Raw genomic sequence first — 71,767 nt, 5'->3', positions numbered from 1 at the left:
AATTACTTTGGATATTATACTTATTTTCACAATATTTATTCTTCCAATCCACGAACATGGTATATTTCTCCATCTATTAGTGTCCTCTTTGGTTACTTTCACTAGTGTTTTATAGTTTTATATGTACAAGTCTTTTGTATCTTTAGGTAGATATATACCTAAGTATTTAATTCTTTTCGTTGCAACAGTGAGTGGAATAGTTTCCGTAATTTCTCTTTCTATTTTCTCATTATTAGAGTATAGGAATGCAATGGATTTCTGTGTGTTGATTTTATATCCTGCAACGTTACTGTATTCATTGATTAGCTCTAGTAGTTTTCTGGTAGAGTCTTTAGGGTTTTCTGTGTAGAGGATCATGTCATCAACGAACAGTGAAAGTTTTACTTCTTCTTTTCCAATTTGTATTCTTTTATGTCTTTTTCTGCTCTGATTGCTGTAGCCAAAACTTCCAGAACTATGTTGAATAGTAGTGGTGAGAGTGGGCACCCTTGTCTTGTTCCTGACTTTAGGGGAAATGTTTTCAGTTTTTCACCGTTGAAGATAATGTTTGCTGTGCGTTTGTCATACATAGCTTTTATTATGCTGAGATATGTCCATTCTATTCCCACTTTCTGGAGTGTTTTTATCATAAATGGATGTTGTATTGTGTCAAAGGCTTTCTCTGCATCTATTGAGATAATCATATGATTTTTATTTTTCAGTTTGCTAATGTGGTGTATTACGTTGATTGATTTGCGGATATTGAAGAATCCTTGCATTCCTGGGATAAAGCCCACTTGGTCATGGTGTATGATCTTCTTAATGTGTTGTTGGATTCTGATTGTTAGAATTTTGTTAAGGATTTTTGCATCTATGTTCATCAGTGATATTGGCCTGTAGTTTTCTTTTTTTGTGGGATATTTAGCAGGTTTTGGGATTAGGGTGATGGTGGCCTCATAGAATGAGTTTGGAAGTTTCCCTTCCTCAGAAATTTTCTGGAAGAGTTTGAGTAGAATAGATGTTAGCTCTTCTCTAAATTTTTGGTAGAATTCATCTGTGAAGCCGTCTGGACCTGGGCTTTTGTTTGCTGGAAGATTTCCGATTACTTCCTCTAGATCCGTGCTTGTGATGGGTCTGTTCAGATTTGCTATTTCTTCCTGGTTCAGTTTTGGCAAGGTGTACTTTTGTAGGAATTTGTCCGTTACTTACAGGTTATTCATTTTATTGCCATATAATTGCTAATAGTATTCTCTAACAATCCTTTGTATTTCTGTGTTGTCGGTTGTGATCTCTTCATTTTCATTTCTAATTTTATTGATTTGGTTCTTCCTCCTTTGTTTCTTGATGAGTCTGGCTAGTGGTTTGTCAATTTTATTTACCTTCTCAAAGAACCAGCTTTTGGCTTTGTTGATTTTTGCTATGGTCTCTTTTGTTTCTTTTGCATTTATCTCTGCCCTAATTTGTACGATTTCTTTTCTTGTACTAACCCTGGGGTTCTTCATTTCTTCCTTTTCTAGTTGCTTTAGATGTAGAGTTAGGTTATTTAGTTGACTTTTTTCTTGTTTCTTGACGTGTGCCTCTATTACTGTGAACTTCCCCCTTAGCACTGCTTTTGCAGTGTCCCAGAGGTTTGGAGTTGCTGTGTTTCCATTTTCATTCATTTCTATGCATATTTTGATTTCTCTTTTGATTTCTACTATTATTTGTTCATTATTCAGCAGCGTGTTGTTCAGCATCCATATGTTGGCATTTTTAATAGTTTTTCTCCCGTAATTGAGATCTAATGTTACTGCCTTGTGGTCAGAAAAGATGCTTGGAATGATTTCAAGTTTTTTGAATTTACCAAGGCTAGATTTATGGTCCAGGATGTGATCTATCCTGGAAAAGGTTCCGTGTGTACTTGAGAGAAAGATGAAATTCATTGTTTTGGGGTGAAATGTCCTATAGAGACCTATTAGGTCTAACTGGTCTATTGTATCATTTAAAGTTTGTGTTTCCTTGTTAATTTTCTGTTTAGTTGATCTATCCATAGTTGTAAGTGGGGTATTAAAGTCTCCCACTATTATTGTGTTATTGTTAATTTCCCCTTTCATACTTGTTAGTAATTGTCTTACATACTGTGGTGCTCCTATGTTGGGTGCATAAATATTTATAATTGTTATATCTTCTTCTTGGATTGATCCTTTGATCATTATGTAGTTTCCTTCTTTGTCTCTTTTCACAGTCTTTGTTTTAAAATCTATTTTATCTGATGTGAGTATTGCAACTCCTGCTTTCTTTTGGTCTCTATTTGTGTGGAATATCTTCCTCCAGCCCTTCACTTTCAGTCTGTATGTGTCCCTTGTTTTGAGGTGGGTCTCTTGTAGACAACATATATGGGGGTCTTGTTTTTGTATCCATTCAGCCAACCTTTGTCTTTTGGTTGGGGCATTCAACCCCTTTATGTTTAAGGTGATTATTGATAAGTATGATCCCGTTGCCATTTCCTTTATTGTTTTGGATTCTAGTTCGTATACCCTTTCTTCGTTTCCTGTCTAGAGAAGATCCTTTAGTATTTGTTGGAGAGCTGGTTTGGTGATGCTGAATTCTCTCAGCTTTTGCTTGTCTGTAAAGCTTTTGATTTCTCCTTCATATTTGAATGAGTTCCTTGCTGGGTATAGTAATCTGGGCTGTAAGTTACTTTCTTTCATCACTTTAAGTATGTCTTGCCATTCCCTCCTGGCCTGAAGGGTTTCTGCTGAGAGTTCAGCGGTTATCCTTATGGGGATCAACTTGTGTGCTATTTGTTGTTTTACCCTTACTGCTTTTAATATTTGTTCAAAGACATAAAGATGGCTAACAAACACATGAAAAAATGCTCAACATCCCTCATAATCAGAGAAATGCAAATCAAAACCACAAGGAGATACCATTTCACACCAGTCAGAATGGCTGCTTTCCAAAAGTCTACATGCAGTAACTGCTGGTGAGGGTGTGGAGAAAAGGGAACCCTCTTACACTGTTGGTGGCAATGCAAATTAGTACAGCCACTATGGAGAACAGTGTGGAGATTCCTCAAAAAACTGGAAATAGAACTACCATATGATCCAGCAATTGCACTCCTGGGCATACACATGGAGGAAACCAGAATTGAAAGAAACACATGTACTCCAATTTTCATCGCTGCACTGTTTATAATAGCCAGGACATGGAAGCAACCTAGATGTCCATCTGCAGGTGAATGGATAAGAAAGCTTTGGTACATATACACAATGGAATATTTTTCAGCCATCAAAAAGAATGCATTTGAATCAGTTTTAATGAGGTGGATGAAATTGAAGCCTATTATACAGAGTGAAGTAAGCCAGAAAGAAAAACACCAATGGAGTATACTAACACATATATATGGAATTTAGAAAGATGGTAACATTAACCCTGTATACGACACTGGAAAAGCGACATAGGTATATAAAACAGTCTTTGGGACTCTATGGGAGAGGGTGAGGTGGGATGATTGGAGAGAACGACATTGCAGCACATATATTATCATAAGTGAAATGAATCACCAGTCCAGATTCGACACATGATACAGGATGCTTGGGGCTGGTGCATGGGGATGACCTGGAGGGAGGATATGGGGAAGAGGGAAGTGGGAGGGGCTTTCAAGAAAGGGAACACATGTACACCAGGAGCAGATTCGTCTCAATATATGGTGAAACCAACCAATATATTAATGTAAGGTAATTTGCCTCCAATAAATAAATTAAAAAAAAAATCCAAGATTTGGACTCTGGGAAAGACCTTCTGAAAAAAGCAAATGACACATCCCAAGCTGGGAGACAACAGTTTACAGACACAGAGCTTTGGCAGGATTTGGCTCCTAATACACAAACGACATGAACAGAAACGAGCCTGAAGGAGAGGTCTGAACGGACACCAAGCGAAGGTAGGGACACGGAGAGTACACTGAATGATTCCTAGCACTGAGGGCCTTAGAAACACGGTCTAGCTGCACTCCCCGAGCCCCATGGGTCCCTGAACTAGGCCTCTTCTACCTGGAGGCTCAGAGAGATGGACAGTGAGGAAGGGGAAGAGAAATCTTTGGCATTTCTAACACTCAGAGCAAATGCTTTGAAGGAGAAGTCAAGGAACAACCCCACCGACAGTGACATACCCAGAAAGACAATAGCTAGGAGTCCATCTAACCCAGGAAGGAAGTCCCTCGTCTCAGAGAACTGCAAGAGATGGATGAAAGAAAGTGAAGCCCACAAATCCAATGGAAAATAAGCTGTGCTCACGGAGCAGAAGAATTCCTCCTGGAAAGATGATGTCAGTTCCCCATCCCCCTTATCCTCACTGTGTGTCAATCCAGAGGTTCCACGCTATTCCTCTCAAAATACCAACTGCTGCTCTTAGGGCATTATAACCAAAGAAATCCAAAATGTCTATGGAAACACAAAGGAGACAAAAGGGTCAATGCAATCTGCCGCAAAGCCCTGAAATGGACATAGCAGGCTGCCTGATAGCCAATTTGATTATCACACCAGGATAACAGGACAGCATGGTACTGGGAAGAAATCAAACATGCAGAACCAGATCCATGGAATGGAATTGAGGGTCCAGAACTAAACCCAAGCTTCTATGGTCAATTCATTGACGCCAAAGGAGGGCAGGCGATGAGAATGGGAACAAGAGCCTCTGCAACGAAAGGACGTGGGAAATGGAGATGGTTCCATCTAAACAATCACATTGGCTGTTGGTCTCAGAACACGTCAGATTCAGTGAAACACATCAACGCAAAGCCTGAAGTGATGAAACTCCTGGAAATAAGCAGGGGCCATAGGATCCTCCTTGTCAGGGATTTCTCAACATGTGTATGTGGGGGGGAAGCAAAATTGGGTCTCTTCAATTCAAGGAAACAGGAAACCAAGGGACACCCAGCAGCTTCCATCCACTTGAACAGCTTTGCAACAGAAAAGCTAAGCATTCACAAATCAAAATGGTAACAAAGTGAACACACAAGCATATTTGCAATCAGAATATTGGAGAAGGGCTATTATGTAAGCGAATGAGAACTCACACCACTAAGTCTCCCAGAACAAACCCCAGACCTAACCCTTCCCCTAACACCAACTCCAACCCCAAACCTTTACCTCACTCAAAATGAAACCCTAAAGCCTCAGCCTAGGCCAAAAATATACATGCGTACATGCCTTCACAGGCATGCGCACATCCACAGAGAGACACAGAGTTGAAGAGACAGACTGAATTTGGAAAGGTCAAGAAAGAGAGGAAATGAGGGAGACAGACTGAACAATGCAGAGAGGAAATGAGTCGATTTCACAGAATTTGCATGAATCTCTCTTGAGTTTGGAAACAGTGACAGTGAATATTCCCCTGCCAGGGGGAAAATGACCCACGATGATGAGACTCAAATACAAGATTGCGGGGAGCCACTGTTGGGGCAGACTCCCCCTCCCCTCGAGGCTGAGTGGGGCATTTGAGTAGGACAGGAAGGTTGATATCAGTGGGGGGTATGTGTGAATATGACCTTCCGGTCCTCCCAAATCGGGGACCATAAATAGGCAGGAAGGGGCCTGCCTTTTCCCAGGTCCCAGAGCAAATCCAGGCCTGATTCTGCCCATTGTGTGCTAGGTCAGCCCTGTGTGGAATCCATCCTTTGGGAAGTCTGTGTCTAAGCTCCAAGTGAAAGCGGCCCAAATTTTGAACAGGCACTGGAGCTCCTCGTAGGCTGACAGACCTAGTCAGGAGACGGGAGATTGTGACCCACTCTGCAGATGGAGAGACGGGAAACCCTGTGGGGCACATGGCTTGCCCAGGGCCACAACACTTCTGAGAAGAAGGAGCCTGCTCTGAAAGGAGCTGTGTCCTCAGAACTCAGGCTCTGGCTGCACTCAGATCTCCCCAAGGCTGTGGGATGGGCTCTGTGGGTGTCACTGTGCCTCCACGTGGCCTAAGGGCATGGGGAAACAGCCAGAAAAACAGAAGTTCCGTTTGGGAGCTTTGTGGAAGGGACTTCAGCCACGAACCAGGAAATGATGTCACTTCCTGGCAACAGAACCCAACAGAACCCGCAACCTCTGTATCCAGGCCTGGCCAGCAGAGAGGAGACCCTGGCCAGATCGCTAGCTGTGAAGATATTCTGCTGTTTGCCCCTGCCCAGAGGACGGGGTCTCAGGCTAGCTAACAGGCAGAATGCGTGGGAACGCGGTCGACACTGGCTCAGGGCCCCCGCCGAGAGGCCTCTGGCCCTTTGCTGAAGGAAAAGAAAGGTAACAGGGGAGCCCCAGACTGGGTCCGGCCACCTCTCCTGTACCAGAAGGGGAAGCCTGAGGCCTTTCCCTGTGTGTGGATGGGGGTTTCTTGGGGTGTGTCTGCCTCAGGCAAGCCCAGCCGCATTTCAGTCAGGAGCCCATGGGCTTCTTCTGTCCATATCCCAGGGGAGACCAGGCTGTGTGGCATGGGGAGTGTCCGGGCAGAGCCAGATGCCCAGGCTGACCTCATGCCCTCAGGGGATTCTCCATCCTCCTGGGTGGGTATCTGAGCAGACACTCGTGTCTCTGGTCTTTCTTGGAGCAGAAGGGCAGGCAGGCAGAAGCAGCAGCCATCCTTGCCAAACTAAACTCAGAAATATCGAAGCAGGGCTGGCTGACGGTCACTGACATTGCAGACGGTCCCACCCGAGGTGGCCTCTGAGGGGCACACCCCATCCACCTCCCAAAGGGAGGGTTCAGAGCAGCAGCCCCCTGCTCGGGAGGCCAAGTGCAGGCTCCAGGTGAGGGTGGCCACGGAGGGCTCAGCCCAACTGGTGATGAAGAGGAAGTGGGCAAGGTCTGCTGTGCAGACTCCACCCAGCACACACCCTGGGACCCAGTCTCAGGCTGCCACGGAGCTCAGCACAGCCGGCTCTGATGCAGAACTCCGAGAAGCCCTGCCTCGGAGGCAGCAGGAAGACCTGGAGCCCAGCACGGAAGAGCACAGAGGTGAGTTGGCTGGGGCTACTGCCTGTGAGTGTGGGGAGGCGGTGCTGAGCCACACAGGGAGGTGTCCCCCAGAGCTGGGGCTGGGCCTGGAATGAAGGCTAGCCTCACACCACCCATCTTGGAGACTGCAGAGAAGACTCTGATGCTGGGCCTTCTTAGCAAATCTCTAGGAAGCTTTATTGCCCACTTAGGCACATGGCAAAGCTGGCCTGTGGCAAACTTTTCTTCTCCCCCAGCTCTAGCTCTGGCCGTCAAACTCAGCAAGCCTCCATGTCTAAGACCTGTCCCTACAGAGGCGGGAGCTCCTGGTGCACGACTCACGGATCCACTGAGGGGAGATCGAGACCTGAGACGTCCCCTCCCAATGACACGGGACCAGCCGGGTATTGGCCACCACCCTCAGCACATCAGATCTCTGTGCCTGCACAACACCCAGCGCCAGGCCAAGATGTCCCACCCCGCCTTCGAGAAACTCCACCTCCATGTGCACTTGCACCTGCTCAGGCTTTGGCGGCAGAACCCGAGTCAGGGCCTGAGTGACCAACTTTGGAGCAGCAGCCTGCCCTGCCTCCTACCAAGGACTCAGACGCCCACCATGACTATCCAACACTTGAAGGGAGAACAGGACCCTGCTCTGGATAGAAGCCCAGAACCCTTTGGCAACCACATCATCCAGGGGCGCAGTTGTTTCTGCAGCCTCCATCCCTCTGTGTCCCCCGTGGACGCCGTCTACTCCCTGCACACCCAGGGGAGACTGACTTTCCTTTCCCAGAGCTCATTTTCATCAGGCTCCTAGGCATCTTTCTTCTCATCTTTTATGGCTTTCTGTATATTTTGCTCGCAAGTGTGTGTCAATAAATTTTCCTTCCTTGGGAATATGGAGGCCTTTACAATGCTGTGTAAGTGTCACCGCTGTCTACATTCAGACACCCTCATTCTATCCCCCCCCCACTTCTCAGCAAAGCCTGGATTCATGGCAAGCATTCCCCGTTCCTCTCTCCCCCGCCTCTCAACATTGAGTCCACTTCTCTCTGCATTTCTTCCCATCCCTTCGGGGTTCCCAATCAACGCTATTCACTGAAATGATAGGAAACTGGATTTTGCTCTTATTGAAGGCCAAAGTTATAGTCTCTAAGTATCGTTAGAGTCTTGGCATCCCTATGAAGTCTACAGTCCATGGAATTCTCTAGGCCAGAATTTTGGGTGGGTAGCTTTTCCCTTCTCCAGAGGATTGTTCTGACTCCCCACATATTGGAAGACCAAAGTGTGAAGTAGCCTTTGGGGATCTGAAAGGACTTGTAGTTCCTTTTATAATGTTATCTTCCAAATGAAGCCCTCTCGGCTAATATGCTCAGAATCTCCAGGTAGGCAGTGCTGTTGTAAGTTGGACACCTCAGGCACAAGGGAAAGTCTGAGTTCTTCCATGGGCACAAACAAACTCATAAGAATAAACCAGGCAGGAGAAATGGAAAGATATACCCGCACCAACAAAGGAACAAGTGTTCCTCAGAACACAAGGCCAGAGAAAGACCCACCATCCTTATGGCCCCCATATGCTTGAGAAAATCAGTGATCAGGAATTAAAAAAGAAGAAACATGTGCAGGTCCAATGGGAGGCAATGCACATGGCTAGTGTAGCTCAGAGATGTCCTGACTCTTCGCATGGTCACATGGGCAAAGGGAAACACAGTGCAGGTGGCAGTGTTCATCATCTCACAGCTAGGTGTACAGGATGATGACAACCAGCCTTCGGGACCCAAAGAGGGAGCAGAGGGCCTAGCAGAGCCATAGATATCTCTCTCGCTCTCTGGCAGAAGAGATTGGCAGACCAATCAAAGTCCCACAGTAGCATCACTTAATGATCAATGCCAACCCTCAAGGTGAATTCCACTTACTTCTGGCACGGTTGCACCTGTCCTCTTAGATGTTCACCTGTAGCGATCCAAAGCTGCAGACCTGCTGGGCGCCTGTGGAGTAGAACCTCACTTCAGCTGCTCACACAGACAAGGACACACAAGGATGCCTGTGGCCTCTGGCTCACAGATGGAAGATCAAAGCCCTGTCAACCTGAACTGGGGACCAGTGTTGAAAGGGAGGACGCACCCGACTCCCCTTTCACTGGACACAGCGTCCCTGATACTAGAGCTGCTGAATCCATTCAACTGTGGAAATTCATGCTGAAAAACACCCATCTTTCCAACAAGGTCTCTAAAAGGGTTTACGAGCAACGCATTTGGAAACCAGAGGGGATGACATGATGTCCATGAAAATTGACACCTCTCAACAAATGCACTTCAAATGATTCCTAGACATATGTACCATGCAAAACGGTTCATAAATCCAGAAGTAAATGGAGCATACATTAGACATGAATTTTGAGTCTTTACACACAATACAGAAAGGCTCTACACAAAGAGTAACCAGAGAACACAGTGAACTTTGTCAAATCCAAGATTAGGACTCTGGGAAAGACCTTCTGAAAAACGCATAAGACACCTCCCACGCTGGGAGACAACTCTTTGCATACACAGAGTTTAGGCAAGATTTGGCTCCTAATATGCAAACGACATGAACACAAACTAGCCTGAAGGAGAAGTCTGAAGGGACACCAGGCGAAGGAAGGGACACAGAGAGTATACCGAATGATGCCCAGCACTGAGGTCCTGAGAAACACGGTCTAGCTGCACTCCCCGAGCCCCGTGGGACCCTGGACTAGGCCTCTTCCACCTGGAGGCCCAGAGAGATGGACAGTGAGGAAGGGGCAGAGAAATCCTCAGCATTTCTAACACTCACAGCAAACGCTTAGAAGGAGAAGGCAAGTATCAACAGCACCGACAGTAAATTCCCTGAAAGGCAATAGCTAAGAATCCATCTAACCCAGGAGGGGTGCCCCTCTTCTCAGAGAATGGCAAGAGATGGATGAAAGAAGGTGAAGCCCACCAATCCAATGGAAAATAAGCTGTGCTCATGGATCAGAAGAATTACTCATGATAAGATGATGTTACTTCCCCCTCCCCCGGACCCACACGTGGGGCAATCCAGAGGTTCCACGCTATTCCTCTCAAAATAAAACCGGCTGCTCTCAGGGCATGAAAACCAAAGAATTCCTAAATTTCTATGGAAACAGTACTGTGTCAAAAGAGTCAATGCAATCGGCCGCAAAAACCTGAAATGTATATAGAAGGCTGTTGATAGCCAATTAGATTATCACACTAGGATCATCAGGACAGCATGGTACTGGGAAGAAATCAAACCTGCAGAACCAGATCCATGGAATGGAATTGAGGGTCCAAACATAAACCCAAGCTTCTACGGTCAATTCCTCGACGCCAAAAGAGGGGAGGCGAAAAGAATGGGAACAAGAGTCTGTGCAACGAAAGACCATGGGAATTGCAGATGGTTCCACCTGAACAATCACGTTGGCTTTTGGTCTCAGAACACGTCAGATTCAGTGAAACACATCAATGCAAAGCCTGAAGTGAAGAAACTCCTGGAAAAAAGCACAGGACATAGGCTTTTAATGTCAGGGACTTCTCAACATATGTGGGTGGAAAAGCAAAGTAGGGTCTCTTCAAGTCAAGGAAACAGGAAACGAAAGGACACCCACGAGTTTCTGTCCACTTGAACAGCTTTGCAACAGAAAACTTAAGCATTCACAAATCAAAATGGTAACAAACTGAACACAAAAGGATATTTGCAAACAGAATATCGGAGAAGGGGTTCCTACGTAAAAGAGACTGAGAACTCACACAACTAAGTCTCCCAGAAAAAAACCCAGACCTATCCCTTTCCCTAACACCAACTCCAACCCGATACCATTATCTCACTCAACACGAAACCATAAAGCCTCACCCTAGGTCAACACTATACATGTTTACATGCATTCACAGACATGCGAGCATCCACAGGAGAGACACAGAAAGGATGATACAGAATGAATTTGGAAAGATCAAGAAAGAAACGGAATGAGGGAGAGAGACTGAACAATAGAGAGAGGAAATGAGTCAATTTCACAGAACTTGCATGAATCTCTCTTGAGGATGGAAACAATGACAGTGCCTATTCCCCCTGCAAGGGGGAAAATGACCCAAGTTGATGAGTCTCAAAGACAAGGATTCGGGAAACCACTGTTGGGGCAGCCTCCCCCAGGCCTCGAGGCTGAGTGGGACTCTTGAATAGGACGAGGAAGGCTGATATCAGAGGTCGCGATGTGTGAATATGATTTTCCGGTCCTCCCAATGCAGGGGTCAAGAAATAGGCAGAAAGGGGACTGACTTTTCCCAGGACCCAGAGCCCATCCAGGCCTGATTCTGCCCATTCTGTGCTAGTTCAGCCCTGTGTTGAATCCGTCCTTTGGGAAGTCTCAGTGTCTAAGTTCCATGTGATAGCAGCCGAAAGTCTGAACAGGCACTGGAGCTGTTTGTAGGATGACAGACTTAGGGAGGAGATGGAAGAGTGACCCCCACTCTGCAGATGGAGAGACTGGGGAAACCAAGGGGGGCACATGTCTTGCCCAGGACCACATCACTTCTGAGAAGAGGGAACCTGGGCTGAAAGCATCTGTGTCCTCAGAGCTCAGGCCCTGGCTGCACCCAGGTCTCCCAAAGGCTGTGGGGTGGGCTGAATGTGTGTCACTGTGCCTGCACGTGGCATAAGGGCATGGGAGAACAGCCAGAAACCCAGAAGTTCCCTTGGGGAACTTTGTGGAAGGGACCTAGGCCACGAATGAGGAAATGATGTCATTTCCTGGCAACAGAAACCAACAGAACCAACAACCCGTGTATCTAGGCCTCCCCAGTGGAGAGGAGCCCCCAGCCATATTGCTTGCTGTCAAAATGTTCTGCTGTTTGCCTCTGCCCAGAGGCCGGGTCCTCAGGCGAGCTCACAGGCAGAGAGTGTGTGAAGGCTGTCGACGCTGGCCCAGGGCCCCTCCGAGTGTCCTCTGGCCCTTTGCCCAAAGGAACAGAAAGGTAAAAGGGGAGCCCCAGGCAGGGTCCGCCCACCTCTCCCGTCCCACCCGTGGAAGCCTGAGGCCTTTCGCTGTGTGTGGATGGGGGTTTCTCAGGCTGTGTCTGCCTCAAGCAAGCCCAGCCACAGTTGGGTCAGGAGCCTGTGGACCGCTTGTGTCCACACCCCAGGGGAGAGCACGCTTGGTGGCATGGTGAGCGTCCAGGCAGAGCCGTGTGCCCAGGCTGACCTCAAGCCCTTGTCGGGGGGTCTCCATCCTCCCTGGTGGGTATCTGAGCAGGCATTCATGTCTGTTCTTTCTGGGAGCAGAAGGGCAGACGGGCAGAAACATTAGACATCCTGGCCAGGCTCAGCTCAGAAATATCGAAGCAGGGCTGGCTGATGGTCACTATCATTGCATAGCGTCCCACCCGAGGTGGCCTCTGAGGGGAACACCCCATGCACCTCCCAGAGGTAGGGTCAGAGCACCACCCCGTGACCAGGAGGCACAGTGTAGGTTCTAGGTGAGCATGGCCACGGAGGGCTCAGCCCAACTGGCAATGAAGAGGAGGCGGGCAAGTCCTGCTGTGAGACACCACCCAGCTCACAAACCGGGGCCCAGTCTAAGGCTGTCACGGAGCTCAACACAGCTGGCTCTGACACAGAGCTCAAAGAAGCCCTGCCTCAGAGGCAACAGTAGGACCTGGAGCCCAACACGGCAGAGCTCAGAGGTGAGGCGGCTGGTCTTCTGCATGTGAGTGTGGGGAGGCGGTGCTGAGCCACACATTGAGGAGTCCTACAGACCTGGGGCTGGACCTGGACAAAGGCTAGCCTCAAACTACCCATCTTGGAGACTGCAGAGAAGACTCCGATCCTGGGCCTTCTTAGCGAATCTCTAGGAAGCTTTGGTGCCCACTTAGGCACATGGCAAGGCTGGCCTGTGGCAAACTTTTCTTCTCCCCCAGCTCTAGCTCTGGCCATCAAACTCAGCCAGCCTCCATGTCTAAGACTTGTCCCTACAGAGGTGGGAACTCCAAGTGCAGGACCCAGGGATCCACTGAGGGTAGATCGAGACCTGAGACGTCCCCACCCAAAGATACGGGGCCAGCCATGTACTGGCCAGCACCCTCAGCACATCGGATCTCTGCATGCATGACGCCCAGCCCCAGGCCCTGATGTCGCACCACGCCTTCCAGAGCCTCTACCTCCACCGGCACTTGCACCTGCTCGGGCTTTGGGGGCAGGACTAAAGTCAGGGCCTGATTGACCACCTGCACAGAGGGAGCCTGTCCTGGCTCCTGCCCAGGACTCAGATGCCCACCATGACTGTCCAACCCCTGCAGGGAGAACAGGCCCCTGCTCTGGACAGAGGTCCAGAGCCTGTTCAGCAAATACCTTATCCAGGGGTGCAGTTGGCTCTGCAGCCACCATCCCTGTGTGCTCCCCATGGACGCCGTCCACTCCCTTCCCACCCAGGGGAGATTGACTTCCCTTTCCCTGAGCTCATTTTCATCAGGCTTCTAGGAATCTTTCTTCTCATCTTTTATGTCTTTTATGGCTTTGTGTATATTTTGCTCACAAGTGTGTGTCAATAAATTTTCCTTCCTTGATGCTATTGGGAATATGGAGGCCTTCAATGCTGTGTAAGGATCACCACTGTCTACATTCGGACACCGTCATTCTCCCCCCTCCCCAACTTCACAGCAAAGCCTCGATTCATAGGAAGTACTCCCCGTTCCACTCGCCCCCGCCTGACAACATTGAGTCTATTTCTTTCTGCATTTCTTCCCATTCTTTTGGGGTCCCCAATCAATGCCAATCACTGAAAAGATAGGAAACTTTATTTTGTTCTGACTGAAGGTGAAAGTTATAGTCTCTCAGTATCGTTCGAGTCTTGGCATTCCCATGAATTCTACAGTCCATGGAATTCTCTAGGCCAGAATCCTGGAGTGGGTAGCTTTTCCCTTCTCCAGGCAATTGTTCTGACTCCCCATATGTTGGAAGACCAAACTGGATTATTCTGGTTTCTATTTCATTTGAAGTCGCCTTTGGGTATCTGAAAAGATCGTGTAGGTCCTTTCAAGAAGTCATCTGCCAAACGAAGCCCTCTCGGCAAATGTGCTCAGAATCTCCTGGTAGGCAGTGCTGTTTCAGTGGGAAACTGCAGGAATAAGGGAAAGTCTGAGTTCTTCCGCCGGCACAAACAAGGGCTGACCTAGCACAGAATGGGGCAGAATCAGGCCTAGATGGGCTCTGGGACCTGGGAAAAGGCAGTCTGCTTCCTGCCTATTTCTTGACCCCCTCATTGGGAGGACCGGAAGGTCACATTCAGCCATCGCTCCATCGGATATCAATTTTCATCCTCTTGCTCAAGTGTCCCACTCATCTTCGAGAGGTGGGGAAGGCTGCCCCAAAAGTGGCTCCCCGCATCCTTGTCTTTGAGCCTCATCAACTTGGGTCATTTTCCCCTTTGCAGCGGGAATAGGCATTGTCATTGTTTCAAAACTCAAGAGAGATTCATGCAAATTTTGTGGAGTCGACTCATTTCCTCTCTCCATTGTTCAGTCTCTCTCCCTCCTTCTGTCTTTCTTGAACTTTCCAAATTCATTCTGTATCTTCCTTTCTCTGTCTCTGCTGTGGATGCTCGTGTGCCTGTGAATGAATGTAAGCATGTATATTGTTGACCTAGAGTGAGGCTTCAAGGTTTCCTTTCCAGTGAGGTAAAGGTTTGGGGATGGAGTTGAGGTTAGGGGAAGGGATAGGTCTGGGGTTTGTTCTGTGAGACTTAGTCGTGTGAGTTCTTCTCTTTTTTACTTAGGAAACCCTTCTTCTATATTCTGCTTGCAAATATTCCATTGTGTTCAGTTTGTTACCATATTGATTTGTGAATTCTAAGCTTTTCTGTTTCAAAGCTGTTCAAGTGGATGGAAGCTAGTTGATGTTGTTTGGTTTCCTGTTTCCTTGACTTGAAGAGACGTAATTTTGCTTCCGCCACCACACACATGTCGTGAAGTCCCTGACATTAAGGAACCTATGGCCCGTGCTTATTTCCAGGAGTTTCATCACTTCAGGCTTTGCGTTGATGTGTTTCACTGAATCTGAGGTGTTATGCGACCAAAAGCCAATGGGATTATTCAGATGCAACCATCTCCAATACCCAGAGCTTTTCGTTGCAGAGGCTCTTGTTCCCATTCATATCGCCTCCCCTCCTTTGGCGTCCATGAAGTGACTATAGAAGCTTGAGGTTATTTCTGGACCCTCAATTCCATTCCATGGATCTGGTTCTGCATGTTTGTACCATGCTGTCCTGATGATCCTAGTGTGATAGTCTAATTGGCTATCAGGCAGCATGCTATGTACATTTCAGTGCTTTGTGGCAGATTGCATTGACTATTTTGACTCCTTTTTGTTTCCATAGACATTTTGGAATTCTTTGGTTATAATGCCCTGAGAACAGCCTTTGCTATTTTGAGAGAAATACCATGCAACCTCTGGATTGCCCCACGGTGGGGGTTGGGGGGAGGGGGAAGTGACATCATCTTACCAGGAGGAATTCTTCTGATGCGGGAGCAAAGCTTATTTTCCGTTGGATTGGTGGGCTTCACCTTCTTTCATCCATCTCTTGCAGTTCTCTGAGAAGAGGGGCTTCCCTCCTGGGTTAGATGGACTCCAAGCTATTGCCTTTCAGGAAATGTCACTGTCGGTGGGGTGGATCCTTGCCTTCTCCTTCTAAGCGTTTGCTGTAAATGTTAGAAATGCCAAGGATTTCTCTTCCCCTTCCTCACTGTCCATCTCTCTGAGCCTCCAGGTAGAACAGGCCTAGTTCAGGGTCCCCCGGGGCTCGGGGAGTGCAGCTAGATCATGTTTCTCAGGTGCTCAGTGCTGGGCATCATTCGGTGTACTCTCCAGGTCCCTTCCTTCGCCTGGTGTCCCTTCAGACCTCTCCCTCAGGCTCCTTTGTGTTCATCTGACTTGTGTATTAGAAGCTAAATCTGCCTAAGCTCTGTGTATGCAAACAGTTGTCTCTCAGCTTGGGATTTGTCGTTTGCGTTTTACAGACCATTTTTCCCAGAGTCCAATTATTGGTGAGACAAGTTCACTGTGTTCCCTGGTTACTCTTTGTGTAGTGTCTTTCTGTATTGTGTGTGAAGACACAGAGCTCATGTCTAATGTCTGCTTCATTTCCTTCTGGTTTTGTGAACCATTTTCCATGGAACGTATGTCTAGGAATCATTTGAAGTGCATTTGTTGAGAGGTGTCAAGTTTCCATGGACATGCATGTCATCCCCTCTGGGTTCCAAATACCTTGCTCCTAATCTTTTTAGTAGAACTTCTCGGAAAGATGGGTGTTTTTCATCTTGCGTTTTCACAGTTGAATGGATTCAGCAGCTCTAGCAGAAGGGGTGCTGACTCCAATGAAGGGAGTCGGGTGCAGCCTCCCTTTCAGCACAAATACCCAGGTCGGATTGTCAGGGGGCAGATCTTCCATCTGTGAGCCACAGGACACTGGCATCCTTGTGTGCCCTTGGCTGTGTGAGCAGCTGAAGGGAGTTTCGTCTCAGTAGGCGCCCAGCAGGCCTGTGGCTTCGGACCGCCAGAGGTAAGCATCTCAGAAGACAGGAGACACTGTGCCAGAAGTGGCGTGGGATCCAACCTGAGGGTGGGCACTGATCGTCAATAGATGCTCCTATGGGACTTTGATGGGTCCGGCACACTCTTCTCCCAGATAGCGAGAGAGATGTCTATGGGCTCTGTTAGGCCCTCCAATCCCTCTTGTGGTCCCGAAGGCTGGTTGTCACCATGATGAGCACCTAGTTCTAGGTGATGACCACTGCCACCTGCACTGTGTTTCCTTTTGACTGCATGTCCACGCAAAGCGTCAGGCTGTCTCTGAGCTACACTAGCCATGTCCATTGTCTCTCATTGGATCTGCATATGTTTCTTATGTTTCCTTCCTGTCATACATTTTCTTGAGCATGTGGGGACCACAAGGATGGTGGGTCTTTTTCTGGCCTTGTGTTCTGAGGAAGAGTTTTCCCTTTGTTGGTGTGGATTTATCTTTCCATTTCTCCTGCCTGGTTTATTGTTGTGAGTTTGTTTGAGCCGGGAGAAGAACTCAGCATTTCCTTGTGTCTGAGGTTTGCCACTTACAACAGCACTGCCTACCTGGAGATTCTGAGCAGTTATCGAGAGGGCTTCGATGGGCAGATGACATCTTGAAAGGACCTACACTGTCCTTTCATATACCCAAAGGCTTCTTCAAATGACATAGAAACCAGAATTCTCCAGCTTGGTCTTCCAATATGTGGGGACTCAGAACAATCCCCCGGAGAAGGGAAATGCTACCCACTCCAGGATTCTGGACTAGAGAATTCCATGCACTGTAGAATTCATGGGCATGTCAAGACTCTAACAATACTGAAAGACTATAACGTTCACCTTCAGTCACAGGAAAATCCAGTTTCCTTTCATTTCAGTGATTGCATTGATTGGGGACCCCGAAAGGATGCGAAGAAATGCAGAAAGAAGTAGACTCAATGTTGTCAGGCGGGGGAGAGAGGAATGGGCAGTGCTTGCCGTGAATCCAGGCTTTGCTGGGAAGTGGGTGGGGGGATAGAGTGAGGGTGTCCGAATGTAGACAGTGGTGATGCTTACACAGCATTGTGAAGGCCTATATATTCCCAAATGGCATCAAGAAAGGAAAATTTATTGACACACACTTGTGAGCAAAATATACAGAAAGCCATAAAAGACATAAAAGATGAGAAGAAAGATGCCTAGGAGCCTGATGAAAATCAGCTCAGGGGAAAGGAAGTCAGTCTCCCCTGGGTGGGGAGGGAGTGGACGGCATCCACAGGGAACACACAGGGATGGAGCCTGCAGAGCCAAACGCGCGCCTGGACGAGGTGTTTGCTGAATGGGCTCTGGGTCTCTGTCCAGAGCAGGGGCCTTTTCTCCCTGCAGGGGTGGTACCGTCATGGTGGGTGTCTGAGTCCTTGGCAGGAGCCAGGGCAGGCTGCCCTTGTGCAGGTGGTCACTCAGACCCTGACTCAGGTTCTGCCACCAACGCCTGAGCAGGTGTAAGTGCACGTTGAGGTGGAGGATCTGGAAACGGGGTGGGACATCGGGTCCTGGGGTTGTGGGTCATGCAGGCACAGAGATCCGATGTGCTGAGTGTGCCTGCCAATACCCGGTTGGCCACATGTCTTTGGGAGGGTACGTCTCAGGTCTCGAACCCCCCTCAGTGGATCCCTGGGTCCTGCACCTGGAGCTCCCACCTCCGTAGGGACAGGTGTTGGAGGTGTAGGCTCTCTGAGTTTGACGGCCGGAGCTAGAGCTGGGGGAGAAGAAAAGTTTGCCAAAGGCCAGCCTTGCCATGTGCCTAAGTGGGCATGAACGTTTCCTAGAGATTCGCTAAGAAGGCCCAGCATTGGAGTCTTCTCTGCAGTCTCCAAGATGGGTGGTGTGAGGCTAGCCTTTAGTCCAGGCCCAGCCCCAGCTCTTGGGGACTCCTACTTGTGTGGCTCAGCACTGAATCTCTACACTCATGTTCAGCAGTCCCAGCCGCCTCACGTCTGTGCTATGCCGTTCTGGGTTTCAGGTCCTCCTGCTACCTCAGGTTCAGGGCTTCTCAGAGCTCTGGGTCAGGGCCGGCTCTGCGGAGCTCTGTGGCAGCCTGAGACTGGGCCCCGGGGTGCATGCTGGGTGGTGTCTGGGTAGCAAGAGTTGCCCGCTCCGTCTTCATCTTCAGTTGGGCTGAGCCCTCCTTGGCCACGCTCACTTGGAGCCTGCACTGGGCCTCCCGGGCAGGGGGCTAGTGCTCTGAGCCCTCCTTCTGGGAGGTGGATGGGGTGTGCCCCTCAGGGGCCAACTCGGGTGGGATGCTCTGCAATGATAGTGACCATCAGCCAGCCCTGCTTCGATATTTCTGGGCTGAGGCTGGCCAGGATGGCTGCTGCCTCTGCCTGTCTGCCCTTCTGCTCACAGAAAGAGCAAAGACAAAGATCTGCTCAGCTACCCACCCGGGAGGAAAGAGACACCCCTGAGGGTGTGAAGTCACCCTGGGCACGCGGCTCTGCCTGGACACTCCCCATGCCACCCAGCCTTCTCTCCCCTGGGGTATGGACACAAGCGACCCATGGTCTCCTGACCCACATGCGGTAGGGCTTGCTTGAGGCAGACACACCCCGAAAAACCCCCATCCACACACAGTGAAAGGCCTCAGGCTTCCCCGGGTCGGACAGGAGAGGTGGCCGGACCTGGCCTGGGGCTCCCCTGTTACATTTCTGTTCCTTCGGGCAAAGGGCCAGAGGACTCTCGGGGGGGGGTGCTGAGCCAGTGTCAACCGCGTGCCCACACAGTCTGCCTGTGAGCTCGCCTGAGGTCCCGGCATCATCTGGGCAAGGGCAAGCAGCAGAACATCTTGACAGCAAACGATCTGGCTGGGGGCTCCTTTCCGCTGGGGAGGACTGGATATCCGGTTTGTGGTTCTGTTGGGTTCTATTGCCAGGAAGTGACATCATTTCCTGGTTCATGGCCGAGGTCCCTTCCACAATGCTCCCCAAGGCAACCTCTGGGTTTCTGGCTGTTCCCCCACGTCCTTAGACCACATGCAGGCACAGTGAAACCACACAGCTCACCCCACAGCACTGAGGAGACCTGGGTGCAGCCAGGGCCTGAGCTCTGAGGACACAGATTTTTTCAGCCCAGGATCCTTCTTCTCAGAAATGATGTGGCCCTGGGCAAGGCATGTGCTCCGCAGGGTAACCCAGTCTCTTGATCTTCAGAGTGAGGAACACTCTCCCATCTGCTGCCTAGGTTTGTCAGCCTACGAACAACTCCAGTTCCTGTTCATAATTTGGGCCTCTATCACATGGAGCTTGGACACTGAGACTTCCCAAAGGACAGATTTCACACAGGGCTGACCTAGTACAGAATGGGGCAGAATCAGGCCTGGATGGGCTCTGGGACCTGGGAAAAGGCAGTCCGCTTCCTGCGTATTTCTTGACCCCCGCATTGGGAGGACCGGAAGGTCATATTCAGACATCGCCCCCAATGATATCAACCTTCCTTGTCCTACTCAAGTGCCCCACTCAGCCTCGAGGAGTGGGGGAGTCTGCCCAAACAGTGGCTCCCCGCATCCTTGTCTTTGAATCTCATCATCTTGTGTCATTTTACCACTTGCAGGGGGAATACGCACTGTCAATGTTTCCAACCTCAAGAGAGATTCATGCAAATTCTGTGAAATCGACTCATTTCCTCTCTCCCTGGTTCAGTCTCTCTTCCGCGTTCCGTTTCTTTCTTGACCTTTCCAAATTCAGTCTGTCTTCCTCTCTGTGTCTCTCCTGTGGATGCTTGAATGCATGTGAATGTATGTAAGCATGTAAACTGTTGACCTAGGGTGAGGCTTTAGTGTTTCGTGCAGAGTGAGTTAAAGGTTTGGGGTTGGAATTGGTGTTAGGGGAAGGGCTAGATCTGGGGTTTGCTCTGGGAGACTTAGTGGTGTGAGTTCTCAGTCTCTTTTACGTAGGAACTCCTTCTCCGACATTCTGCTTGCTAATATTCTTTTTTGTTCAGTTTGTTACCATTTTGATTAGCAAATTCTTAGCTTTTCTGTTGCAAAGCTGTTCAAGTGGATGGAAGCTGGTGGTTGTCCTTTGGTTTACTGTTTCCTTGACATGAAGAGACCCAATTTTTTTCCACCCCCACACACATGTTGAGAAGTCCCTGTCATTAGGGCACCTATGGTCTGTGCTTATTTCCAAGAGTTACATCACTTCAGGCTTTGCATTGATGTGTTTCACTGAATCTGACGTGTTCTGAGACCAAAAGGCAATGTGTTTATTCAGATGGAACCATCTCCAATTCCCACGGCCTTTCCTTGCAGAGGTTCTTTTTCCCATTCGTATCACCTCCCCTCCTTTGGCGTCGAGGAATTGACCGTAGAAGCTTGGGTTTACGTCTGGAACCTCAAATCCATTCCATGGATCTGGTTCTGCGTGTTTGATTTCTTCCCAGTACTATGCTGTCCTGATGATCCTAGTCTGAGAGTCTAATTGGCTATCAGTCAGCCTGCTATTTCCATTTCAGAGCTTTACGGCAGATTGCATTGACTCTTTTGACTCCTTTGTGTTCCCATATACATTTTGGATTCTTTGGTTATAATGCCCTGAGAAAAGCCGTTGGTATTTTGAGAGAAATAGAGTGGATCCTCTGGATTGCCCCACGGTGGGGTTCCGGGGAAGGGGGAATTGATATCATCTTACCAGGAGGAATTCTTCTGATCCTTGAGCACAGCTATTTTCCATGGAATTTGTGGGATTCACTTCTTTTATCCATCTCTTGCAGTTCTCAGAGAAGAGGGGCTCCCCTCCTGGTTTAGATGGACTCCTAGCTATTGCCTTTCAGGGAATGTAACTGTCCGTGGGGTTGATAATTGCCGTCTTCTAAGCGTTTGCTGTGAGTGTTAGAAATGCCAAGTATTTCTCTTCTCCTTCCTCACTGTCCATCTCTCTGAGCCTCCAGGTAGAACAGGCCTAGTCCAGGGTCCCACGGGCCTTGGGGAGTGCACCTAGACCCTGTGGATCAGACCCTCAGTTCTGGGGATCATTTGGTGTACTCTCTTCACTTTTGGCGTCCCTTTCTTCGCCTGGTGTCCCTTCAGATCTCTCCTTCAGGCTCCTTTGTGTTCATGTCATTTGTGTATTAACAGCCAAATCCTGCCTAAGCTCAGTGTATGCATACAGGGTACTGCCACCTCTCCCATCCCACCCGGGGAAGCCTGAGGCCTTTCCCTGTGTGTGGAAGGGGTTTTCTCGGCGTGTGTCTGACTCAAGCAAGCCCAGCTGCATGTGGGTTTGGAGCCCTTTGACTGCTTGTGTCCACACCCCAGCGGAGAGCAGGCTGCCTGTCATGGGGAGCGTCCAGTCAGAGCTGGTGGACCACGCTGACCTCACGCCCTCGGGTGTGTCTCCGTCCTCCTGGGTGGGTATCTCAGCATATCTTTGTCGCTGCTCCTTCTGGGAGCAGAAGGGCAGATGGGCAGAAGCAGCAGCCATACTGGCCAGTCTCAGCTCACAAATATCAAAGCAGGGCAGGCTGATGGTCTCAATCATTGCAGAGCATCCCAACCGAGGTGGCCCCTGAGGGGCACATCCCATCCACCTCCCAGAGGGAGGGCTTAGAGCACCACCCCCCTGCCCAGGATGCCCAGTCCAGGATCCAGGTGAGCGTGGCCATGGAGGGCTCAGCCCAACTGGCAATGAAGACGGAGCAGGCCAGGCCTGCTACGCAGACACCACCCAGCACACACCCCGGGGCCCAGTCTCAGGCTGCCACGGAACTCAGCAGAGCCTGCCCTGACCCAGAGCTCTGAGAAGTCCTGCCTTGGAGGTAGCAGTAGGATCTGGAACCCAGGAGGGCAGAGCAAATAAATGAGGCGATTGTGGCTGCTGCATGTGAGTGTGGGGAGGTAGTGCTGAGCCACACAGGGAGGTGTCCCCCAGAGCTTGGGTTGGTCCCGGACCAATGGCTGGCGTCACACCACACATTTTGGAGACTGCAGAGAAGACTCTGATGCTAGGCCTTCTTATAGAATCTCTAGGAAGCTTTCGTACCCACTTAGGCACATGGCAAGGCTGTCCTGTGGCAAACTCTTCTTCTGCACCAGCTCTAGCCCTGACCGTCAAACTCAGCCAGCCTCCACGTCCAAAACGAGTCCCTACAGAGGTTGGAGTTCCAGGTGCAATACCCAGGGATCCACTGAGGGGAGATTGAGACCTGAGACGTCCCCTCCCAAAGAAATTGGGCGAGCCGGGTACTGGCTAGCACAATCAGCACATCCGAACTCTGTGCCTGCACGAACCAGAGCCCCAGGCTCCGATGTCCCACCCCGTTTTCCAGAACCTCCACCCCCACGTGAACTTACACCTGCTCGGGCTTTGGTGGCAGAACCGAGTCAGGGCCTGAGTGACCACCTGCAGAGGGGCAGCCTGCCGTGTCACCTGCCAAGGACTCAGACGCCCAACATGCCTGCCCCACCCCTGCAGGGAGAACAGGCCCATGCTCTGGACAGAGACCCAGAGCCCGTTCATCAAAAACCTCGTCCAGGGACGCGGTTGACTCTGCAGCCTCCATCCCTGCGTGTTGTCCGTGGCAGCCTTCCACTCGCTCCCCACCCAGGGGAGATTGACTTCCATTCCCCTGAGCTGATTTTCATCAGGCTCCTAGGCATCTTTCTTTTCATCTTTTATGTCTTTTATGGCTTTCTGTATATTTTGCTCGCAACTGTGTGTCAATAAATTTTCCTTCCTTGATGCCATTTGGGAATATGGAGGCCTTCACATTGCTGTGTAAACATCACCACTGTCTACATTTGGACACCCTCATTCTATGCCCCCCAGTTCCCAGCAAAGCCTGGATTCATGGCAAGCACTCCCCGTTCTTCTCTCCCCGCCTGATAACATTGAGCCTACTTCTCTCTGCATTTCTTCCCATCTTTTCGAGGTCCCCAATCAATGCCAATCACTGAAATAAAAGGAAACTGGATTTTCCTCTGACTGAAGGCGAAAGTTATAGTCTCTCGGCATTTTTAGAGTCTTGGCATCCCCATGAATTCTACAATCCATGCAATTCTCTAGGTCAGAATCCTGGAGTCAGTCGCTTTTCCCTTCTCAGTGGATTGTTCTGACTCCCCACATATTGGAAGACCAAACTGGAGAATTCTGGTCCCTATGTCATTTGACGTAGCCTTTGGGTATCTGAAAGGACCATGTAGGTCTTTTCAAGATGTTATCTGCCAAACGAAGCCCTCTCGGCAAATGTGCTCAGAACATGCTGGTAGGCAATGCTGTTGTAAGTGGGACACTTCAGGCACGAGGGAAATGCTGAGTTCTTCCGCTGGCACAAACAAACTCACAACAATAAACCAGGCAGGAGGAATGGAATGATAAACCCAAACCAACAAAGGGAGAAGTGTTCCACAGAACACAAGGCCAGATCCACCATCCTCGTAGTCCCCACATGCTCGAGAAAATCAGTGATCGGGAAAGAAGCAGAAGAAACATGTGCAAGTCCAATGTGAGGCAATGTACATGGCTAGTGTAGCTCAGAGATGGCCTAATGCTTCGCATGGACATGCGGGCAAAGGGAAACACAGTGCAGGTGGCGGTTCTCATAATCTCAGAGCTAGGTGCTCAGGTTGGTGTCAACCAGCCTTCGGGACCACAAGAGGGAATGGAGGGCCAGCAGAGCCCATAGACATCTGTCTCGCTCTCTGCCAGAAGAATGTGCTGGACCCATCAAAGTCCCACTGGAACATCTCTTGGCAATCAGTGCCCACCCTCAAGGTGTATCCCATTCCACTTCTTGCACGGTTGATCCTGTCTTCTGAGATGCTCACCTCTGGTGGTCCAAAGCCACAGGCTTGCTTGGTGTCTGCGCAGACGAAACTCCCTTAAGCCGCTCACACGTCCAAGGGCACACAAGGATGCCTGTGGCTTCTGGCTCAATGATGGAAGATCAGAGCCCTCTCAACCAGACTTGGGGATCGGTGCTGAAAGGGAGGCCGCACCTGACTCCCCCTTTGACTGGACAAAGTGTCCTTGCTTCTAGAGCTGCTGAATCCATTCAACTGTGGAAATGCAAGCTGAAAAACACCCATCTTTCCGAGAAGGTCTCCAAAAGAGTTTAGGAGTGACACATTGGAAACCAGAGGGGATGACATGCATGTCCATGGAAAATTAACACCTCTCAACAAATGCACTTCAAATGATTCCTAGACATACGTTCCATGCAAAATGGTTCACAAATCCAGAAGGAAATGGAGCAGACATTAGACATGAGCTCTGAGTTTTCACACATAATACCAAAAGGCACTACACAAAGAGTAACCAGGGAACACAGTGAACTTTGTCAAATCCAAGATTTGGATTCTGGGAAAGACCGTCTGAAAAACACAAACAACATATCCCAAGCGGGAAGACAACTGTTTGCATACACGGAACGTAGGCAGAATTTGGCTCCTAATCCACAAATGACATGAACACAAGCTTGAAGGAGAGGTCTGCAGGGAAACCAGGCGAAGGAAGGGACATGGAGAGTATACCGTGTGATGCCCAACAATGAAGGCCTGAGAAACACGGTCTAGCTGCACTCCCCAATAGCCATGGGACCTTCGACTAGGTCTGTTCAACCTGGAGGCTCAGAGAGATGGACAGTGAGGAAGGGAGAGAGAAATTGTTGGCATTTCTAACACTAACAACAAATGCTTAGAAGGAGACGGCAAGTATCAACCCCATCGAAAGTGATATTTCCTGAAAGGCAATAGCTAGGGGTCCATCTAACCCAGGAGGGAAGCCCCTCTTCTAAGAGAACTGCAAGAGATGGATGAAACATGGTGAAGCCCACCAAGCCAATTGAAAATAAACTGTGCTCCAGTATCAGAAGAATTTCTCCTGGTAAGAAAATGTCACTTCCTCCTCCCCCCGACCCCCAAATTTTTGGCAGTCCAGAGGTCGCACGCTATTCCTCTCAAAATACCAACGGCTACACAAATACAAAGGATTATTAGAGAATACTATCAGCAATTATATGGCAATAAAATGAATAACCTGGAAGAAATTGACAAATTCCAAGAAAAGTACAACTTTACAAAACTGAACCAGGAAGAAATAGAAAATCTGAACAGACCCATCACAAATCGGAACTAGAGGCTATAATAAAAAATCTTCCAGCAAACAAATGCCCTGGTCCAGACGGCTTCACGGCTGAGTTCTACCAAAAATTTAGAGAAGAGCTAACACCTATTCTACTCAAACTCTTCCAGAAAATTGCTGAGGAAGGGAAACTTCCAAACTCATTCTATGAGGCCACCATCACCCTAATCCCAAAACCTCGTAATGATTCCACAAAAAAAGAAATCTACAGGCCAATATCACTGCTGAACATAGATGCAAAAATCCTTAACAAAATTCTAGCAATCAGAATCCAACAACACATTCAGAAGATCATACATCATGACCAATAGGGCTTATTCCAGGAATGCAAGGATTCATCAATATCCACAAATCAATCAACGTAATACACCACATTAACAAACTGAAAACTAAAAATCATATGATTATCTCAATAGATGCAGAGAAAGCCTTTGACAAAAGACAGCATCCATTTATGATAAAAACCCTCCAGAAAGTGGGAATAAAAGGGACATATCTCAATATAATAAAAGCTATATATGACAAACCCACAGCAAACGTTATTCTCAATGGTGAAAAACTGAAAGCATTTCCCCTAATGTCAGGAATAAGACAAGGGTGCCCATTCGCACCACTACTATTCAACATAGTTCTGGAAGTTTTGGCTACAGCAATCAGAGCAGAAAAAGACATAAAAGGAATACAAATTGGAAAAGAAGAAGTAAAACTTTCACTCTTCACTGATGATGTGATCCTCTACACAGAAAACCCTAAAGAATCTACCAGAAAACTACTAGAGCTAATCAATGAATACAGTAAAGTTGCAGGATATAAAGTCAACACACAGAAATCACTTGCATTCCTTTACACTAATAATGAGAAAATAGAATGAGAAATTAAGGAAACTATTCCATTCTCTGTTGCAACGAAAAGATTTAAATACTTAAGAATGTATTTACCTAAGGAAACAAAAGACTTGTACACAGAAAACTATAAAACACCAGTGAACATAATCAAAGAGTACACTAATAGATGGAAAAATATACCATGTTCGTGTATTGGAAGAACAAATATTGTTAAAATGAGTATAATATCTAAAGTAACTTATACATTCAATGCAATCCCTGTCCAGCTACCAACGATATTTTTCATAGAACTAGAACAAATAATCTCACAATTTGTATGGAAATACAAAAAACCTCGAATAGCCAAAGCAATCTTGAGGAAGAAAAATGTAACTGGGGGAATTAGCCTGCCGGACTTCAGGCTCTACTACAAAGCCACAGTCATCAAGAGAGTATGGTATGGGCATAAATACAGAAACATAGATCAATGGAACAAATAGAAAGCCCAGCGATAAATCCACGCACCTATGGATATCTTATCTTTGACAAAGGAGGCAAGAATATAAAATGGAGAAAAGACAGTCTCTTTAACAAGTGGTTCTGGGAAAACTGGTCAGCCACTTGTAAAAGAATAAAACTAGAATACTTCCTAACACCATATACCAAAATAAACTCAAAATAGTCTAGAGAGATAAACATAAAACCAAAAACTCTAAAACTCCTAGAGGAGAATGTAGGCGAAACACTCTCTGACATAAATCAAAGCAGGATCCTCCAAGACACACCTCCCAGAATATTGGAAATAAAAGCAAAAATAAACAAACGGGACATAATTAAAATCAAAAGCTTCTGCACAGCAAAGGAAACTATAAGCAAGGGGAAAAGACAGCCTTCAGAATGGGGGAAAATAATAGCAAAGGAAACAACTGATAAAGGATTAATCTCCAAAATATACAAGCAGCTCCTGCAGCTCAATTCCAGAAAAATAAATGAGCCAATCAAAAAATGGGCCAATGAACTAAACAGACATTTCTCTAAAGAATTCATAAAGATGGCTAACAAACACATGAAAAAATGCTCAACATCTCTCATAATCAGAGAAATGCAAATCAAAACCACAATGAGATACCATTTCACACCAGTCAGAATGGCTGCTATCCAAAAGTCTACATGCAATAAATGCTAGAGAGGTTGTGGAAAAAAGGGAACCTTCCTACACTGTTGTTGGGAATGCAAACTAGTACAGCCACTATGGAGAACAATGTGGAGATTCCTCAAAAAACTGGAAATAGAAATGCCATATGATCCAGCAATCACACTACTGGGAATACACACCGAGGAAACCAGAATTGAAAGAGACACATGTACTCCAATGTTCCTCGCAGCACTGGTTACAATAGCCAGGACATGGAAGCAACCTAGATGTCCATCTGCAGACGAATGGATAATAAAGCTTTGGTACATATACACAATGGAGTATTACTCAGCCGTTAAAAAGAATGCATTTGAATCAGTTCTAATGAGGTAGATGAAATTGGAGCCTATTATACAGAGTGAAGTAAGCCAGAAAGAAAAACACCAATACAATATACTAACGCATATATATGGAATTTAGAAAGATGCAAATGATAACCCCGTATACGAGACAGCAAAAGAGAAACAGATGTATAAAACAGTCGTAGGGATTCTGTGGGAGAGGGTGAGGATGGGATGGTTTGGGAGAATGGCATTGAAACATGTATATTATCTTATGTGAAATGAATCACCAGTTCAGGGTCGAGGCATGTTATAGGATGTTCAGGGCTGGTATGACCCAGAGGGAAAATAAAGGAAGGACGGAGGTGGGAGGGGGGTTCGGGAGAGGGACCTCATGTACACCCGAGGTGGATTCATGTCAATGTATGGCAAAACCAACCAATATAATATTGTAAAATAATTAGCCTCCAATAAAATTAAAAAAAAAAAACAACGGCTGTTCTCAGGGCATTATAACCAATGAATTCCAAAATGTCTATGGAAACACAAAGGAGTCAAAAGAGTCAATGCAATCTGCCACAAAGCCCTGAAATGGACATAGCACGCTGCTTGATAGCCAATTAGACTATCACACTAGGATCATCAGGACAGCATGGTACTGGGAATAAATCAAACACGTAGAACCAGATCCATGGAATCGAATTGAGGGTCCAGACATAAACCCAAATTTCTATGGTCAATTTCTCGACGCCAAAGGAGGTTAGGCGATATGAATGGGAACAAGAGCCTCTGCAATGAAAGGCCGTGGGAATTGGAGATGGTTTCATCTGAACAATCACATTGGCTTCTGGTCTCAGAACACGTCAAATTCAGTGAACACATCAACGCCAAGCCTGAAGTGAAGAAACTCCTGGAAATAAGCACGGGACATAGGCTCCTGCATGCCATGGACTTCTCAACATGTGTGTATGGGGGGGGGAATAAAATTGGGTCCCTTCAAGTCAAGGAAACAGTAAACCAAAGGACACCCACGGGCTTCCATCCACTTGAACAGATTTGCATCAGAAAAGCTGAGCATTCACAAATCAAAATGGTAACAAACTGAACAAAAAAGAATATTAGCAAGCAGAATATCGGAGAAGGGGGTCCTACGCGTCTCCCAGAACAAACCCCAGACCTATCCCTTCCCCTAACACCAAATCCAACGACAAACCTTTAACTCACTCGACACGAAACCCTAAAGCCTCAAACAAGTTCAACAACATACATGCGTCCATGCATTCACATGCATGCGAGCATCCAGAGGAGAGACACAGAGAGGAAGAGACAGACTGAATTTGGAAAGGTCAAGAAAGAGAGGGAACGAGGGAGAGAGACTGAACAATGGAGAGAGGAAATGATTCGATTTCATAGAATTTGCATGAATCTCTCTTGTGGTTGCAAACAATGACTGTGCTTTTCCCCCAAGGGGGAAAATGACTTAAGATGATGAGACTCAAGGACATGGATGCGGGGAGCCACTGTTGGGGCAGACTCCCCCAGCCTTCAAGGCCAAGTGGGGCAATTGAGGAGGATGTAGAAGGTTGATATCAGAGGGGGTGATGTCTGAATATGACTTTCCAGTCCTCCAAATGCAGGGGTCTAGAAATACGCAGAAAGGGGACTGCCTTTTCCCAGGTCCCAAAGCCAATCCAGGCCTGATTCTGCCCCATTCTGTGCTAGGTCAGCCCTGTGTGGAATCCATCCTTTGGGAAGTCTCAGTGTCCAAGCTCCATGTGATAGCAGCCCAATGTTTGAACAGGCACTGGAGCTGTTCGTAGGCTGACAGACCTAGGCAGAAAATGGGAGAGTGACCCCCACTCTGCAGATGGAGAGAGTGGGGAAAACCTGCAGGGCACATGCCTTGCCCAGGGCCACTTCACTTCTGAGAAGGAGCCTGGGCTGAAAGCAGCTGTGTCCTCAGATCTCAGGCCCTGGCTGTACTCAGGTCTCCCCAATGCTTTGGGGTGGGCTATGTGTGTCACTGTGCCTGCACGTGGCCTAAGGGCGTGGGGAAACAGCCAGAAACTCAGAGGTTCCCTTGTGGAGCTTTGTGGAAGTGACCTCGGCCATGAACCAGGAAATGATGTCACTTCCTGGCAACAGAACCCAACAGAACCGGCAACCCTGGTATCCAGGCCTCCTCAGTGGAGAGGAGTCCCCAGCCAGATCACTTGCTTTCAAGATGTTCTGTTGTTTGCCCCTGCCCAGAGGCCGGGGCCTCAGGCGAACTCACAGGCAGAGAATGTGGGAACGTGGATGACGCTGGCTCAGGGACCCCAGAGAGGCCTCTGGCCCTTTGCCCTAAGGAACAGAAAGGTAACAGGGAGGCCCAAGCCAAGTCCGGCCACCTCTCCCGTCCCACATGGGGAAGCCTGAGGCCTTTGCCTGTGTGTTGGTGGGGGTTTCTCAGGGTGTGTCTGCCTTAAGCAAGCCCAGCCGCATATTGGTCAGGAGCTCGTGGGTTGCTTTTGTCCACACCACAGGGGAGAGCAGGCTGGTGGCATGGGAAGCATCCGGGCAGAGCTGGCTGCCCAGGTTGACCTCACTCCCTCAGGGGTATCTCTGTCCTCCCGATTGCGTATCTAAGCAGACACTCGTCTCTGCGCTTTCTGGGAGCAGAAGGGCAGATGGGCAGAGGCAGCAGCCATCCTGGCCAGGCACAGCTCAGAAATATCGAAGGAGTGCTTCTGATGGTCACTGTCATTGTAGAGTGTCCCACCCGAAGTGGTCCCTGAGGGGAACACCCCTACCACCACCCTGAGGGAGGGTTCAGAGAACCAGCCCCCTGCCCAGGAAGCTCAGTACAGGCTCCAGGTGAGCGTGGCCACGGAGGGCTCAGCCAAACTGGCGAAGAAGAGGAAGCAGGCAAGGCCTGCTGCACAGACACCACCAAGCACACACTCCGGGGCCCAGTCTCAGGCTGCCACGGAGCTCAGCACACTCGGCTCTGACCCAGAGCTCCTAGAAGCCCTTCCTTGGAGGCAGCAGGAGAGCCTGGAGCCCAGCAGTGCAGAGCACAGAGTTGAGGCTTCTGGGGCTGCTGCATGTGAGTGTGGGGAGGCGATGCTTAGCCACACAGGGAGTAGTCCCCTAGAGTGGGGCTGGGCCTGGACCAAAGGCTGGCCTCAGACCACCCATCTTGGAGACTGCAGAGAAGATTCCGAAGCAGGGCCTTCTTAGCGAATCTCTAGGAAGCCTTCATGTCCCCTTAGGCTCATGGCAAGGCTGGCATTTGGCAAACTCTTCTTCTCTCCCAGGTCTAGCTCTGGCCATGAAAGTCAACCAGCCTCCACGTACAAGACCCGTCCCTACAGAGGTGGGAGCACTAGGTGCAGGATGCAGGGATCCAATGAGGGGAGATCGAGACCTAAGACAACCCTCCCAAAGATACGGGGTGAACCGGGTACTTGACAGTCCCTTGAGCACATTGGAACTCTGTACCTGCACGACTCCCAGCCCCAGGCCCCGATGTCTCACCATGCCTTCCAGAACCTCCACCTTCACGTGTACATGCACCTGCTTGGACTTTGGCGGCAGAACCCGAGTCAGGGGCTGAGTGACCACCTGCACAAGGGCAGCCTGCCCTGGCTGCTGCCAAAGACTCAGACGCCCACCATGACTGTCCCACCCCTGCAGGGAGAACAGGTCCCTGCTCTGGACAGACTTCCAGAGCCCTTTCAGCAAACACATCGTCCAGGGGCACGGTTGGCTCTGCAGCCTCCATCCCTGTGTGTTCCCCGTGGACGCCGTCCACTCCCTCCCCACCCAGGGGAGATTGACTTCCCTTCCCCTGAGCTGATTTTCATCAGGCTTCTAGGCATCTTTCTTCTCATTTTTATGTCTTTTATGACTTTCTGTATATTTTGCTCACAAGTGTGTGCCAATAAATTTTCCTTCTTTGATGCCATTTGGGAGGATGGAGGCCTTCACAATGCTGTGTAAGCATCACCACTCTCTACATTCTGAAACACTCATTCTATCCCCCTCCCACTTCCCAGCAAAACCTGGATTCATGGCAAGCACTCCTCGTTCCTCTCTCCCCTACCTGAAAACATTGAGTCTACTTCTCTTTGCAATTCTTCCCATCGTTTCAGGGTCCCCAATCAATGCCAATCATTAAACTGAGAGGAAACTGGATTTTGGTCTGACTGAAGGTGAAAGTTATAGTCTCTCAGTATTGTTAGAGTCTTGGCATCCCCATGAATTCTACAGTCCATGGAATTCTCTAGGCCAGAATCCTGGAGTTGGTAGCTTTTCTCTTCTCCAGGGGATTGTTCTGACTCCCCACATATTGGAAGACCAAACTGGAGAATTCTCGTTTCTGTGTCATTTGAAGGAGCCTTTGGATATCTGAATGGACTGTGTAGGTCCTTTCAAGATATCATCTGCCAAATGAAGTCGTCACGGCAAATGTGCTCAGAATCTCCAGGTAGGTCATCCTGTTTTAAGTGGCACGCATCAGGCACAAGTGAAAGGCTGAGTTCTTCCGCCGATACAAACAAACTCACAACAATAAACCATGCAGGATAAATGGAAAGATAAACCCACACCAACAAAGGGAGAAGTGTTCCTCAGAACACAAGGACAGAGAAAGACAAACCATCCTTGTGGCACGCACATGCTCGAGAAAATCAGTTATCAGAAAGGAAACAGAAGAAACTTGTGCAGGTCCAATGACAGGCAAAGCACATGGCTAGTGTAGCTCAGAGATAGCCTGACACTTTGCATGGACACGTGGGAAAAGGGACATACATTGTAGGTGGAGGTGGCCATCATCTCAGAGCTAGGTGCTCAGGATGGTGACAACCAGCCTTCGGGACCACAAGAGGGAGTGGAGGGCCTAGCAGATCCCATAGACATCTCTCTCGCTATGTGGGAGAAGAGTGTGGCGGAACCATCATAGTCCCACAGGAACATCACTTGACAATCAGTGCCCAACCTCAGGGTGGATCCCACTCCACTTCTGGCACGGTGGCTCCTGTCCTCTGAGATGCTCACCTCTGGCGGGCTGAAGCTGCAGGCCTGCTGGGCGCCTTCGGAGACGAAACTCCGTTCAGCTGCTCACACAGCCAAGGGCACACAAGGATGCCTGTGGAATCTGGATCACAGATGGAATTTCAGAGCCCTGTCAACCTGAACTTGGGATTGGTGCTGAAAGGGAGGCCGCACCCAACTCCCTTTTCACTGGACACAGCGTCCCTGAACTAGAATTGCTGAATCCATTCTTCTGTGGAAATGCAAGCTGAAAAACACCCATCTTTCCGAGAAGATATCCAAAAGAGTTTAGGAGCAACACATTTGGAAACCAGAGGGGATGACATGCATGTCCTTGGAAACTTGACAGCTCTCAACAAATGAACTTGAAATGATTCCTAGACATATGTTCCATGCAAAACGGTTCACAAATCCAGAAGGAAATGGAGCAGAGATTAGCATGAGTTCTGTGTCTTCACACACAGTACAGAAAGGCACTACACAAAGAGTAACAAGGGAACACAGTGAACTTTGTCAAATCCAAGATTTGGACTCTGGGAAAAACCGTCTGAAAAGCGCAAATGACACATCCCAAGCTGGGAGAAAACTGTTTGCATACACAGAGCTTAGGCAGGATTTGGCTCTTAATACACAAATGACAAGAACACAAATTGGCCTGAAGGAGACACCAGGAGAAGGAAGGGACAGGGAGAGTACACCAGATGATGCCCAGCACTGAGGCCTGAGAAATACGGTCTAGCTGCATACCCCGAGCCCCGTGGGACCCTGGAATAGGCCTGTTCTACCTGGAGGCTCAGAGAAATGGACAGTGAGGAAGGGGAAGAAAAATCCTTGGCATTTCTAACACTTCCAGCAAACGCTTAGAAGAAGGCAATGATCAACCCCACCGACAGTGACATTCCCTGAAAGGCAATAGCTATTAGTCCATCTAACCCAGGAGGGAAGCCCTTCTTCTCAGAGAACTGCAAGAGATGGATGAAAGAAGGTGAAGCCTAACAATCCAATGGAAAATAAGCTGTGCTCACGGATCAGAGGAATTCCTCCTGGTAACATGATGTCACTTCCCCCTCCCCCCAACCCCCACCGTGGGGCAATCCAGAGTTTCCACGCTATTCCTCTCAAAATACCAACGGGTGTTCTCAGGTCATTATAACCAAAGAATTCCAGAATATCTATGGAAAAACAAAGGAGTCAAAATAGTGAATGCAATCTGCCACAAAGCCCTGAAATGTACATAGCAGGCTGCCTGATAGCCAATTATAGTATCACACTAGGATCATCAGGGCAGCATGGTACTGGGAAGAAATCAAACACGCAGAACCAGATACATGGAATGGAATTGAGGTTCCAGAAATAAACCCAAGCATCAACGGTCAATTCCTCAATGCCAAAGGAGGGGAGGCGATACGAATGGGAACTAGAGCCTCTGCAACGAAAGGCCGTGGGAATTGGAGATAGTTCCATCTGAACAATCACATTAGCTATTGTTCTCATAGCATTTCAGATTTAGGGAAACACGTCAATACAAACCTGAAGTGATGAAACTCCTGGAAAGAAACAAGGGCCATTGGCTCCTTAATGTCAGGGATTTCTCAACACGTGTGTGGGAGGGGGAAGAAAATTGGGTCTCTTCAAGTCAAGGAAACAGGAAACCAAAAGACACCAACTTGCTTCCATCCACTGAACAACTTTGCATCAGAAAAGATAAGCATTCACTTATCAAAATGGTAGCAATCTGAACACAAAGAATATTTGCAAGGAGAATATCAGAGAAGGGGTTCCTTCATAAAAGAGACTGAGAACTCACACCACTAAGTCTCCCAGAACAAACCCCAGACATATCCTTTCCCCTAACATGAACTCCCACCAGAAAGCTTTACCTCACTTGAAATTAAACCCTAAAGCCTCATCCTAGGTCAACAATTCCCCAGCGATCAATGCAAAGAAATAGAGGAAAACAACAGACTAGGAAAAACAAGAAATCTTTTCAATTAAATTAGAGATCTCAAGGGGACATTTCATGTAAAGATGGGCTCGATAAAGGACAGAAATGTTATGGACCTAACAGAAGCAGAAGATATTAAGAAGAGGTGGCAAGAATACACAGAATAACTGTACAAAAAAGGTCTTCACGACGAAGATAATCGGATGGCGTGATCACTCACCTGGAGCCAGACATCTTGGAATGTGAAGTCAAGTGGGCCTTAGAGAGCATCACTACAAACAAAGCTAGTGGAGGTGATGGAATTCCAATTGAGCTATTTCAAATCCAAAAAGATGATGCTGTGAAAGTGCTGCACTGAATATGCCAGCAAATTTGGAAAACTCAGCAATGGCCACAGGACTGGAAAAGATCAGTCTTCATTCCAATCCCAAAGAAAGGCAATGCCAAAGAATGCTCAAACTACAGCACAATTGCACTCATCACACAAACTAGTAAAGTCATGCTCAAAATTCTCCAAGCTAGGCTTCAACAATATGTGAATCAAGAACTTCCAGATGTTCAAGCAGGTTTTAGAAAAGGCAGAGGCACCAGAGATCAAATTGCCAACATCCGCTGGATTATGGAGAAAGCAAGAGAGTTCCAGGAAAACATCTATTTCTGTTTCATTGACTATGCCAAAGCCTTTGACTGTGTGGATCACAATAAACTGTGGAACATTCTGAAAGAGATGGGAATCCCAGACCACCTGACCTGCCTCTGGAGAAACCTGTATGCAGGTCAGGAAGCAACAGTTAGAACTGGACATGGAACAACAGACTGGTTCCAAATAGGAAAAGGAGTACGTCAATGTTATATATTGTCACCCTGCTTATTTAACTTCTATGCAGAGTTTATCATGAGGAACGCTGGGCTGGAAGAAGCACAAGCTGGAATCAAGATTGCTGGGAGAAATATCAATAACCTCAGATATGCAGATGACACCACACTTATGGTAGAAAGTGAAGAGGAACTCAAAGGCCTATTGGTGAAACTGAAAGAGGAGAGTGAAAAGGTTGTCTTGAAGCTTAATATTCAGAAAACGAAGATCATGGCATCTGGTCCCATCACTTCTTGGGAAATAGATGGAGAAACAGTTGAAACAGTGTCAGACTTTATTTTTTTGTCTCCAAAATCACTGCGGATGCTGAATGCAGCCATGAAATTAAAAGACGCTTACTCCTTGGAAGGAAAGTTAAGACCAGCCTAGATAGCATATTAAAAAGCAGAGACATTACTTTGCCAAACAAGGTCCTTCTAGTCAAGGCTATGGTTTTTCCCGTGGTCATGTATGGATGTTAGAGTTGGACTGTGAAGAAAGCTGATCGCCGAAGAATTGATGCTTTTGAACTGTGGTGCTGGAAAACACTCTTGAGAGTCCCTTGGACTGCAGGGAGATCCAACCAGTCCATTCTAGAGGAGATCAATCCTGGGTGTTCATTGGAAGGACTTATGCTAAAGCTGAAACTCCAACACTTTGGCCACCTCATGCGACGAGTTGACTCACTGGAAAAGACTCTGATGCTGGGAGCGATTGGGGGTAGGAGGAGACGGGGACGACAGAGAATGAGGTGGCTGGATGGCATTACCGACTCGATGGACATGAGTTTGAGTGAACTCCTTGAGTTGGTGATGGACAGGGAGGCCTGGCGTACTGTGGTTCATGGGGTTGCTAAGAGTCGGACACGACTAAGCGACTGAACTGAACTGAACTGTACTGAAGGTCAACAATATACATGCGTACATGCATTTCTCAGGCATGCAAGCATCCAGAGGAGAAACACAGAGAGGAAGAGACAGACTGAATTTGGAAAGGTCAAGAAAGAGAGGGAACGAGGGAGAGAGACTGAACAATGAAGAGAGTAAATGAATCGATTTCACAGTATTTGCATGAATCTCTCTTGAGTTTGGGAAAAGTAACAGTGCCAATTCCCCCTGAAAGGGGGAAAATGACCCGAGATGATGAGACTCAAAAACAAGTATGCGGGGAGCCACTGTTGGGGCAGGCTCCACCACCCCTCGAGGCAGAGTTCGACATTTGAGTAGGACGAGGAATGTTAATATCAGAGGCGGCGATGTCTGAATATTACCTTCCAGTCCTCCCAATGCTGGGGTCAAGAAATAGGCAGGAAGTGGACTTCATCTTCGAATGTCCCAGAGCCCATTTAGGCCTGATTCTGCCCCATTCTGTGCTAGGTCAGTCCTGTGTGGAATCCGTCCATTGGGAAGTCTCAGTGTCCTAGCTCCATGTGAGAGCGGCCCAAAGTTTGAACAGGCACTGGAGCTGTTCGTAGGTTGACAGACCTAGGCAGGAAATGGGAGAGTGATCCCCACTCTGCAGATGGAGAGACTGTGGAAACCCTGCGGGGCACATGGCTTGCCCAGGGCCACATCACTTCTGAGAAGAAGGAACCTGGGCTGAAGGCAGCTGTGTCCTCAGAGCTCAGGCCCTGGCTGCACCCTGGTCTTCTCAAGGCTGTGGGTTGTGCTGTGTGGGTGTCAATTTGCCTGCACGTGTCCTGAGGGCATGGGGGAACAACCAGAAACACAGAGGTTCCCTTGGGGAACTTTGTGGAATGGACCTTGGCCACGAAAGGAGGAAATGATATCACTTCCTGGAAACAGAACCCAACAGAACCCGAAACCCGGGTTTCCAGGCCTCCCCAGCAGAGAAGAGCCCCCAGGCAGATCGCTTGCTTTCAAGATGTTCTGCTGTTTGCCCCTGCCCAGAGGCCAGAGCCTCAGGCAAGCTCACAGGCAGAGTGTGTGGGAACGCGGTCGACGCTGGCTCAGGGCCCCCAGAGAGGCCTCTGACTCCTTGCCTGAAGGAACCGAAAGGTAACAGGGGAGACCCAGGCCAGGTCAGGCCACCTCTCCCATCCCATATGGGGAAGCCTGAGGCCTTTCCTTGTGTGTGGATGGGGGTTTCTAGGGGTGTGTCTGCCTCAGGCAAGCCCAGCCGCATGTGGGTCAGGAGCCTGTGGGTCGCTTGTGTCCACACCCCAGGGGAGAGCATGCTGGGTGGCATGGGGAGCGTCCGGGGTGAGCCGTGTGCCCAGGCTGACCTCACACCCTCATGGGGGGTCTCCGTCCTACCCGGTGGGTACTGAGCAGACACCCGTATCTGTTCATTTTGGGAGCAGAAGGGCAGGCGGGCAGAAACTTTAGACATCTTGTCCAGGCTCAGCTCAGAAATACTGAAGCAGGGCTGGTTGGTGGTCACTATCATTGCATAGCGTCCCACCCGAGGTGGCCTCTGAGGTGCACACCCCATCAACCTCCAAGAGGGAGGTTTCAGAGCACCACCCCCTGCCCTGGAGGCCCAGTGCAGGCTCCAGGTGAGCGTGACCATGGAGGGCTCAGGCGAACTGGCAATGAAGAGGAAGCGGGCAAGGCCTGCTGCTCAGACACCACCCAGCACACACCCGGGTACCCAGTCTCAGGCTGCCACTGAGCTCAGCACAGCCAGCTCTAAACCAGAGTGCTGAGAAGTCCTGCCTCGGAGGCAACAGGAGGACCTGGAACCCAACACAGCAGAGCACAGAGGTGAGGCGGCTGGGAATGCTGCATGTGAGTGTGGGGTGGCGGTGCTGAGCCACACAGGGATGAGTCCTCAAGAGCTGAGGCTGGGCCTGGACCAAAGGCTGGACTCAAACTACCCATCTTGGAGACTGCAGAGAAGACACCAATGCTGGGCCTTCTTAGTGCATCTCTAGGAAGCTTTCATGCCCACTTAGGCACATGGCAAGGCTGGCCTGTGGCAAACTCTTCTTTTCCCCAAGCTCTAGCTCTGGCCGTCAAACTCATCCAGCCTCCACGAACAAGACTTGTCCCTACAGAGGTGGGAGCTCCAGGTGCAGGACCCAGGGATCCAATGAGGGGAGATTGAGCCCTGAGACGTCCCCACCCAAAGACACGGGGCAAGCCCGGTACTGGCCAGCACCCTCAGCACATTGGATCTCTGTGCCTGCAGGACCCCCAGCCCCAGGCCCTGATGTCCTAGCCCACCTTCCAGAACCTCCACCTCCACGTGCACTTGCACCTGCTTGGGCTTTGGCGGCAGAACCCTAGTCAGGGCCTGAGTGACCACCTGGGCAGGGGCAGCCTGCCCTGGCTCCTGCCAAGGACTCAGACGCACACCATTTCTGTCCCTCCCCTGCAGGGAGAACAGGCCCCAGTTCTGGACATAGACTCAGAGCCCTTTTGGCAAATACCTGGTCCAAGGGTGTGGTTGGCTCTGCAACCTCCATCCCTGTGTGTTCCCCGTGGACGCCGTCCACTCTCTCCCGACCCAGGGGAGATTGAATTCCCTTCCCCTGAGCTGATTTTCATCAGTCTCCTAGGCATCTTTCTTCTCATCTTTTATGTTTTTTGTGGCTTTATGTACATTTTGCTCATAAGTATGTATCAATAAATTTTCCTTCCTTGAAGCCATCTGGGAGTATGGAGGCCTTCACAATGCTCTGTAAGCATCACCACTGTCTACATTCAGACACCCTCATTCTATTCCCCCCACTTCCCAGAAAAGCCTAGATTCATGGCAAGCACTCCCCGTTCCTCTCTCCCCCTCCTGACAACATTGAGTCTACTTTTCTCTGCATTTCTTCCCATCCTTTTGAGGCCACAATCAATGCCAATCACTGAAATGAAAGGAAACTGGATTTTCCTCTGACTTAAGTTGAAAGTTGCAGTCTCTCAGTATTATTAGAATCTTGGCATCCCCATGAATTCTACAGTCCGTGGAATTCTCTAGAGCAGAATCCTGGAGTGGGTAGATTTTCCCTTCTCCAGGGGACTTTCTGACTCCCCATCTATTGGAGGACCAAACTTTAGAATTCTCGTTTCTATGTAATTTGAAGTAGCCTTTGGGTATCTGAAAGGACAGTGTAGGTCCTTTCAAGATGTCATCTGCCAAATGAAGCCTCTTGGTAAATGTGCTCAAAATCTCCAGGTAGGCAGTGCTGTGGTAATTGGGACTCCTCAGGCACAAGGGAAATGCTGAGTTCTTCTGCCGGAACAAACAAACTCACAACAATAAACCAGGCAGGAGAAATGGAAAGATAAACCCACACCAACAAAGGGAGAAGTGTTCCTCAGAGCACAAATCCAGAGAAAGACCCACCATCCTTTTGGCCCCCATATCCTCGGGAAAATCAGTGATCGGGAAGGAAAAAGAAGAAACATATGCAGGTCCAATGAGAGGAAATGCACATGTCTCATGTAGGTCAGAGATGGCCTGACACTTCGCATGGACACGCGGGCAAAGGGAAAAACAGTGCAGGTGGCAGTGGTCATCATCTCAGAGCTAGGTGCTCCAGATGGTGACAACCAGCCTTCGGGACCACAAGAGGGAGCCGAGGGCCTAGCAGAGCCCATAGACATCTCTCTGGCTCTCTGGGAGAAGAGTGTGCAGGACCCATCAAAGTCCCACAGGAGCATCTCCTGGCGATCAGTGCCCACCCTCAGGGTGGATCCCACTCCACTTCTGGCATGGTTGTTTCTGTCTGCTGAGATGCTCACCTCTGGCGGACCGAAGCCACAGGCCTGCTGGGTGCCTGCCGAGACTAAACTCCCTTCAGCTGCTCACACAGCCAAGGCCAAAGGAGGATACCTGTGGCCTGCGGCTCACAGATGGAAGATCAGAACCCTGTCAACCCGACCTGGGGATCGGTGCTGAAAGGGAGGCTGCACCCGAGTCCCTTTTCACTGGAAACAGAGAAAGTCTGATTGGCTATTGTTCTTCGGGAACATCCAGAAAGTTTAATTAGCGGATAGGGGCGACCTGTACGTGGAGTGCAGAATTTCATGGTTTTTCTCGAATTGCGGCTTGAAGCTTGGAGGTCTTCTTGAGTTATAACGGGAACCACTGTGACTCGCTAGTTTTTCCTCATGGAAGTCAGGTCTCCTGTCGTGTTGTAAGTGGAACTTCGTGATTCCTTTCGAGTCATTGCAGGGCATGAGGGCCACATTTAGACTTGAGAGGGTAAACTCAGTTTTCTTCTGCAGTGACCACAGGGATCTTGGGGTTGCTTTAAAAGTTCCCCTGGGGAGTCAGGCCTAGTCTTCGTTGAGGAGGGAACTAAGATTTCCCTCCAAATTGTAAAAGGATTATCAGGCCTGCTATCTGTTTGAGCGGGAAATTTGGGCTTTTTCGAGAGGCTCAGTGGGGGATTAATGCCTCCGATCACGTTAGGAGTTGATACTCCGTGTTCCACTGGAGCTGCTGCGAACACAACATGACTCCTCTCTAGTTGAGTGTGAACTCGGAGGCCTTTGACCTTACTGCAGTATCTATTGGGTTGCCCTCGAGTGTCAGTAGATGTGACAGGACTCATCAAGTGGTGTGAGAGGAAGTTGGGATTCCTCTTCATTTGAAAATGGAATGTCCCATTATCTTCAGCTGAGGTGTGATCACAGGCCTTCTCTTAAATTGTGGTGGGGAAATTCAGTTTTCTTCTCTCATCGGGATGGGTATCTCTGGGCGACCCTTAAGTTGCATCAAGGAAGTCAAGCCTGATATCGAATTTGGAAAAGGAACTCGGACTTCTGTCTATATGTTTCAGGAAAAAAAGATTACCTCATCTTGCTTTGAAAGAGGAATCTCGAGGTTTTGCTCGAGTTGCTATGGGAAGTTTGATGATCCACTCGAGTAACGACGGGAATATCAGGGAACCTCCCGTGTTGTCTCTGGGAAGTCAGAACTCCTTTCCATTTGCAAGAGGAAACAGGATTCCTTGGCGTTGCTGCAAAGAAAGAGGTCTGCATCTAGATTCGCGTCGGTTTAACTCAGCATTCCTCTCCAGTAGCAACAGAGTTCTTAGGATTGCTCTCAAATTTCACCTGGGGAGTCAGGCCTCCTCTCGTTTTCAGACTTGGAACTCTGCTTCCTTCTCGATTTGTAAAAGGGGTGTTAGGCCACAGTTGAGTTGAATTTGTACCTGGAGATTGTATTGAGAATGCTCGGGGAGTCAGGTCTCCACTCGTCTTGTGAGTTGATCCTCGAGGATACATTTGAATCTGTTCAGTGGAATCAGACAATATCTCGAGTGGGTGGGGACACCGGTACCTTTTCCAATTGTGTTTTGAAACCCTGTGGATATTCCCGAGTTTCAAGGTGGTACTGGCCTCCTTGTACTGTGCCATGGGAATGTCCGGATTCCATTCCAGACATAGCAGTGGGATCGACTGTCATCTGGAAAAGAGAACTGGAAACAGGGCACTTTGTCAGTTGTGGCAGGAAACTCGGTGTTCTTCTTGATTGGGATGGGGTAGGTCAGTGTAATTTTTCAGTCACATAAAGGATGTTAAGAAACTTCTGGAGTTTCCAACGGGAACGTGGGACTGCCCCTGAGAATCTGCAAAGGAAATGCTCCTTATCTCGCCTTTAGGGCAAAATCTTGTTGTTTCTCTCGAGATGCGGAGGGAAGCTTGGTATCTCTCTCCAGTTGCGAAGGGAACCTAGGAAGTCGCTCGTGTTGCTTCAGGAAATTCAGGTCTCCTGTCATCTTGGAAGGGGTACTTCGGGATTACTCTTGAGACGTGGAATGGGAATAGGGCCTCCTCTGCTGTTGAGTCGGAAAAGCGTGTGCTCCTCTCCAGTGGGGACAGCTATGTCGGGTAGTTTTTGAGTCGCATACAGGGTGTCAAGTACCCATTCGAATTTCAAGCGGAAATGTGGGATTTCTCTTGAGACTCTACAGGGGAAATTTTCCTCATCTCACCTTGAGTGCAGAATCTTGTGGTTTTTCTCGAGTTGAGGCGGGAAGCTTGGATTCCTTCTCGAGTTGCGACAGGGACCTCAGGATCTCACACATGTAGCCCCTGGGAAATCAGGTCTCCTTTTGTATTGGTAAGGGAACGCCGGGATTACTAGCGGTGCGTTGTAGGGAAATAGGACATCATTAAAGTTGAAGCCATAAATTGTTTTCTACTCTCAAGTATTGACAACTATGTCAGAAAATGTCTGGAGTCGCATAAAGGGTGTCAAGTACCCGTTCGCCATTCAAGCGGGAATGTGGGTTTTCTCTTGAGACTCTGCAGGTGAGATTTTCCTCATCTCACCTTGAGTGCACAATCTTGTGGTTTTTCTCAAGTTGCGGCGGGAAGCTTGGGGCCCTTCTCGATTTGCGACAGGGACCTCAGTACCTGGCTCTGTAGTCCCTTTGAAGTCAGGACTCCTTTCGTTTTGGTAGGGGAATTCGGGATTACTAGCGAGGCCCTGAAGGTAAATAGGGCCTCATTAAAGTTGAGTTCATAAATTGTGTTCTCCTCTCAAGTATGGACAGCTTTGTCAGGGAATGTCTTGAGTCGCCTAAAGTGTGTCAAGTACCCGTTCGCGTTTCTAGCGCGAATGTGGGATTTCTCCTGAGACTCTACAGGGGAAAATTTCCTCTTCTCACGTTGAGTGCAGAATCTTGTGGTTTTTCTCGAGTTGCAGCTGGAAGCTTGGGGTCCTTCTAGAGTTGCAACAGGTACCTCAAGAACTCGATCGTGTAGTTTCTGGGAAGTGAGGTCTCCTTTCGTGTTTAGGGGAATATTTGTATTACTATCGAGGCGTGGAATGGGAATAGTGCCTCATTTTTGTTGGCCATAAATTGTGTTCTCCTTTCAATTGAGGACAGCTATGTCAGGGAATGTCTTGAGTCGCATAAAGGGTGTCAAGTACCCGGTAGCGTTTCAAGCGGAAATGTGGATTTTCTCTTGAAATTGCAGGGGGAATTTTCCTCAGCTCACCTTGAGTGCAGAATGTTGTGGTTTTTCTCGATTTGCGGAGGGAAGTTTGGGGTCCTTCTCAAATTGTTGCAGGGACCTGAGGAACTCGCTTGGGTTTTCCCTGGTATATCAGGTCTCCTTTCCTTTTGGTAGGGAAACATCGGGATTACTCTCGTGGTGTGGAATGGGGATAGGGCCTCATCTAAATTTGAGTCCATAAATTGTGTTATAATCTCAAGTGGGAAGAGCTATGTCGGGGAATGTCGTGAGTCACATAAAGGGAGTCAACCCATTTGAGTTCAAGCGGGAATGTGGGAGGTCTCTTGAGATTCTGCAGGGTAAATTTTCCTCATTTCACCTTGAGTGCAGAATCTTGTGGTTTTTCTCATTTTGCGGCGGGAAGCTTGGTGTCCTTCTCGAGTTGCTACAGGGACCTCAGGAACTCCCTCGTGTGTCCCTGGGAAGTCAGGTCTCCTTTCGTTTTGGTAGGGGAACATCGGGATTACTCTCGAGGCATGGAATGGGAATACGGGCCCATTTAATGTTGAGTCCATAAATTGTGTTCTCCTCTCAAGTGTGTACAGCTATGTCAGGGAATGTCTTGAGCAGCATAAAGGGTGTCACTTACCCTTTCGCATTTCAAGCGGGAATATGGGATTTCTCTTGAGACTCTGCAGCTGACATTTTCCTCATCTCACCTTTAAGGCAGAATCTTGTGTTTCTTTCTCGAGTTGCGGCGGGTAGCTTGGGGTCCTTCTAGATTTGCGACAGGGACCTCTGGAACTCTCTCGTGTAGTCCCTGTGAAGTCAGGTCTTCTTTCGTTTTGTTAGGGGAACATACGGATTACTCTCGAGGCGTGGAATGGGAATAGGGCCTCATCTAAAGTTGAGTCCGTAAATTGTGTTCTCCTCTCATGTGCGGACAGCTATTTCAGGGAATGTCTTGAGTGGCATAAAGGGTGTCCAGCACCCATTCACGTTTCAATGGGGAATGTGCGATTTCTCCTGAGACTCTGCATTGGAAGTTTTCCCCATCTCACCTTGAGTGCAGAATCTTGTGGTTTTTCTCTAGTGGCGGCGGGAAGCTTGGTGTCCTTCTAGAGTTGTGATAGGGACCTCAAGAACTTGATCGTGTAGTTTCTGGGAAGTCAGGTCTCCTTTCGTTGTGGTAGAGGAACATTGGTATTATTCTCGTGGCGTGGAATGGGTATAGGGCCTCATCTATGTTGAGCCCATAAATTGTGTTCTCCTTTCAAGTGGGGACAGCTATGTCAGTGAATATGTTGAGTCGCATAAAGGATGTCAAATACCCGTTCGCGTTTCAAAAGGGAATGTGGGATTTCTCCTGAGACTCTCCATTGGAAATTTTCCTCATCTTACCTGAGTGCAGAATTGTGTGGTTTTTCTCGAGTTGCTTTGGGAAGCTTGGGGTCCTCCTCGAGTTGCGACAGGGACCTCAGGAACTCGCTCGTGGAGTCCCAGGGAAGTCAGGTCTTCTTTCGTTTCCGTAGGGGAACATTGGGTTTCCTAGCGATGCGTGGTAGGGAAATAGGGCCTCATTAATGTTGAGTGCATAAATTGTTTTCTACTCTCAAGTACGGACAGCTATGTCAGGGAATGTCTTGAGTCGCATAAAGGGTGTCAACGACCCATTCGCCTTTCAAACGGGAATGTGGGATTTCTCTTGAGACTCTGCAGGGGAGATTTTCCTCATCTCACCTTGAGTGCAGAATCTTTTGGGTTTTTTAGTGTTGTGGCGAGAAGCTTTTGGCCCTTCTCAATTTGCGACAGGGACTTCAGAAACTCGCTATTGTCGTCCCTGGGAAGTCAGGTGTGCTTTCGTTTTGGTAGGGGAACATCGGGATTACTCTTGAGGCGTGAAATGGAAATAAATCTCTTCTCAATTTGAATCCATAAATTGTGTCCTCCTCTCAAGTAGGGACAGCGATGTCAGGGATTGTCTTGAGTCGCATAAAGGGTGTCAATTCCCCTTTGCCGTGTCAAGCGGGAATGTGGGATTTCACTTAGATTCTATATGGGAAGTTTTCCTCATGTCACCTTGAGTGCAGAACCTTGTGGTTTTTCTTCGTTGCTGTGGCAAACTTGGTGCCCTTCTCGATTTGCAACAGAGACCCCAGGAACTCGCTCGTGTAGTCCCTGCAATCAAGTCTCCTTTCGTGTTGGTAGGGGAACATACGAATTACTCTCAAGGCGTGGAATGGAAATAGGGCCTCATCTAATGTTGAGTCCATAAATTGTGTTCTCCTCTCAAGTGGGGACAGCTATGTCAGGGAATGTCTTGAGTTGCATAAAGGGTGCCCGGTACCCTTTCGTGTTTTAACAGGGAATGTGGGATTTCTCCTGAGACTCTGCATTGAAAATTTTCCTCATCTCACCTGAGTGCAGAATCGTGTGGTTTTTCTCTAGTTTCGTCGGGAAGCTTGGGGTCCTCCTCGAGTTGCGACAGGCACATCAGGAACTCGCTCGTGTAGTCCCTTGGAAATCAGGTCACCTTTCGTTTTGGTAGGGGAACATCGGGTTTACTCTCGAGGCATGGAATTGGAATAGGGAATCATCTAAAGTTAAGTCCATAAAGTGTGTTCTCCTGTCAAGCTGGGACAGCTATGTAAGGGAATGTCTTGAGTCGCATAAACGGTGTCAATTATCTTTTCGAGTTTGAAGCTGGAATGTGGGATTTCTCTTGAGACTATGCAGGGGAAATTTTCCTCATCTGACCTTGAGTGCAGAATCTTGTGATTTTCCTCAAGTTGCGACAGGAAGCTTAGGGTCCTTCTCAAGTTGCTGCAGAGACGTCAGGAACTCGCTCAAGTAGTTCCTGGGAAGTCAGGTCTCCTTTCGTTTTGGTAGGGGTACATTGGGATTACTCTCGAGGCGTGGAATAGGAATAAGGCCTAATCTAAAGTTGAGTCAATAAACTGTGTTCTTCTCTCAAGTGGGGACACCTATGTCAGGGAATGTCTTTAGTCGCATAAAGGATGTGAAGTACCCGTTCGAATTTCATTCGGGTATGTGGGATTTCTCTTGAGAATTTGCCGGGGAAATTTTCCTCATCTCACCTTGAGTGCAGAATTATGTTGTTTTTCTCGAATTCCGGCAGGAAGTTGCAGTCCTTATTGAGAGCGTCTGAGACGTCAGGAACTCGCTCAAGCAGTTCCTGGGAAGCCAGGTCTCCTTTCGTTTTGGTAGGGGAACATAGAGATTACTCTCGAGGCATGGAATGGGAATAGGGCCTCATCTAAATCTGAGTCCATAACTTGTGTTCTCCTTTCAACTGGGGAGAGATATGTCAGTGAATATCTTGGGTCGCATAAAGTGTGTGATGTACCCATTTGAATTTCAAGAGGGAATGTGGGATTTTTCTTGAGACTATGCAGGGGAAATTTTCCTCATCTCACCCTGAGTGCAGAATTTAGTGGTTTTTCTCGAGTTGCGGCGGGAAGCATGGGGTCCTTCTCGAGTTGCGACATGGACCTCAGGAAATCGCTCCTGTATTCCCTGGGTAGTCAGGTCTTCTTTCGTTTTGGTAGGGGAAAAAGGGGATTACTCTCGAGGCGTCAAATGGGAAAAGGGACTAATTGAAAGTTGATTCCATAAATTGGAATCTCCTCTCAAATGGGGAAAGCAATGTCCGGGATTGTCTTGGGTCATCTAAAGGTTGTGAATTACCCGTTCGAGTTTCAATCGAGAATGTAGGATTTCTCTTGAGAATCTGCAGGGGCAATTTTCCTCATCTCACCTTGAGTGCAGAATTAGGTTGTTTTTCTCGAGTTGTGGCAGGAACCTTGGGGGTGCTTCTCGAGTTACGACAGGGACCTCAGGAACTCACTCAAGTAATACCTGGGAAGTCAGGTCTCCATTCGTTTAGGTAGCAGAACGTCGGCATTACTCTCAAGGGATGGAATGGGAATAGGGCCTTCTCTAAATTTGAGTCCACAAATTGTGTTCTCCTTTCAATTGGGGAGAGCTATTTCAGTGAATGTCTTGAGTCACATAAAGGGGGTGATGTACCCGTTCGAGTTACAAGCGGGAATGTGGGATTTTTCTTGAGACTCTGCAGGGGAAATTTTCCTCATCTCACCGTGAGTGCAGAATTTAGTGGTTTTTCTCGAGTTGCGGCTGGAAACAAGGGGTCCTACTCAAGTTGCGACAGGGACCTCAGGTGCTCGCTCGTGTAGTCCCCGGGAAGTCAGGTCTCCTTTCGTTTTGGTAGGGGAACATCGGAATTACTCTCTAGGCGTGGAATGTGAATAGGGCCTCATCTAAAGTTGAGTCCGTAAATTGCGTTCTCCTCTGAAGTCGGGACAGCTATGTCAGGGAATTTCTTGAGTCCTCTAAAGGGTGTGAATTACCCGTTCGAGTTTCAAGAGGGAATGTGGGAATTCCCTTCAGACTCTGCAGGGGAAATTTTCGTCATCTCTCCTTGAGTGCAGTATCTTCTAGTTTTTATCGAGTTGTGGCAGGAAGCTTTGGGTCCTTCTCGAGTTGCAACAAGGACTTCAGGAACTCGCTCGTGTAGTCCCTGGGAAGTCAGGTCTGCTTTCTTTTTGGTAGGGGAACATTGGAATTATTCTCTAGGTGTGGAATGTGAATAGGGCCTCATCTAAAGTTGAGTCCATAAATTGTGTTTGCCTCTCAAGTGGGACAGCTATGTCAGGGAATGTCTTGAATCGCATAAAGGGTGTGAAGTTCGCATTCGGGTTACAAGCGGGAATGTGGGCTTTCTCTTGAGACTCTGCAGGGGAAATATTCGTCATCTCACCTTGAGTGCAGAATCTTGTGATTTTTCTCGAGTTGCTGTGAGAAGATTGGGGTCCTTGTTGAATTGCGACAGTGAACACAGAAACTCGCTTGTGTAGTCCCTGGGAAGTCAGGTTTCCTTTCATTTTGGTAGGGGAACACCGCGATTTCTCTCGAAGCATGGAATGGGAATAGGGCCACATCTAAAGTTGAGGCCATAAATAGTTTTCTCCTTTCAAGTGGCGACAGCTATGTCAGGGAAAGTCTTGAGTCCCATAAAGGTGTCAAGTACCCGTTCGAGTTTCATGGGGGAATGTGGGATTACTCTTGAGACTTTCCCAGGGAAATTTTCCTCATCTCACCTTGAGTTCAGAATCTTGTGGTTTTTCTCGAGTTGCAGCGGGAAGCTTAGGGTCCTTCTCGAGTTGCGACAGGGACATCAGAATTCCTTTGTGTAGTCCCTGGGAACTCAGGATTACTTTCGTTTTGGTAGGGGAGCAGCAGGAGTACACTCGAGGCATTGAATGGGAATAGGCCCTCATCTAATATTGAGTCCATATATTGTGTTCTTAAGTGGGGAGAGCTATGTCAGGAAAAGTCTTGAGTCCCATAAAGGGTGTTCAGTACGTGTTCAAATTTCAAGAGTGAATGTAGGATTTCTCTTGAGAATCTGTGGGTGAAATATTCATCATCTCACCTTGAGTGCAGAATCTTGTGGTTTTTCTCGAGTTGCTGCGGGAAGCTTTGGGTCCTTCTCGAATTGCGACAGGGACCTCAGGAACTCGCTCAAGTAATACCTGGGAAGTCAGGTCTCCTTTCGTTTTGCTAGGGGTCACCGAGATTACTCTCGAGGCATGGAATGCGAATAGGGCCTCATCTAAAGTTGAGTCCATAAATTGTGTTCTCCTCCCAAGTGGGGAGAGCTGTGTCAGGGAATGTCTTGAGTCGCCTAAAGGTTATGAAGTACCCGTTCGTGTTCCATGTGGGAATGTGTCATTTCTCTTGAGATTCTGCAGGTGAAATTTTCCTATCTCACCTTGAGTTCAGAATCTTGTGGTTTTTCTCGAGTTGCAGCGGGAAGTTTGGGGTCTTTCTCGAGTTGCGACAGGGATCGCAGCAAGTCACTAGTGTAGTGCTGGGAAGTCAAGTCTCCTTTCGTTTTGGTAGGGGAATATGGGGATTACTCTCGAGGAGTGGAATCTGTATAGGGCCCCATCTAAAGCTGAATCCATAAATTGTGTTCTCCTCTCAAGTTTGGACACCTATGTCAGTGAATGTCTTTAGTCGCATAAAGGATGTGAAGTACCCATTCGAGTTTCAATTGGGAATGTGGGATTTCTCATGAGAATCTGCAGGGGAAATTTTCCTCATCTCACCTTGAGTGCAGAATTAGGTTGTTTTTCTCGAGTTGCGGCAGGAACCTTGGGGTGTTTCTCGAGTTGCGACAGGGACCTCAGGAACTCGCTCAAGTATTTCCTGGGAAGTCAGGTCTCCTTTCGTTTAGCTATTGGAATATCGGAATTACTCTTGAGGGATGGAATGGGAATAGGGCCTCCTCTAAATTTGAGTCCAATAATTGTGTTCTCCTCTCAATTGGGGAGAGCTATTTCAGTGAATGTCTTGAGTCGCATAAAGGGTGTGATGTACCCGTTCGAGTTAAAAGTGGGAATGTGGGATTTTTCTTGAGACTCTGCAGGGGAAATTTTCCTCATCTCACACTGAGTGCAGAATTTAGTGGTTTTTCTCGAGTTGTGGTGGGAAGCATGGGGTCCTTCTCGAGATGCTACAGGGACCTCAGGAACTCGCTCATGTAGTCCCTTGGAAGTCAATCTCATTCCTTTTTGGTAGGGGAACATCGGGATAACTCTCGAGGTCTGCAATGGGAATAGGGCCTCATCTAAAGGTGACTCCATTAATTGTGTTCTCCTCTCAAGTGGCGACAAATATGTCAGGGAATGTCTTGAGTCGCAAAAAGGGTGTGAAGTACCCGTTCGAGTTTCAAGCGGGAATGTGCGATTTTTCTTGAGTCTCTGCAGGGGATATTTTCCTCATCACACCTTGAGTGCAGAATCTTCTGGTTTCCCTTGAGTTGCAGCGTGAAGCTTGGGGTCCTTCTCCAGTGGCAACAGCGACCTAAGTTCATCACTAATGTAGTCCCTGGGAAGTCAGGTCTCCTTTCGTTTTGGTACGGGAACATCAGGATTACTCTTGAGGCATGGAGTGGGAATAGGGCCTCATCTAAATTTGAGAGCTAAAGTCTGTTCTCCTGTCAAGTGGTGACAGCTTGTCAGGGAATGTCTTGAGTCGCATAAAGGGTTTCTGTACCCGTTCAAGTTTCAAGCGGGAATGTGGGGTTTCTCTTGAGACTCTGCAGAGGAAATATTCCTCATCTCACCTTGAGTGCACAATCTTGTGGTTTTTTTCGAGTAGCGGCGGGAAGCTTGGGGTCGTTCTTGAATTGCGACAGGGAAATAAGGAACTCAGTAGTGTAGTCCCTGGGAAGTCAGATCTCCTTTCTTTACTGTAGGGGAACATAGGGATTACTCTCGAGGCGAGGAATGTTAATAGGGATTCCTCTAAAGTTGAGTATTACTCTCAAGGCGTGGACGGGCAATAGCGCTTCATTAATATTGAGTCCATAAATTGTGTTCTCCTCTCATGTGGGGACAGCTATGTCAGGGAATGTCTTGAGTCACATAAAGGGTGTCCAGTACCTGAGCGCGTTTCAAGCAGGAATGTGGGATTTCTCTTGAGACTCTGCAGGGGAGATTTTCCTGATCTCAACTTGAGTGCAGAATCTTGTGGTTTTTCTCCAGTTGCGGCGCAAAGCTTGAGTTCCTTTTCAAGTTGGGAAAGGGAGCTCAAGAACACGCTCGTGTAGTCCCTGGTAAGACAGGTCTCCTTTTGTTTTGGTAGGGGAATATCGGGATTACTCTCGAAACGTGGAATGGGAATAGGGCCTCATCTAAAGTTGAGTCCATAAATTGTGCTCTCCTCTCATGTGGACAGCTATGTCAGGGAATGTCTGAAGTCGCATAAAGGGTGTCAAGTATCCGTTCGCATTTCAAGCTGGAATGTTGGATTTCTCTTTAGACATTGCGGGGGAAATTTTCCTCATCTCACCTTGAGTGCAGAATCTTGTGGTTTCTCTCTTGTTGCGACGGGAATCTTGGGGCCCTTCTCGAATGTGACAACGACCTCCAGAACTCGCTCGTGTAGTCCCTGGGAAGTCAGGTCTCCTTTCTTTTTGGTAGGGAAATATCGGGAATGCTCTCGAGGCGTGGAATGGGAATAGGGCCTCATCTAAATTTGAGTCCAAAAATTGTTTTCTCCCCTCCAGTATGGACAGCTATGTCAGGGAATGTCTTGAGTGGCATAAAGGGTGTCAAGTACCCATTCGCGGGAATGTTGGATTTCTCTTGAGACTCTGTAGGGTAAATTATCCCCATCGCATCTTGAGTGCAGAAACTTGTGGTTTTTTTCTTGTTTCTGCGGGAAGCTCTGTCCTTTCTCGAGTTGCGACAGGGACCTCAGGAACTCGCTCGAGTAGACCCTGGGCAGTCAGGTCTCCTTTCGTTTTGGTAGGGGAACATCAGGATTACTCTCGGGGCATGAAAATGGAATACTGCCTCATCTAAAGTTGAATCCCTAAATTGTGTTCTCCTCTCAAATTGGGACAGCTCTGTTAGGGAATGTCTTGAGTCGCATAAAAGTTGTCAAGTACCAGTTGGCGTTTCATGCGGGAATGTGGGATTTCTCTGGAGACTCTGCAGGGGAAATTTTCCTGAACTCACCTTGAGTGCAGATATTGTGGTTTTTTCGTGTTGCGGCGGGAAGGTTGGGTCCTTCTCGAGTTGCGACCTGGACCTCAGGAACTCGATCGTGTAGTCCCGGGGATGTCAGGTCTCCTTTCATTTTGGTAGGGGAACATCGGGATTACGCTCGAGGCGTTTAACGGGAATAGTGCCTCATCTAAAATTGATTCCATAAAATATTTTCTCCTCTCATATGGGGACAGCTATGTCAGGGAATGTCTTGAGTTGCATAAAGGGTGTCAAGTACCCATTTCACTTCAAGAGGGAATGTGAGATTTCTCTTGAGATTCTGCAGGTGATAATTTCCTCATTTCACGTTGAATGCAAAATCTTGTGGTTTTTCTCGAGAGGCGGCGGGAAAATTGGTGTCCTTCTCGAGTTACGACATGGACCTCAGGAACTCGCTCGTGTAGTCCCTGGAAAGTCAGGTGTCCTTTCCTTTTGGTAGGGGAACATCGGGATTACTCTTGAGCCGTGGAAAGGCAATAGGGCCTCATCTAAAGTTGAGTCCATAAATTGTGTTCTCTTCTCAAGTGGGGACAGCTATGTCAGGGAATGTCTTGAGTCACATAAAGGGTGTCAAGTAACCGTTCGTGTTTCAAACCTGAATGTGGCATTTCTCTTGAGATTCTGCAGGGGAAATTTTCCTCAGCTCACATTGAATGCAGAATGTTGTGGTTTTTCTCGAGTTGTGGCGGGAAGTTTGGGGTCCTTCTCGAGTTGTTGCAGGGACTTGAGGAAATCGCTCGGGTATTCCCTGGTATATCAGGTCTCCTTTCCTTTTGGTAGGGAAACATCGGGATTACTCTCGTGGTGTGGAATGGGGATAGGGCCTCATCTAAATGTGAGTCCATAAATTGTGTTATAATCTCAAGTGGGAAGAGCTATGTCGGGGAATGTCTTGAGTCACATAAAGGGAGTCAACCCATTTGAGTTCAAGCGGGAATGTGGGAGGTCTCTTGAGATTCTGCAGGGTAAATTTTCCTCATTTCACCTTGAGTGCAGAATCTTGTGTTTTTTCTCGTTTTGCGACGGGAAGATTGGTGTCCTTCTCGAGTTGCTACAGGGACCTCAGGAACTCCCTCGTGTGTCCCTGGGAAGTCAGGTCTCCTTTCGTTTTGGTAGGGGAACATCGGGATTACTCTCGAGGCATGGAATGGGAATACGGGCCCATTTAATGTTGAGTCCATAAATTTTGTTCTCCTCTCAATTGGGTACAGCTATGTCAGGGAATGTCTTGAGCAGCATAAAGGGTGTCACTTACCCTTTCGCGTTTCAAGCGGGAATATGGGATTTCTCTTGAGACTCTGAAGGGAACATTTTCCTCCTCTCACCTTTAAGGCAGAATCTTGTGTTTCTTTCTAGAGTTGAGGCGGGTAGCATGGGGTCCTTCTAGATTTGCAACAGGGACCTCTGGAACTCGCTCGTGTAATCCCTGTGAAGTCAGGTCTCCTTTCGTTTTGTTAGGGGAACATACGGATTACTCTCGAGGCGTGGAATGGGAATAGGGCCTCATCTAAAGTTGAGTCCGTAAATTGTGTTCTCCTCTCATGTGGGGACAGCCATTTTAGGGAATGTCTTGAGTGGCATAAAGGGTGTCCAGCACCCGTTCACGTTTCAACAGGGAATGTGGGATTTCTCCTGAGACTCTGCATTGGAAATTTTCCCCATCTCACCTCGAGTGCAGAATCTTGTGGTTTTTCTCTAGTGGTGGCGGGAAGCTTGGTGTCCTTCTAGAGTTGTGACAGGGACCTCAAGAATTCGACCGTGTAGTTTCTGGGAAGTCAGGTCTCCTTTCGTTGTGGTAGCGGAACACTGGTATTACTCTCGAGGCGTGGAATGGAAATAGGGCCTCATCTATGTTGAGCCCATAAAGTGTGTTCTCCTTTCAAGTGGGGACAGCTATGTCAGGGAATATCTTGAGTCGCATAAAGGGTGTCAAATACCCGTTCGCGTTTCAAAAGGGAATGTGGGATTTCTCCTGAGACTCTGCATTGGAAATTTTCCTCATCTCACTTGAGTGCAGAATCCTGTGGTTTTTCTCGAGTTGCTTTGGGAAGCTTGGGGTCCTCCTCGAGTTGCGACAGAGACCTCAGGATCTCGCTCGTGGAGTCCCAGGGAAGTCAGGTCTTCTTTCGTTTCCGTAGGGGAACATTGGGATTACTAGCGATGCGTGGTAGGGAAATAGGGCCTCATTAATGTTGAGTGCATAAATTGTATTCTACTCTCAAATACGGACAGCTATATCAGGGAATGTCTTGAGTCGCATAAAGGGTGTCAAGGACCCATTCGCCTTTCAAACGGGAATGTGGGATTTCTCTTGAGACTCTGCAGGGGAGATTTTCCTCATCTCACCTTGAGTGCAGGATCTTGTGAGTTTTTTTTCGTGTTGTGGCGAGAAGCTTTTGGCCCTTCTCAATTTGCGACAGGGACTTCAGAAACTCGCTAGTGTCGTCCCTGGGAAGTCAGGTGTGCTTTCGTTTTGGTAGGGGAACATCGGGATTACTCTTGAGGTGTGGAATGGAAATAGTTCTCTTCTCAATTTTAGTCCATAAATTGTGTCCTCCTCTCAAGTAGGGACAGCGATGTCAGGGATTGTCTTGAGTCGCATAAAGGCTGTCAATTCCCCTTTCCCGTGTCAAGCGGGAATGTGGGATTTCACTTAGACGCTACATGGGAAATTTTCCTCATGTCACCTTGAGTGCAGAATCTTGTGGTTTTTCTTCTGTTGCTGCGGCAAACTTGGTGCCCTTCTCGATTTGCAACAGGGACCCCAGGAACTCGCTCGTGTAGTCCCTGGAATCAGATCTCCTTTAGTTTTTGCAGAGGAGCATCGGGATTAATCTCATGGTGTGTAATGGGAATAGGGCCTCATCTAAAGTTGAGTACATAAATTGTGTTCTCCTCTCAAGTGTGGAATCTATGTCGGGGAATCTCTTGAGTTGCATAAATGGAGTCAAGTACCCGTTCGAGTTTCAAGCGGATATATGTGGTTTCCTTTGAGACTCTGCAGGGTTAAATTTCCTCATTTCACCTCGAGTGCAGAATCTGGTGAATTCTCTAGAGTTGTGGCTGGAAGCTTGGCGTCCTTCTCGAGTCACGAAAGGGACCTCAAGGACACCCTCTTGTAGTCCCTGTAAAGTCAAGTCTCCTTTCGTTTTGGTAGGGGAACATCAGGATTTCTATCGAGCCGTGGAATGGGAATAGGGCCTCATCTAAAATTGAGGCCATAAATTGTGTTCTCTTCTCAAGTGGGGACAGCTATGTCAGGGAATGTCTTAAGTCGCATAAGGGGTGTCAAGTACCCGTTCCTGTGTCAAGCAGGAATGAGGGATTTCCTTGAGACTCTGCAGGGGAAATATTCCTCATCTCACCTTGAGTGCAGAATCTTGTGGTTTTTCTCGTGTTGCGGCGGGAAGCTTCGGACCCTTCTGGAGTTATGACAGGGACTTCAGGAACTGGCTCGTGTAGTCCCTGGGAAGGAACGTCTCCTTTCATTTTGGTTTGGGAACATTGGGATTTCTCTTGAGGCGTGGAATGGGAATAGGGCCTCATCTAAAGTTGAGTCCATAAATTATTTTGTCCTCTCAAGAGGGGACAGCTATATCAGGGAATGTCTTGAGTCGCATAAAGGGTGTCAAGGACCCGTTCGCCTTTCAAGCGGGAATGTGGGATTTCTCTTGAGACTCTACAGGGGAGATTTTCCTCATCTCACCTTGAGTGCAGGATCTTGTGTTTTTTTTTTTTTTTTTCGTGTTGTGGCGAGAAGCTTTTGGCCGTTCTCAGTTTGTAACAGGGACTTCAGAAACTCGCTAGTGTGGTCCCTGGGAAGTCAGGTCTACTTTCGTTTTGGTAGGGGAACATAGGGATTACTCTTGAAGCGTGGAATGGAAATAGGTCTCTTCTCAATTTGAGTCCATAAATTGTGTCCTCCTCTCAAGTAGGGACAGCGATGTCAGGGATTGTCTTGATTCGCATAAAGGCTGTCAATTCCCCTTTCCGGTGTCAAGCGGGAATGTGGGATTTCACTTAGATGCCAAATGGGAAATTTTCCTCATGTCACCTTGAGTGTAGAATCTTGTGGTTTTTCTTCTGTTGCTGCGGCAAACTTGGTGCCCTTCTCGATTTGCCACAGGGACCCCAGGAACTCGCTCGTGTAGTCCCTGGAATCAAGTCTCCTTTCGTTTTGGTAGGGGAACATACGAATTACTCTCAAGGCGTGGAATGGGAATAGGGCCTCATCTAATGTTGAATCCATAAATTGTGTTCTCCTCTCAAGTGGAGACAGATATGTCAGGGAATGTCTTGAGTCGCATAAAGAGTGTCCGGTACCCTTTCATGTTTTAACAGGGAATGTGGGATTTCTCCTGAGACTCTGCATTGGATATTTTCCTCAACTTACCTTGAGTGCAGAATCTTGTGATTTATCTCGAGTTGCGTCGGGAAGCTTGGAGACCTTCTCGAGGTGCGACAGGGACCTCAGGAACTCGCTTGTGTAGTCCTTGGGAAGTCAGGACTTTCGTTTTGATAAGGGAATATCGGGATTACTCTCGAGACATGGAATGTGAATAGGGCCTCATGTAAATTCGAATCCATAAATTTTGTTCTCCTCTCAATTGGGGACAGTTATGTCAGGGAATGTCTTGTGTCGCATAAAGGTTGTCAAGTACCCATTCACGTTTTAAGCGGGAATGTGCGATTTCTCTTTAGACTTTGCAGGGGAAATTTTCCTCTTCTCACCTTTAAGGCAGAATCTTTTGTTTTTTTTCTCGAGTTGCGGCGGGTAGCTTGGGGTCCTTCTCGATTTGAGTCAGGGACCTCTGGAACTTACTCTTGGAGTCCCAGGGAAGTCAGGTCTCCTTTCGTTTTGGTAGGGGAACATTGGTATTACTCTCGAGGTGAGGAATGGAAATAGGGCCTCATCTATTTTGAGTCCATAAATTTCGTTATCTTTTCAAGTGGGGACAGCTATGTCAGGGAATGTCTTGAGTCGCATAAAGGGTGTCAAATACCCGTTCGCGTTTCAACAGGGAATGTGGGATTTCTCCTGAGACTCTGCATTTGAAATTTTCCTCATCCCACCTTTAGTGCAGAATCTTGTGGTTTTTCACGTGTTTGCTTGGTAAGCTAGGCGTCCTTCTCGAGTTGTGTCAGGGATCTCAGTAAATCGTTCCTGTAGTCCCTGGGAAGTCAGGTCTCGTTTCGTTTTGGTAGGGGAACATTGGGATTACTCACGAGGCATGGAATGGGAATAGGGCCTCATCTAAAGATGAGTCAGTAAATTGTGGTGTCCTCTGAAATTGGGACAGCTATGTCAAGGAATGTCTTGAGACGCATAAAAAGTGTCAATTACTTGTTGGCGTTTCAAGCGGGAATGTTGGATATCTCTTGACTCTGCCAGGGGAATTTTCCTCATCTCACCTTGAGTTCAGAATCTTTGGTTTTTCTCCGAGCTGTGGCGGGAAGTTTGGGGTCTTTCTCGAGTCGTGACACAGACCTCAGGAACTCACTTGTGTAGACCCTGGGAATTCAGGTCCCCTTTCCTTATGGTAGTTGAACATCGGGATTACTCTCGAGGTGTGGAATGGGAATAATGCCTCATGTAAAGTTGAGTCCATGAATTGTGTTTTCCTCTCAAGTGGGGACAGCTATGTCAGGGAATGTCTTGAGTCGCTTAAAGGGTGTCAAGAAACTTTTCGTGTTTCAAGCGGGAATGTTGCATTTCTCTGGATATTCTGCAGGAGAAATTTTCCACATCTCACCTTGAGTGCAGAATATTGTGGTTTTTCTCGAGTTTAGGCGGGAAGCTAGGGGTCCTTCTCAAGTTGCTACAGGGACCGCAGGAATTCGCTGGTGTATTCCCTGGGAAGTCATGACTCATTTCGTTTTGGGAGGGGAACATCGGTATTACTAACGAGGTGAGGAATGCGAATCAGGCCTCATCTAACGTTTGTCCATAAATTTTGTTCTCCTCTCAAGTGGGGACAGCTATCAGGGAATGTCTTGAGTCGCATAAAGGGTGTCAAGTACCAGTTCAAGTTTCAAGCAGAAATGTGCGATTTCTCTTGAGATTCAAAGGGGAAATTTTCCTCATCTCACTTTGAGTGCAGGATCTTATGGTTCTTCTCTAGTTGCGGCGGGAAGATTGGGGTCCTTCTTGAGTTGCGACAGGGACCTCAGGAACTCACTCATGTAATCGCTGGGAGGTAATGTCTCCTTTCGTTTGGTAGGGGAACATCAGGATTACTCTTGAGGCGTGAAATGGGAATAGGTCCTCATCTAAAGTTCAGTCCATATATTGTGTTCTCCTCTCAAGTGGGGGCAGCTATGTCAGGGAATGTCTTGAGTTGCATAATGGGTTTCAAATACCAGTTCAAGTTTCAAGCGGGAATGTGGGATTTCTCTTGAGACTCTGCAGGGGGAATTTTCCTCATCCACCTTTGAGTGCAGAATCTTGTGTTTTTTCTCGAGTTGCGGGGAAAGCATGGTGTCCTTCTCGAGTGGCGACAGAGACCTCAGAAACTCGCTCGTGTAGTCCCTGGGAACTCAGATCTCTGTTAGTTTTGCTAGGGGAACATTGGGATACTCTCTAGGCTTGGAATGTTAATGGGGCCTCATCTAAATTTGAGTCCATAAATTGTGTTCTCCTCTCAAGTGGGGACAGCTATGTCAGGGAATGTCTTCAGTCACATAAACGGTGTCAATACACGTTTGCGTTTTTTGCGGGATGGTGGGATTTCTATTGAGATTCAGCAGTGGAAATTTTCCTCATCTCACGTTGAGTGCAGATCTTGTGTTTTTTCTCAAGTTGTGGCGGGAAGCTTGGGGTCCTTCTTGAGTTGCGTCACGGACCTCAGTAACTCGGTAGTGTAGTCTTTGGGAAGTCAGGTCTCCTTTCGTTTGGTAGGGGAACATCGAGATTACTCTCGAGGCGTGGAATGGGAATAGGGCCTCATCTCATGTTGAGTCCATAAATTGTGGTCTTCTATAAAGTGGGGGCTGCTATGTCAGGGAATGTCTTGCGTCGCATAAGCGGTGTCAATTACCCATTCTCGTTTCAAGTGGGAATGTAGGATTTCCCTTGAGACTCTGCAGGGGGAATTTTCCTCATCTCACCTTGAGTGCAGAATCTTGTGATTTTTCTCGAGTTGCATCGGGAAACTTGGGGTCCTTCTCGATTTGGGACAGTGAACTCACAGTTTGTTTATGCAGTCCCTGGTAATTCAGGTTTCCTTTCATTTTGGTAGGGGACTATCGGGATTACTCTTGAGGCGATGAATGGGAATAGGGCTTCATCTAAAGTTGAGTCCATAAATTGTGTTTTCCTGTGAAGTTGGGACAGCCATTTCAGGGAATGTCTTGAGTCGTATAAAGGGTGTCAAATACCAGTTCAAGTTTCAACGGGAATGTACAATTTTTCTTGAGATTCAAAGGGGAAATTTTCCTCATCTCACATTGAGTGCAAAATCTTGTGGTTTTTCTCGAGTTGCCACGGGAAGCTTGGGGTCCTTCTCGAGTTGTGACAGGGGCCTCAGGAGCTCGCTCTTGTAGTCCCTGGGAAGTCAGGTCTCTTTCGTTGTGGTAGGGAACATTGGGATTTCTCTCGAGGCGTGGAATGGGAATAGGGGATCATCTAAAGAGAGTCCATAAATTGTGTTCTACTCTCAAGTGGGCAAAGCTATGTGAGGGAATGTGTTGAATCCCATAAAGGGCATCAAGTACCCATTCGCGTTTTAAGCTGGAATATGGGATTTCTCTTCAGACTCTGCAGGGGAAATGTTCCTCATCTCACCTTGAGTGCAGAATCTTGTGGTTTTTCTCGAGTTGCGGCGGGAAGCTTGGGGTCCATCTTTAGTTGCGACAGGGACCTCAGCAACTCGCTCATGTAGTCGCTGGGAAGTCAGGTCTCCTTTCATTTTGGTAGGGGAACATGAGCATTACACTCGAGCTATGAAATGGGTATAGAGCCTCATCTAAAGTGGAGTCCATAAATTGTGTTCTCCTCTCAAGTGGGGACTGCTATGTCAGGGAAAGTATTAAGTCGCATAAAGGGTGTCAATTATCCGTCCGTTCAAGTTTCAAGCTGGAATGGGTGATTTCTCTTGAGACTCTGCAGGGGAAATTTTCCTCATCTTTCCTTGAGTGCAGAATCTTGTGGTTTTTCTCGAGCTGCAGCGGGAATCTTTGGGTTGTTCTCGAGTTTCGACAGGGACCGCAGTTACTCGCTGGTCATGCCCCAGGGAAGTCAGGTCTCCTTACCTGTTGGAAGGAAACTTCCGGATTATTCTCCAGGCGTGGAATGGCAATTGGAAGTCATCTAGAAATGAGTCTTTAAATTGTGTGCTCCTCTCCAGAAGGGACGGCTTAGTCAGGGAACTTTTATGGGTGCAGAAAGGGTGTCAAGTTCCCGTTCGAATTTCAAGTGGTAATGTGGGTTTTCCCTTGAGACTCTGCAGCAGAATATTCCTCATCTCGCACTGATGTGGGAATCTCGTGGTTTTTATCAAGTTGATGCGGGAAACTTGGAGTCCCTCTCGAGTTGAGACAGTGCCCTCAGAACCTAGCTCTGTTTACTTCAGGGAGGTCAGGTCACTTTTCTTTTTGCAAGGAGAGCTTCGGGATTACACTCGAGGTCTAGAATGGTAATATGGCCTCATCTAAAATTTAGTCCATAAATTGTGTTCTTCTCTCCAGTGGGGACAGCTGTGTCAAGGAATGTCTTGGGTCGCATATAGTGTGTCAAGTCCTGGTTCGAGTTTCAAGCGGGAATGTGGGATTTCTCTTGAGACACAGAATGGGAAAATTTTCCTCATGACACCTTGAGTGCACAATCTTGTGGTTTGTCTCGAGTTGCGTCGGAAGCTTGGGGTCCTCTTCGACTTACAACGGGCACCTAAGGGACACGCTCGTGTTGTCCCTGGGAAGTCAGATCTCCTCTCCTCTGGTAGGGGACTTCGGGATTACTCTTGAAGCGTGGAATGGGAAAAAGGCCTCAGCTAAAGTTGAGTCCAAAAATTGTGTTCTCCTCTCAAGTGGGGACAGCTATGTCAGGGAATGTCTTGATTAGCATAAAGGGTGTCAAGTGTCCGTTCGAATTTCAAGCACGAATACAGGATTTCCCTTGAGACTCTGCAGGGGAAATTTTCCTCATCTCGCTTTGAGTACAGAATCTTGTGTTTTTTCTCGAGTTGCGGTTGGAAGCTTGGGGTCCTTCTCGAGTTGCGACGGGGAACTCAGTTACTTCCTGGTTATGCCCCAGGGAAGTCAGGTCTCCTTGTGTTTTGGAAGGGAAATATCGGGATCATTCTCGAGGCATGGAATGGCAATTGGACGTCATCTAGAGATGAGTCCATAAATTGTGTGCTCCTCTCCAGCAGGGACCGCTTAGTCAAGGAACTTTTATGGTTTCAGAAAGGGTGTCAAGGTCCTGTTCGAATTTCAAGCGGTAATGTGGGTTTTCCCTTGAGACACTGCAGCAGAAAATTCCTCAACTCGCATTGATTTGGGAATCTCGTGGTTTTTATCGAGTTGCTGCGGGAAGCTTGTAGTCCCTCTCAAGTTGACACAGTGACCTCAGAACCTAGCTCCTTTTACTTCAGGGAGGTCAGGTCACTTTTATTTTTGCAAGGAGATCTTCGGGATTACACTCAAGGAGTAGACTGGGAATACAGCCTCATCTAAAATTGAGTCCATTAATCGTTTTCTTCTCTCAAGTGGGGACAGCTGTGTCAAGGAATGTCTTGGGTCGCATATAGTGTGTCAAGTCCTGGTTCGAGTTTCAAGCGGGAATGTAGGATTTCTCTTCAGTCTAAGCATGGGAAAATTTTCCTCTTCACACCTTCAGTGCACAATCTTGTGGTTTGTTTCGAGTTGTGGCGCGAAGCTTATGGTCCTTCTCAAGTTGCGACGGGGACTTCAGAAACTCGCTGGTGTTATCCCAGGGACGGCAGGTCTCCCATCGTGTTGCAAGGGGAACCTCGGGATTCCAATCATGGCATGGAATATGATTTGCTTCTCATTTTGTGTTGAGCCCGATAATTGTGTGCTCCTCTCCAATGGGGATGGCTTAGTCTGGGTTCTTTTTGTGTTTCAGAAAGGGTTTCAAAAGCCTATCGAGTTTCAAGCAGGAATGTGTGATTTCCCTTGAGACTCTGCAGCAGAAATGTTCATCATCTCGCATTGAGGGGAGAATCTTGTGGTTTTTCTCATGTTGCGGCTTGAAGCTTGGGGTCCCTTTCAGGTTGCAATGGTGATATCAGGAACTCGATCATGTAGTCCCTGGGAAGTCAGGTCTCCTTTGGTTTTGGTAGGGGATTTCAGGATTACTCTCGAGGCATGGAATGGGAATACGGCCTCATCTAAAGTTGAGTCCATAAATTTTTCTCCTCTCATGTGGCGACAGCTATGTCAGGGAATGTCTTGAGTCACATAAAGGGTGTCATGGACCCTTTCGAGTTTCAAGCGGGAATGTGGGATTTCTCTTGGGACTCTCCATGGGAAATTTTCCTCAGCTCACCTTGAGTGCAGAATCGTACGTTTTTTCTCGAGTTGCTTCGGGATGCTTTGGCTCCTTCTTGAATGTGACGGTACCTCAGGAATCCGCTCATGTTGCCCCATGGACGTCTGGTCTCCAATTACGTTGGAAGAGGAACCTCAGGATTCCACTCGTGGCGTTGAATGTAATTTTGGCATCATCTTTTGTTGAGTCCGTTAATTGTGTGTTCCTCTCCAGTGGGGACGGATTAGTCAGGGATCTATTTTGTGTCAAAGAAAGAGTTTAAAGTACCCTTTGAGTTTCAAGCGGGAATATATGATTACTCTTGAGACTCTGCAGCAGAAATATTCCTCATCTCGCATTGAGGGGAGAATCTTCTGGTTTTACTCGAGTTACGTCTGGATGCTTGGGGTCCCTTTTGGGTTGCAATGGAGATCTCAGGAAAGCACTCGTGTTGCCCCAGGGAAGTCAGGTCTCATTTGCTGTTGGAAAGGGTACTTTCGGATTTCACTCGAGGCGACGAATGTGAACTGGGCCTCATCTAATGATGAGTCTGTTAATTTTGTGCTCCTCTCCAGTGGGTAAGGCTTAGTAAGGGTCCTTTTGGTGTCGCAGGAATAATGTCAAATACCCGTTAGAGTTTAAAAGGGTATGTGGGATTTCTCTTGAGATTCTGTAGGGAAAATTTTCCTCATCTCACCTTGAGTACAATATCTTATGTTTTTTTTCGAGTTGAGGCGGAAGCTTGGGGTCCTTTTCGACTTACAACGGGCACCCAAGGAACACACTCGTATTATCCCTGGGAAGTCAGGACTCCTTGCCTCTGGTAGGGGAACTTTGGGATTATTCTGGAGATGTGGAATGGGAATAGGGCCTCATCTAAAGTTGAGTCCAGAAATTGTGTTCTCCTCTCAAGTGGGGACAGCTATGTCAGGGAATGTCTTGAGTCGCATAAAGGGTGTCAAGTATCCGTTCGAGTTTCAAGAGGGAATGTGGGATTTCTCTTGAGACTCTATATGGGAAATTTTCCTCATCTTGCCTTGAGTGCAGAATCTTGTGGTTTTTCTCTAGTTGCGGCGGGAAGCTTTGGGTCCTTCTCGAGTTCCGACGGGGACCGCAGTTACTCACTGGTTCTGCTCCAGGGAAGTCAGGTCTCCTTAAGTGTTGGAAGGAAACTTCGGGATTATTCTCCAGGCGTGGAATGGCAATTGGAAGTCATCTAGAAATGAGTCCTTAAATTGTGTGCTCCTCTCCAGTACAGACGGTTTAGTCAGGGAACTTTTATGGGTGCAGAAAGGGTGTCAAGTTCCCGTTCGAATTTCAAGTGGTAATGTGGGTTTTCCCTTGAGACTCTGCAGCAGAATATTCCTCATCTCGCACTGATGTGGGAATCTCGTGGTTTTTATCAAGTTGATGCAGGAAGCTTGTAGTCCCTCTCAAGTTGAGACAGTTCCCTCAGAACCTAGCTCTGTTTACTTCAGGGAGGTCAGGTCACTTTTCTTTTTGCAAGGAGAGCTTCGGGATTACACTCGAGGTCTAGAATGGGAATACGGCCTCATCTAAAATTGAGTCCATAAATTGTGTTCTTCTCTCCAGTGGGGACAGCTGTGTCAAGGAATGTCTTGGGTAGCAAATAGTGTGTCAAGTCCTGGTTCGAGTTTCAAGCGGGAATGTGGGATTTCTCTTGAGACACAGAAAGGGAAAATTTTCCTCATCACACCTTGAGTGCACAATCTTGTGGTTTGTCTCGAGTTGTGTCGGAAGCTTGGGGTCCTCTTCGACTTACAACGGCACCTAAGGGACACGCTCGTATTGTCCCTGGGAAGTCAGGTCTCCTTTCCTCTGGCAGGGGACTTCAGGATTACTCTTGAAGCGTGGAATGGGAAAAAGGCCTCAGCTAAAGTTGAGTCCAGAAATTGTGTTCTCCTCTCAAGTGGGGAAAGCTATGTCAGGGAATGTCTTGATTAGCATAAAGGGTGTCAAGTATCCGTTCGAATTTCAAGCGCGAATGTAGGATTTCCCTTGAGACTCTGCAGGGGAAATTTTCCTCATCTCACCTTGAGTGAAGAACCTTGTGGTTATTCTCGAGTTGCAGCGGGAAACTTGGGGTCCTTCTCGAATTGCAACGGGGACCGCAGAAACTCGCTTGTGTTATCCCAGGGACGGCAGGTCTCCAATCATGTTGTAAGGGGAACCTCGGGATTCCAATCGTGGCGTGGAATGTGATTTGCTTCTCATTTTGTGTTGAGTCCGATAATTGTGTGCTCCTCTCCAGTGGGGACGGCTTAATCCGGGATCTTTTTGTGTTTCAGAAAGGGTTTCAAGTACCCTATCGAGTTTCAAGCAGGAATGTGTGATTTCTCTTGAGATTCTGCAGCAGAAATGTGTTGCTGCTTGAAGCTTGGGGTCACTTTTGGGTTGCAACAGTGATATCAGGAACTCGCTCGTGTAGTCCCTGGGAAGTCAGGTCTCCTTTGGTTTTGGTAGGGGATTTCGCGATTACTCTCAGGCATGGAATGGGAATACGGCGTCATCTAAATTTGAGTGCATAAATTTTTTTTCGTCTCATGTGGCGACAGCTACGTCAGGGAATATCTTGAGTCGCATAAAGGGTGTCATGTACCCTTTCGAATTTCAAACAGGAATGTGGGATTTCTCTTCAGACTTAGCATGGAAAATTTTCCTCATCACACCTTGAGTGCACAATCTTGTGGTTTGTCTCGAGTTGCGGCAGGAAGCTTGGGGGCCTTCTCGAGTTGGGATGGGGACCTCAGAAACTCGCTCTTGTTATCCCAGGGATGGCAGGTCTCCGATCATATTGGAAGGAGAACTTCGGGATTCCAATCGTGGCGTGGAATGTGATTTGCTTCTTGTGTTGAGTCCGATAATTGTGTGCTCCTCTCCAGTGGGGATGGCTTAGTCCGGGATCTTTTTGTGTTTCAGAAAGGGTTTCAAGTAGCCTCTCGAGTTTCAAGCACGAATGTGTGATTTCTCTTGAGACTCTGCAGCCGAAATATTCCTCCTCTCGCATTGAGGGGAGAATCTTGTGGTTTTTCTTGTGTTGTGGTTTGAAGCTTGGGGTCCCTTTCGGGTTGTAACGGTGATATCAGGAACTCGCTCGTGTAGTCCCTGGGAAGTCAGGTCTCCTTTCGTTTTGGTAGGGAATTTCGGGATTACTCTCGAGGCATCGAATGGGAATACGGCCTTATCTAAAGTTCAGTCCATAAATTTTGTTCTCTCATGTGGCGACAGCTATGTCAGGGAATGTCTTGAGTCACATAAAGGGTGTCACGGACCCTTTCGAGTTTCAAGCGGGAATGTGGGATTTCTCTTGGGACTCTCCATGGGAAATTTTCCTCAGCTCACCTTGAGTGCAGAATCTTGTGGTTGTTCTCGAGTTGCGGTGGGATGCTTAGGCTCCTTCTGGATTGTGACGGTATCTCAGGAATTCTCTCATGTTGCCCCAGAGACATCCGGTCTCCAATCGTGTTGGAAGAGGAACCTCGGGATACCGCTCGTGGCATGGAATGTGACTTGGCATCATCTTGTGTTGCGTCCGTTAATTGTGTGTTCCTCTCTAGTGGGGTCGGATTAGTCAGGGATCTTTTTGTGTCAAAGAAATGGTTTAAAGTACCCTTTCGAGTTTCAAGGGTAAATGTGTGATTTCTCTTGAGACTCTGCCTTAGAAATATTTCTCATCTCGCATTGAGGGGAGAATCTTGTGGTTTTTCTCGAGTTGCGGCTGGATCCTTGGGGTCCCTTTCGGGTTGCGACGGGGATCTCAGGAAATCGCTCGTGTTGCCCCAGGGAAGTCAGGTCTTCTTTCCAGTTGGAAAGGGTACTTCGGGATTTCACTCTAGGCATCGAATGTGAATTGAGTCTCATCCAGAGATGAGTCTGTTAAATGTTTGCTCCTCTCCAGTGGGGACGGCTTAGTAAGGGTCCTTTTTGTGTCACAGAAATAGTGTCAAGTGCCCGTTCGAGTTTAAAAGTGTATGTGGGATTTCTCTTGAGACTCTGCAGGGGAAATTTTCCTCATCTCACCTTGAGTGAAGAATCTTGTGGTTTTTCTCGAGTTGCGGCGGAAACTTGGGGTCCTTTTCGACTTACAACATGCACCCCAGGGACATGCTTGTGTTGTCCCTGGGAATCAGGTCTCCTTTCCTCTGGTAGGGGAACTTCGGGATTACTCTTGAGGCGTGGAATGAGAATAGGGCCTTATCTAAATTTGAGTCCATAAGTTGTGTTCTCCTCTCAAGTGGGGACAGGTATGTCAGGAAATGTCTTGAGTTGCATAAAGGGTGTCAAGTATCCGTTCGGGTTTCAAGTAAGGAATGTGTGATTTCACTTGAGACTCTGCAGCAGAAATGTTCCACAACTCGCATTGAAGCGAGAATCTTGTGGTTTTTCTCAAGTTACAGCTTGAAGCTCGGCGTCCCTTTCCGTTCTTGACTGTGATATCAGGAACTTGCTCGTGTAGTCCCTGGGAAGTCAGGTCTCCTTTCCTTTTGGTAGGGGATCTTCGGTACTACTCTCGAGGCATGGAATGGGAATACGGCCTCATCTAAAGTTGAGTCCATAAATTGTGTTCTCCTCTCTTGTGGCGACAGCTATGTCATGGAATGTCATGAGTCTCATAAAGGGTGTCATGTACCCTTTCGAGTTTCAAGCGGGAATGTGGGATTTCTCGTTGGACTCTAAATGGGATATTTTCCTCATCTCACCTTGAGTGCAGAATCTTCTGGTTTTTCTCGAGTTGAGGCGGGAAACTTTGGTTCCTTCTCGATTGCCACGGGGAACTCAGGAATTCGCTCGTGTTGCCTCTGGGACCTCAGGTCTCCAATCGTGTTGGAAGGGGAACCTCGGGATTCCAATATGTGGCGTGGACAGTGATTTGGGCATCATCTTGTGTTGAGTTGGTTAATCGTGTGTTCCTCTCCAGTGGGACGGGTTAGTCAGGGATTTTTGTGTGTCAAAGAAAGGATTTAAAGTACCCTTTCGAGTTTCAAGGGGGAATGTGTAATTTCTCTTCAGACTCTGCAGCAGAAATATTCCTCATCTCGCATTGAGGGGAGAATCTTGTGGTTTTTCTCGAGTTGCGGCTGGATGCTTGGTGTCTCTTTCAGGTTGTTATGGGTATCTCAGGAAATCGCAGGTGTTGCCCCAGGGAAGTCAATTCTCCTTTCCTGTTGGAAAGTGTACTTCAGGATTTCTCTCGAGGCGTCGAATGTGAAATGGGCCTCATCTAGAGATGAGTCCATTAATTGTGTGCTCCTCTCCAGTGGGGATGGCTTAGTAGGGTCCTTTTTGTGTCGCAGAAATAGTGTCAAGTGCCCGTTCGAGTTTAGAAGGGAATGTGAGATTTCTCTTGAGATTCTGTAGGGGAAATTTTCCTCATCTCACCTGGAGTGAAGAATCTTGTGGTTTTTCTCGAGTTGCGGAGGAAGCTTGGGTTCCATTTCTACTTTCAACTGGCAACTCAGGGACACGATCGTGTTGTCCCTGAGAAGTCAGGTCTCCTTTCCTCTGGTAGGGGAACTTCGGGATTACTCTTGAGGCGTGGAAAGGGAATAGGGCCTCATCTAAAGTTGAGTCCAGAAATTGTGTTCTCCTCTCAAGTGTGGACAGCTATGTAAGGTAATGTCTTGAGTCGCATAAAGGGTGTCAAGTATCCGTTCAAGTTTCAAGCGGGAATGTGTGATTTCTCTTGAGACTCTGCAGGGGAAATTTTCCTCATCTTGCCTTGAGTGCAGAATCTTGTGGTTTTTCTTGAGCTGCAACGGGAAGCTTTGGGTCCTTCTCGAGTTGCGACAAGGACCTCAGTTACTCGCTGGTCATGCCCCAGGGAAGTCAGGTCTCCTTGCCTGTTGGAGGGAAACTTCAGGATTATTCTCTAGGCGTGGAGTGACAATTGGAAGTCATCTAGAGATGAGTCCTTAAATTATATGCTCCTCTCCAGTAGGGACGGCTTATTCAGTGAACTTTTATTGTTGCAGAAAGGGTGTCAAGTACCCATTCGAATTTCAAGCGGTAATGTGGTTTTTCTATTGAGACTCTGCAGCAGAAAATTCCTCATCTTGCAATGATGGGGGAATCTCATGGTTTTTATCGAGTTGCGGTGAGAAGCTTGTAATCGCTCTCAAGTTGAGACAGTGACGTCAGAACCTAGCGCTTTTTACTTCAGGGCGGTCAGGTCACTTTTCTTTTTGCAAGGCGAGCTTCGCGATTACACTCGAGGTGTAGAATGGGAATACGGCCTCATCTAAAATTGAGTCCATAAATTGTGTTCTTCTCTCCAGTGGGGACAGCTGTGTCAAGGAATGTCTTGGGTTGCAAATAGTGTGTTAAGTACTGGTTCGAGTTTCAAGCGGGAATGTCGGATTTCTCTTCAGACTTAGCATGGGAAAATTTTCCTCATCACACCTTGAGTGCACAATCTTGTGGTGTGTCTCGAGTTACGGCAGGAAGCTTGGGGGCCTTCTCGAGTTGCGATGGGGACCTCAGAAACTCTCTCATGTTATCCAGTGACGGCAGGTCTCCAATCGTGTTGAAAGGGGAACCTCAGGATTCCAATTGTGGCGTGGAATGTGATTTGCTTCTCATTTTGTCTTGAGTCCGATAATTGTGTGCTCCTCTCCAGAGAGGACTGCTTAGTCCGGGATCTTTTTGTGTTGCAGAAGAGAAAGAGTTTCAGGTCCCTATCGAGTTTCAAGCAGGAATGTGTGCTTTCATTTGAAACTTTACAGCAGAAATGTTCCTCCTCTCGCATTGAGGGGAGAATCTTGTGGTTTTTCTCGTTTTGCGGCTTGAAGCTTGTGGTGCCTTTTGGGTTGCGAGGTGATATCAGGAACTCGCTATTGTAGTCCCTGGGAAGTCAGGTCTCCTTTCGTTTTGGTAGGGATGTCGGCATTACTCTCGAGCATGGAATGGGAATACGGCCTCATCTAAAGTTCAGTCCATAAATTTTGTCCTCCTCTCATGTGGCGACAGCTATGTCACAGAATGTCTTGAGTCTCATAAAGGGTGTCATGTACCCTTTCGAGTTTCAAGCGGGAATGTGGGATTTCTCTTGGGACTCTGCATGGGATATTTTCCTCATCTCACCTTGAGTGCAGAATCTTATGGTTTTTCTCGAGTTGCGGGGGGAAACTTTGTCTCCTTCTCGATTGCTTCAGGGACCTCAGCAATTCCCTCCTTTTGCCACAGGAACGTCAGGTCTCCAATCGTGTTGGAAGGGGAACCTCGGGATTCCAATCGTGGCGTGGACTGTGATTTGGTCATCCTCTTGTGTTCAGTCGTTTAATTGTGTGTTCCTCTCCAGTGGGATGTATTAGTCAGGGATCTTTGTGTGTCAAAGTATGGGTTAAAGTACCCTTTTGAGTTTCAAGGGGGAATGTGTGATTTCTCTTCAGACTCTGCAGCAGAAATATTCCTCATCTCGCATTGAGGGGAGAATCTTGTGGTTTTTCTCGAGTTGTGGCTGGAAGCTTGGGGTCCCGTTCAGGTTGCGACGGGGATCTCAAGAAATCGCTCGTGTTGCCCCTGGGAAGTCAGGTCTCCTTTCCTGTTGGAAAGGCTACTTCGGGATTTCTCTCGAGGCATTGAATGTGAATTGGGCCTCATCTAGAGAAGAGTCCGTTAATTGTGTGCTCCTCTCCAGTGGGGACAGCTATGCCAGGGAATGTTCTGATTCGCAAAATGGTGTCAAGTACCCGTTCGAGTTTCAAGCCGTAATGTGGGATAACTTTTGTGACCCTCTAGGGGAAATTTTCCTCATCTCACCTTGACTGCAGAATCTTGTGGTTTTGCTCAAGTTGTGGCGGAAACTTGCGGTCCTTCTTGAGTTGCGACAGGGGCCTCAGGAACTCGCTCGTGTAGTACCTGGAAAGTCAGGTCTCATTTCGTTTTGGAAGGGGAACATAAGGATTACTCTGGAGGCGTGGAATGGGAATAGGGCCTCATAAAATTGAGTCCATTAATTGGGTTCTCCTCTCTAGTGGGAACAGCTATTTCAGGGAATGCCTTGAGTCGCATAAAGGGTGTCAAGAACTCGTTTGTGTTTCAAGCGGGAATGTGGGATTTCCTTTGAGACTCTGTAGGGTAAATTTTCCTCATCTCACATTGAGTGCAGGATCTTGTGGTTGTTCTCGAGTTGCGGCGGAACGCTTGGGGTCCTTCTCGAGTTGTGACAGGGACCTCAGGAATTCGCTCGTGTACTCCCTGGAAAGTCAGGTCTCCTTTCGCTTTGGTAGGGGAATATTGGGATTACTCTGGAGGCGTGGAATGGGAATAGGGCCTCTTTAAAGATGAGTCCATAAAATGTGTTCTCTTCTCAAGTGGGGACAGCTATGTCAGGGAATGTCTTGTGTCGTATAAAGGGTGTCAAGTACCCATTCGCATTTCAAGAGGGAATGTGGGAATTCTCTTGAGACTGTGCAGGGGAAATTTTCCTCATGTAACCTTGAGTGCCATTTTGCTCTTTTGCATTTCTTTTCCATGGGGATGGTCTTGGTCCCTGTCTCCTGTACAATGTCACGAACCTCCGTCCAGAGTTCATCAGGCACTCTATCAATCAGATCTAGTCCCTTAAATCTATTTCTCACTTCCACTGCATAATCATAAGGGATTTGATTGAGGTCATATCTGAATGGTCTAGTGGTTTTCCCTACTTTCTTCAATTTCAGTCTGAATTTGGCAATAAGGAGTTCATGATCTGAGCCACAGTCAGCTCCTGGTCTTGTTTTCGCTAACTGTATACAGCTTCTCCATCTTTGGTTGCAAAGAATATAATCAATCTGATTTCGGTGTTGACCATCTGGTGATGTCCATGTGTAGAGTCTTCTCTTGTGTTGTTGGAAGAGGGTGTTTGCTATGACCAGTGCATTCTCTTGACAAAACTCTATTAGCCTTTGCCCTGCTTCATTCCGTGCTCCAAGGCCAAATTTGCCAGTTACTCCAGGTGTTTCTTGACTTCCTACTTTTGCATTCCAGTCCCCTAGAATGAAAAGGACATCTTTTTTGGGTGTTAGTTCTAAAAGGTCTTGT

This window comes from Moschus berezovskii, chromosome 23, assembly GCF_049115385.1.
Source record: "Moschus berezovskii isolate FMDL1 chromosome 23, NW_MosBer_1.0, whole genome shotgun sequence".
Taxonomy (NCBI): Eukaryota; Metazoa; Chordata; class Mammalia; order Artiodactyla; family Moschidae; genus Moschus; species Moschus berezovskii.
This window is presented reverse-complemented; position numbering follows the sequence as displayed.